We start from the raw sequence: 71222 nt of genomic DNA, 5'->3' as shown, positions 1-71222 counted from the left end.
AAGTAGGAAATAAACCCCGTATTTCTTCTAGTCAGGCAGAAGTTGCTTTTGGGATAAGGGTTAAAAAGGGTTGAGAAACAAAAGAAAATAAGATATGGTCTTACCCAACATACTAATAGGAGTTGCTTTTATTAACACAAACTGTTATAAGCATAATCTGGAGATGTATTCAGCACTTCTACTGGATTACATCTCTGTCCCAGTGGAAGATAAAAATTCAAGATTTCAGGTACACAGCAAATAGCAAAACCCTCAATTCTCCATATCACACAAGCGTATATATCTTTCAGCCTGCACTTTTGAAGTTCACATGTTTAAAGACACGTCCTTTGATAAAGCTGAACAGAAGCATGTGCTGAAATCCTTTAAATTACAAGGGTTTAATTTGAGACATCTTTATTTACAGTATTAATATTACGCGTGCTGAAATCTTCCAAGTCTGTTTGCAAATAGAAGGGGTATTCCTTATCCAAGTTATGCAATGACTGCAACAGGATTATTTGCATTAAGAAGAATGAAGAATTGCTTTCAGAAGTCTGATACTGTAAATTCACAAATGTTGCCTGTGGCATAGCTTCCATTTTCATTAACTACTGTAGAACATTACTGGAATCTGAAGAATCCGTATCCACTGGAAGTCTCACAGCTGAATCTGTCTCTTACTTCACATAACTGTATCCCACTTGAATAATACTTTTTTAGATCAGCATCCCACAAATGAACAAACTAGCACAGAGCTCTGAGCTTTTGCAGTGCTTCACCTAAGCAAATATTGTTCTCTGGCAAACAACTAATTCTAAGCTGAGGGCCTGTTTTCTTCCTATTTGTGCAATGTACCATGCAAGCAGTGACTCAAACCATTTTTTGAAATTAAAACTAGAGCAGAGGATGTCTTATAAATTCCAGAAACCCATGGAGCAAAGATACTGTCTGAGTCCAAATTCTGACTTTATTTTTGTGCATGTAACAACCAAAGTTAATAAATGAGATGGAAGAAGTTAGTCTCATTAAATACAGTGTAGCACCCAACCACAAAGCCAGAATATTCTAAGGAAAAAAGGATGAGAGAAATAGAGATATAAGCATGCACAACCCAAAATCTCATAATTTCACTGCCAGGCAAAGTTCAGACTGCAGAAATGATTAGGGGTCTGACCTTTGGTACATTTTTTTAAGCAAAAAAATCTCTTTCTACTCCATGTCCTTGGCCACTATTCATTCCTTTAAATTCCAACTAGATTTCCCAGTTTATATTGATTTATACCAGACTGTGCACCGCTTTTTTAAGCCACAAGTTTTTCTTGTATACTTAGACAAACTGCAAAGCATACAAACTTTGCTTGCAATTTAACTGTCTGTTCCATGAACAGCAGAATTACAAATGCTTTTTTAGGACTTGTGTTCTTAACTTTTCTATTAATGTAACTCCAGCCCTTCCTACCCATCAGGTCCTCTATGAACCGGACCAGGACAGAGGCAGAACATGCTGGCTCCAGTACGCAGAGCCAACAAACATCGAATTTTCAGCCTCTTGCTTTCCAACGTGCTGTAAAAAAGCTGAATTCTCCCTGTCTTTCCATCAGTAAGGGGCATTAGTTCAAGTCATCCTCATCTATTCATTCAGCAGGTATCCCAGTATGCCCAGACTATTTGCTCTGCAACTGCGAGTCTTAAAGTAGCCGATAGGGCCAGTGGAAAGAACAGACAGGGAGACAGGCTGCATGATTAAAAAAAACAAATCTCCACAGAAAAACAGGATAGGGGAAAACAATGTTTTCAAAGTAGCAGTAGTTCTTAATTCTTTATATATCCTATTTTTTTTTCAGCAATGAGATCACATGTCCTGTTATTTCAGCAGCTTCTCCGCACAGCTGACAGAAAAAGAACATGGATTTTTCAGGCTGAAAAGCTTTTTTCTCACTTTCATACAACTCAGAAAATTGCCAAGAGAGTAATTTGTTCTCCCCCATGCTCTCCTGAATATCCATACATCCACAAAAGATGGATGCTGGCAGGCAGAGTTGTCAGTAGGAATTTCAGCAGAAGTAAATTGTTTAGTACTTATAATGGAGCATAATAGCTGTAATTTCATTTGAACTGTTGCCACTAATAAGCTAATAAAACTACAAGTCAAGTTCTAACCATTCATCACACTGTAGCCTCTGGGAATTTCTCCACATGCGCTTCACCAGAGACAGATAACTCAGTCCTGTAAGTGTTACTATACCCAAAAGGGTGATGAGCCAGGCCTGGCACATTCTCTTAGTAGTGAAATACACAGCTGCATATCACTTGTGAAGGAGTTTCCTATCAGTATTTAACAGGTGTTTTCACAGCTATTCCAATCCTCTGCCAAAATGCAAACTAGCAATTTGAATGCGTATGCAGCTGGAAAAATGTTTGAAAGGAAATTCAAATATAGAATATAATATGCAGATGTGCAAATATGTAAATATAGGCATAGCACATTAGTTGGGCAGGAAGCATGTTTTTCTGAAGATTTCTGAAGTACCATGAAATATTACAATTGTGCATATGAAGAGATAGAAATTCCTATATATTAGATACTTTGCTTGTCTAAAGATGTTATTGTTTCGTCACCAGACAGTTGTTCTTCACCTACAATTTCAGTAAAGCATCTATCAAGATGCTTTCATTTAAACAGTATGATTAAAACAAGCTACAGCATATTTTCTTGGTCTGAGAAAACACAGCCAGAATGATATTATATCCTGTGCTGTCTGCATACACTTTGAATGAAAGCACGGGATTCATATATGAGATACAGAAACAACAAAATGCAGCCAATTCCAGAAAAGGTACTTTGATCGTAATAAAGATTAGTTTTGCAGTGGTACCCCTTCTACTTAGAAACTGCAGATAGGCATGCAGGACAAGCCAGCAACTCAGTGCCTGGCTCATGGCTTGTTCAAGTACATGAAAACAGTGAGGGCTACTGTAGGGAAAGAAGAGTAGATGTGGCAAGAACAGAGAATGTAAAAATCCAGGTCTTTCCTTTTACAGTGATAGAGGGCATAGCAAATAAAAACCTGTAAAGAATAAGAAAAAAACATGCAGGAATGAGGCATCACGGAGAACAGGACAAATGTGAAAGCTTATAACGTAGTATTTCTTGACTATACTGGGTGATACTTGTAAGAATCGGCTCACTCAAGATTATTGAATCTGCTTGCATAGGCACATGACAAAGATTAGAAGCAAACTCAGAGCAATCACCGTACCACCAGAATGTACAAAATGCCATGGAAAATTTCTTGTAACTTTTTGGAAACAGGAACATGTCACTTCTTTCTTTTTAAGTGGGAACAACATGTTACATATGCCATTATTTTCTATAAGAAAAGAGAGCCCCAAAATTACCAGTTACTGTAGTAATTTTGTGCGTCTGAACTCTGGCTAAGATATGGACTAATTTTCACATTCTCCCATAAAGATCATGTGGCATTTGAGATGAAGATGACAGTCTGTATACCAATAGATAATTAAAGCTAATACGTAAGGTAACAGTTGCATCATGAACACACTGCATAAGGATTTCTGGACAGAAGTACCAGCATCACCTTTGGTTACCATAAATAACCATCACTAGAATGTTAGTAAGGTCTGTAAACACTCCTGGACAAGCTAATATCTCATCTGGAGAAATCAGAAGAGGGAATATAGGCAAGAAAAGGATAAAAAAATAAGATTTTTTTTAATGCTATTGGGAGTAATTAATCACATTTATCAAAAGTAATTACTAAAATAGAAACCTTCATTCTCCTTTCATTCTCTCTCTTAGATGGATCCTTACTGCTTCATCAGATAACACTAATCGTAACGGAGCTCTGCTTGTATAAGCAAACCTTAGCAATCAAAGTCCAAGTAACTAGATTTTCAGAGCACAGGCATTATATTGTTTCTATAGTTTTGTAGGCAATTTTTAAAAAATACCCATTTCATATGAGAAAAGCAGACCACTTGTGTTTTTTCTTATGCTTATACATTTTGCAGGTCTTACCTACTAACACAGTACCTAACGGGGAACAGAAGTGACAAGGCTTCATTAGCCCTTCTAATAGAAAGTTTTACTGTCAGCATGGACCAGAACTGCGCAAAATTGGATTAAGAAAATCTGCCTGCATGAACTGAAATAAACAGTTGTATGGAGGGAGCTAGAGATTTATTTTCCTCAATAATTTGCCTTTATTAGGAGAGGCATTGTGAAAGTTTCCAGTAAGATTTTAGCCTTAAGACACACTTACAGATTAAAATCTAGAAAACATTCCACAACTATGTCTCAAAAACTCAAACCAGAAGGAGAACAAGGATTTGCTTGAGGAAATGCCAAAGTGAACACCTGAGTATTTCAAGCTGGCCCTAGGCACAATAAGTTGCACTCCCAACAAATGCAGGTGCCTCACAAGATATTTAGGAACTCGACACTAACAAAACAAAATAAAACAAACCTAAACAAAACAAAACTTCCTTCCATTACTAGCCTCTCCTCCCAAGTGACAGGTGACAGGATTAGAGGGAATGGCCTCAAACTCCTCCAGGGGAGGTTCGGGCTGAACATTAGGAAAAAATTTTTCACAGAAAGGGTCGTTGGGCACTGGAACAGGCTGCCCAGGGAGGTGGTTGAGTCACCTTCCCTGGAGGTGTTTAAGGCACGGGTGGACAAGGTACTGAGGGACATGGTTTAGTATTTGATAGGAATGGTTGGACTTGATGATCCAGTAGGTCTTTTCCAACCTGGTGATTTGGTGATTCCATGATTCTGTGATTCTGTGATTCTGATAGAGCCCCAGGAACTGCAATGCAGTTCCACCTTCCTGCAGTCAGTGCTGCACCATGGTCTGTGCAGAAGCAAGGGTGAATTAGGGTCCCATATCTGCAAACATTACTTGGTATCTTTATTACCTACCTTTACTACTGCTCCCCCAAACAGTCAAGCTAAATATGTTTCGGAGTATGTGATAGATATGGACCATCATAGATTTGTAACACATACAAGCAACATGGTAAATAACTCAGATTTTTTTCAGAGAATCAGACTACTGGTTTCTATGCCTAACTTCAGGAGCTTAATTCAGGCATCCATTTCCACTATTTTTTTTCATCAAAAACAGCCTGAATTTTCATCAGAAAGTATTGTTAAGTTCTCATACCTGACTTATTTTGTGGGTCTTCAAAATGAGTATTTGGAGCCTGTTATTCCTCATGGCTGAGTGAACAGATTAAATCTGGAGTTTTCCTGGGTGATGTACACCACAGGAAAGTGATAAATTTGCAAAATAAACAGTAAATATACAGGACACAACATGCCCTTCTGGCAAAGAAGGCCAAGAGCATCCCAGGCTGTGTTAGAAAAGGCTTCACCAACAGGTCAGGGGAGGTGGTGCTTCCCCTCTCCTCAGAGATGGCACCCCCAGAGCTGCAGTGTCGTGTCCAGTTCTGCACTTTCCGCTACAAGGGAAACACGACCATGCTGGAGCAAGTCCATTGAAATGCAGCCAACACAATTTAGAGACAGGAGCATCTGTTATATGAGGAGCAGTTGAAAGCCAGGCCTGTTTAGCCTAGAGAAGAGAAAGCTCAGGGGGTGTTATCAGTGTGCATAAACTCTGCTAACAGATGAGGGGAATAAAGACAGCAGAGCTGGACTCTTCTCAGTGGTATCCAGAGACACAATGTGAAACAAATGCTCAAGCTGAAATACAGGAATGTGTTTAACCTTCTACAAAACACCTTTTCCCCAGTGTAAGTAATGGAACACTGGAACAGGATGTTAAAATATCTGGGTAGACATGTTCCTAAGCAAGCTGCCCTAGCTGACCCTGGTTTGAGCTGGTGGGTTGGGCTAGACCATCTCCAGAGACAACTTCCAGCCTCAGCCACTCCATTGCCACCTTCCCTGGAGGTGTTTAAAAGACGGGTGGATGAGGTGCTAAGGGACATGGTTTAATGATTGATGGGAATGGCTGGACTCGATGATCCAGTGGGTCCTTTCCAACCTAGTGATTCTATGATTCTATGGTTCTAAACCGCCCAGATTTTTAAATTCCTAGGAGCACAGGCAGGAATTTCTGGAAGAATTCCAGTTCCAAAGACAGACTGTGGAACTGACCACTAGCTCTGCTGTAAAGGTTAGAAATCCTGCCTAGATTAATCAGCTTCTAAATCAAATAAAGCCTTGCTGAAATGCACCTCTAATATCAGGCTCCCAAAACAGGAAAACAATTATAATCAGTGGCTGTTCTGATACCTGTTTTTCAAACTGCACTGCACAGCACCATCTTCTGGTCACAAAAAGTTGGATTTTGTTTTTCTTTCAAGCTTTGAGAAAAAAGCTCTCACCATTTGATAGACAATTTTCATACAAGAAATAGTACTTTAAGTTTAAAAATAAGCAATTCGAAATAAACACCTGTAAAACACAGAAGCCACCAAAAGTATCAATCTGTTACCCCTAGAAACACACAAAGTAAAAAAATATCCTTTGAAGTGTCTTAAACTTTTCCTCAAGAGAGTCAGGCATGAACCCTGTGATGACTTTGACATGTAAAGGAAAATGCATGTTGTTCCCTTAATAAGCCATGAAATCTCGAAGCACATATCACAGGGAGTGTTCTTATGAGCTTGTACGTGGACTGACAACAGCAAGGTGCAGGTTAAAAACAAAGGCATGTGAGCACAGCCACACCGCTGTGGTGGATCCCAGCAACTCCATGCAGGGCACAGGCAGGGGCAGAGCTGCAGGTGGAGGGCAGTGGGAAGGAGGCTCCTGGGGCTGAGCTGGAAAAGAGCTGCCCCTGAAGAAGAGCCACCGATGGGTCTTTTAGGGTAGAAGGAGAGGTGAGGTGGCCTGGGAAACCTAGGGGTTGGCGTGCGCTACGGGCAAGCTGTGTAGCACGGCGAGCTGGGCGCGATCCAGATGTTCCTCGAGTGTGTCACACATTCATTCTGAGTCCAGGTAATGTGCTCTCCTGCCTGAGGGGACACTGACATCCCAACAATCCCAACATCCCCTCAACATCCTTCTTTCTAAGTTGGAGAGCTATGAATTTGATGGGTAGACTCTTTGGGGGATAAGGAATTGGTTGGATGGTCACATCCAGTAAGTAGTGGTCAACATCTCGATGTCCAGATGGTGATCCATGACAAGTGGGACTGTTGCTGTTTAATATCATTATCAGTGATAAAAGACAGTGAGATCGAGGGCACCTTCATCAAGTTTGAGAGATGACACCAAGCTGCGTGGTGCAGTTGTCCCACCAGAAGGATGGGCTGTCATCCCAAATGATCTGGACAAGCTGGAGAAGTGGGACTTTGTGAACCTCATGAGGTTGAACAGGGCCAAGGGCCAGGTCCTACATCTGGATCAGGATGTGCTTTCAGTGCAGGCTGGGAGATGATGTGATTGAGAGCAGCCCTGAGGAGAAGGACTTGGGGGTGCTGATGGATAAGAAGCTTGACATGGTCAGGCAACATGCGCTCACAGCCCGGGAGACAAACCATATCCTGGGCTGCATCAAAAGAAGCCCGGCCAGCAGGTCAAGGGAGGGGATTCTGCCCCTCTATTCCACTCTCATGAGACTCCACCTGGAGTACTGTGTCCTGTTCTGGAATCCCCAACGTAAGAAGGATATGGAACTGTTAGGACGGGTCCAGAGGAGGCTACAAAGATGATGTGAGGGCTGGAGAACCTCTGCTATGAGGACAGGCTGAGAGAGTTGGGCTCATTCAGCCTGGAGAAGAGAAGGCTCAGGGAAGACCTCATAGTGGCCTTAGAGCACCTGAAGGGGGCCTACAAGGAAGCAGGGGAGGGGCTGTTTAGAAGGGCACAAAGTGATAGGACAAGGGGGAATGGTTTAAATTGGCAGAGGAAAGATTTAGATTAGACATTAGGAAGAATTTCTTCCCTATGAGGGTGGGGAGGCCCTGGCCCAGGTTGCCCAGGGAAGCTGTGGCTGCCCCATCCCTGGAGGTGTTCAAGGCCAGGCTGGATGGGACCTTGGGCAGCCTGGTCTGGTGGGAGGTGTCCCTGGCCAGGGCAGGGGTGTGGAAGTGGATGGGCTTTGAGGTCCCTTCGAATTCAAACCATTGTGTGTATCTTGGTAACAGATGTGGCATTCCAAACAAACTAATTATCCTGGCATGGATCAAAAAGAAAGTCCAGATCTTGGAAGATGTGACAGGGCTGAAAAGAGAAAGAGCGGATCACTAGGCAGTGTAAAATGGACCTTGAAAGTTGCAACGGGTATAAAAAGAGAAAGAGATCAGCAAGTGGTGCACCAGAGACCCAGCACAACAACTTGGATCTTGGAAAAGGTAAGAGGGCTAAAAAGAGAGACAGATCAGCAAGCGATGTGCTGGAGAACCAGGTCTGCAAGCCAGATCTTGGAAGATGCAAGAGGGCTACAAAGAGAAAAAGGTCTGCAAGTGGTGCACCAGAGAACCAGCGCAAGAAACCAGATCTTGGAAGATGGAAGAGATCTAAAAAGACACAGAGATCAGGAAGTGGTACGACAGACAGCAAGAGCAAGGAATCAGATCTTGGAAGAAGCAAGAGGGCTACAGAGAGAGAGATCAAGAAGTGTTGTACCAGAGACCAGCACAAGAAATCAGATCTTGGAAGAAGCAAGATGGCTAAAAAGAGAGCGAAATCAACAAGCAGTGCACAGGAGAGCAAGGGCTGCAAACTGGACCATGGTGGAACAAGCGGTCACAAAAGGGAACTGCAGGCACAGTCCAGTCCCTATGAATATTTGCAAATATGTGACACATTTTAGTGGAGGAATTTTTATTTTATGAAGATTAATTCTCATCTGAGCAGCAGTCATTGAGTGTAGAGGGAATAGAGAGTTCTGTTGATAACATTAGTAGCTTATTCCTTCAGCTGTTATTAGTGGCTTATTCTTTCTGCTTGGATTTGAGTAAAAATGTATAGTTTGCATGTATGCTTGTGACAGCACACAGGACAGTCTTCCTGCTTGTTCTTGGGACATATTTGACCAGATCAGTGAACAAGAACCATCCATTGGAGTGCCTGAAATACAGGCATCTCTCTTGTGCCACCAGAATTTCCCTGATGACAGGCATTTATGTCAGCCCTACTCAAAAATGCAAGGCCAAGCTTTTAGATTTGCTTTTGACTCAGTGTCGTGGAAACAGCAAGGAGATCACATCCAATTTTTACTTTTGTAGAAATATGCTTAGTAAGATGTTCTAAGAATCACTAAAATTCTGTAGAGTCAGATATGTATGATGTCTGCCCGCTAGTGTGGCAATTGTTCTGATCTTTGTTATCCACTCAGCTCTTTACAAAGCTGCAGATAGGATTTATAGAGTAAGATCTTCAGCTGAGACGGCCTAAAGTAAATGTCTATGCTGTGTGCGATGTACCAAAAAATTCTTAACAAAAATGAAGACTAGTGATTTAATCTCAGTTATTTTAGAGGAGTATTTTAATGTGGCCAAAAGACAATTTTATATAGAAATAGAAGATCATTTGGGCCTCTAGTTCTGGAAGATACATCTAAAAGACACCTTTAATGTACAGAAGAGAATTGTTAAATGCTTTTGCTTTAAACAAGAATACGGGCACTGAAATCCTGAAGCAAAATTGGTGGAACCAATCTTGTAAAAGGAAAACAATTGCCCTATAGTTTTCTGTTTCCTTGCCACCGAGAGTATCTCATCTGAAAATCTGGTCCTTGCCACCTTTTTGTCCCTGTAACATAAATGATGTGCCCTATGAATTGCTGGGGGCCAAACTGGAAATTGCTCCTGCCAACTCTTTGCCAAGGAACTTTCTCAGGAGCAGATTTTGACAAGCTGCTTCCAGTAAACATTTTGGCAACAGCTTGAAAGGAAGGATCACCCTGTTAACGTTTGGAATTTACAAGGCACCCTGAGACCAGATGTGGCTTCATCTATTGCTATCAGCAAATACTACTCAAAGGCCTCAATTCTGTCCTCTTGACAGTATTGCTGAAATGGAACTTGAAGAAGAAAGGAAAAACAAAACACCAAGGCAAGGTGAAGGGGAAGAAACTCCAGTGGCTTGTAACTTCTTTCAGGAAACAGATTTCCTTGATGAAGTTCAGCTTATTGGTTGTAGGGTACAGTCAAAAATGAAGTCAGGCTGGTAAGTGCTTCTTGATAACTTCCTCTTAACCAAGAATGAAAAATTTCTCTCTTGACTTCCCTCCAGACAAACAAGTGCACCTGGCAATGATGGAGCGATTGCTGGGGCATTTGCCAGAGCACATGATAAAGAGAATTATTTCACCAAGGAACAAGAAGTATTTCTATAAGGGCTGGCTGGCTTGGGATGAACATAGTGCTGCTGGGCAATACGTCTCAAGGTGCTGTAAATGCCTGAAGGTAAAATTGCAGGGGGAAGGTGCTTCTGGGCAGAGGCACTCTAACTGCAATTCTTAAGACTGGAAGCCTGTGTTTTGTTGCTTTCTTCATGTAGGAATTCATGACCTGCCAGGATTGTAACCATGAGAACCAGTTTGGCTTGATTACAAGGAGTGGTTGAGGGAACTGAGGTTGCTTAGACTAGAGAAGAGAAGGATGAGGGGAGACCTTATTGCTCTCTACAACTACCTAAAAGGAGGTTATAGAGAGGAGGGTGCTGGCCTCTTCTCCCAAGTGACAGGGGACAGATCAAGAGAAAATGGCCTCAAGCTCTGCCAGGGGAGGTTCAGGCTTGACATCAGAAAAAAAATTTTCACAGAAAGGGTCATTGGGCACTGTTAGAGGCTGCCCAGGGAGGTGGTTGAATCACCCTCCCTGGAGGTATTTAAAAGATGTGTGAATGAGGCGCTGAGGGGCATGGTTTAGTGGTTGTTGGGAATGATTGGACTTGATGATCCAGTGGGTCTTTTCCGACCCAGTGATTCTGTGATTCTATGAAAAGGTGCTGGAGTATGACCCAGCCAAGCGCATCACTGTGGAAGAAGCCCTGAAACATCCTTTCTTCCTCTCACTGAAGAGCGAAAAAAGCACTCAGCCTCCTATAGCTGAGGCAGGCGAACACCTCTGTCTGCCTGTTAAGAAACGTAAACAAACAATGTTAATTAATTGTTGTTTATGTTTCTGTTTATCGTTCTTAAGTACCTATCTACTTATTTATTTACTGATTGATGCTGTCATTTAATTCGCCTGTTGGAATAGAAGTTATTTAAGAAAAAGAAACTGATGGGCCCGGTTTTGTTTCTTCAGTAAGTCAAAATTTTGGGACACTTATCATGTGTACAAGGGCACCCTCTGCTATATGGGCCTTCTAAGAGACACACAGTATTAATATAATTATGGTTTACCCAGCAGTCATTGGAAGAGCAAAAGACCTAAGGCTGATGTTTACCCTTTCAGTATGAGAAAAAGGAATTCAATGAAGAACATTAGAAGACAGAGACAGATAAATTACAGCTGTATTCTTTAGAGTGCTCCGGAGGAAAAAAATCCTGGAAATTTGACATGATAGGGAAAAAAAACCACAGGTCAAGGAGGTGCTGCAGGCTCAGCCTGTAGTTCTGCACATGGACACAAACTCACAGCTCCAACAGAGCAGGCACAGGGTGAGACGAGACCTGCCAGCTGTACCCAGGCAGTGTCCACACGGAACAGCCTTCTGCCCCATTTGAAAAAAAAAACCAATGCAGTCAAAATGGAGCAGCACTCTGCTTAGCAAGATGCACTTGCCTCAGTGGCCTGGCAGATCACAGGAGGGAAGCAGGATTGCTCCTCTTCTATCTCATCCCTTCTCAGCTGTGTCACACCTCATCCTGTGCTCCCCAGGCAAAAGTTCAAGCAGTTTTCTTTCCCCTGTTTTCAGCATGTTTACTTCTGGCACACAGAGCTTCTTACAATGATCCAGTACAAAGCTTCTTCAAGATCTCAAGCCCATGCTGAAAATATTTTTGCAACAGCTATTGCAGTAAGAAAAGTATGCCTCTTTCTTGCTCTATTTTTAAAGAACATTTCAAAAGGCAAATTCACCAACAAGGAGAGAATACATAAAGCCTTTACCAGTAGGTGTTTGTATGTTTTTCTACGATCAAACAATTCAAAATGGGTGGCAACCAGCAGTGTTATAACACAAAAATGTCAATTTATCAATGAAAATGTTTTTATTGCATTTCCTCTGGTATTTTCAGACTTGCAAAAATAGTTCTGCCTCATTCAGTTAGCTTGACTGCTGCACATACACTTCTTTCACGTACCTTTAGGCTCCTTCTAAGTCTCTGTGACTGCACTGTAAGCAGTTTACACGCGCCGTGAAGACACATACAAACTTAAATTTAAGACAGAAAGAACTCTGCTAGATAAGGTGCTCAAGTGTCACACAAGACAAGGTTCATAGAGGTTTGCAGTCAGCTTTTCCTTAGTCTAGCTGCTGTGCAGCAGAGAGGTGGCAGACAACTGAAGAAAGGTCTGCTTTTCCCTCAGCTGTATCTGTAAGACTCCCTCCACCACATACCTCACTTTGCTTAGTTTACGACCTCCACTCCGGGTGCTGCTATGGCAAATTGCAGCTTGATGGCAGACTCCAGGTGCACCAGCAATAAATGCTTCTTACCAGATGGCAGCAGTCACATAGGCCACTCCTGCTCTGCCAGCTTCTCTGCACTCTCCTTTCAGGATATCCTGCACAAGCCCGTCTACCACTTCGGCGATGTCCAGCAGAGGAGGCGGCAGAAGCAAGATGCAGTCCTGCTCAGGACAGCCCGGGCGTGCACGTGAACTGGGAGCAGACCTTGCAGCCTTGTTTGACTGTAAATGTCAACACCACCTGTATTTGTACTTACAAACTGAACTAGTTTAACCAAATACAACACCCTGGAAATTTTAGGCTATTGAAAAGGTTAACAACAACCCAAACCCAAAAGCAGCTTTCTGCATTAAATATTAACAAGTCAAGTCAGGAAAAAATAACTAAGGAAAGTGAATTTGAGAGGGATTCCTATTTTCATACTTGAGTTTCTCTCATTCCAGTTGATTTAATTCCAAATGACCAGGTGTAATCTTCACTGAAATGTAGCCACGTTCAGGAGGAATATGGCAGCTGTACTTTACAAAGCAAATAGACACTGAGATGGGTTCAGCATTTGTACGTATCTAAACGTGTGCAGGAGGGAGAAAAAAGGGGAACAGCACGGATACACAAGGTATACATTCAAGACCCAACACAGTCACAGATCCATTAGAAGAAACTTTGTCATGTCTCATTTGAAATGCATGCCATTAAGAAACAGCTCATTGTTATTTATGATAGCAAAGTTTACCTATGAAGTCACAATAATCACCTTCTACTCTTGCTTTCTGACTCCCACTAAACAGACAGGACTGTTTAACCTATGAAAGAATGCTTCTGGAAGGGTGTGCTGCTGTGTCATAGGGATCTCTGTGTTAACCTCTGGGGGCATCAGATGTTGTTAAAGCATCTTCTGCTTCTTCCTGAAGGCCACACCTTGCACCTCAGGTCCTTCCATTCTGCATCTTTCCAACTTGCTACACCAGGCATCTTCCAGCTCCATTTGAAGAGCTTGACTCTGGTCCAGCCTAGGGACTTGGGAGCTCGTAGGACCAGTGAAGAACAGTCTTGACGCGTCTCTAGAGCTCGGTATCCAGCTCGTGTAGCTGGCAAGTTTATGGCTTGCCAGGAAGAGCATAGTAAGAGTACAGGACACAGGTGCTGGCTTTCAGGTGCAGTCCAGGTGCCTGTGATTTACAGAGAAGTTTCATGCCCAGGGAGGTGGTTGAGTCACCTTCCCTGGAGATGTTTAAGGCACAGGTGGACGAGGTGCTAAGGGACATGGTTTAGTGTTTGATAGGAATGGTTGGACTTGATGATCTGGTGGGTCTCTTCCAACCTGGTTATTCTATGATTCTATGATTCCATGAGTGAGCTGCAGGGCTGCGATAGCTGGTCAGGCTCTGCAAAGCTCTGTTAGCAGGGCAGGAGCTGAAAATTAGTGCCCGCTGAGGAGTTTGGATGCACTTGCCCTCTACGTGTTTTCATCTTCCTGTAAATGATGTGATGGGTTGTCATTTGTGAGACAGGGCCTGGGAGAAGGGATGGGGACGTGGATGGGGCTGCCTGCAGCCCAGGGCCTGGGGAGCTGCTGCACCCGCTGCGGCTCTGGCTGGGTGGCAGCATCCGTCCTGCCTGCTACAGCACACGGAGCAGCTTTAATCTTCTGCCGGATGGCCACCATGGTCTTCAGTGTCTTTTGGCTGGTCTCTAGCCCCTCTCTGCGCCCTCCCTGCCCGCTCCAACTGCCGCTCCAACTACCGTCGTCGCCGCGCTCCCAAGGGACCGTTTAACTCTCCTGGTATTGAGGCATTGAGTGCACCCTTAGCAAGTTTGCGGACAACACTAAGCTGGGTGGAAGCGTGGATCTGCTGGAGGGTAGGGAGGCTCCAAAGGGATCTGAACAGGCTGGACCGCTGGGCTGAGTCCAATTGCATGAGGTTTAACAAGGCCAAATGCCGGGTCCTGCACTTGGGGCCCAACAACCCTGGGCAGCTACAGACTAGAAGAAGTCTGGCTGGAAAGCTGCCTGGAGGAGAGGGACCTGGGGGTGTTGGTTGACAGTGACTGAACATGAGCCAGCAGTGGCCCAGGTGGCCAAGGAGGCCAATGGCATCTTGGCTTGGATCAGAAACGGCGTGACCAGCAGGTCCAGGGTGGTTATTCTCCCTCTGTACTCGCACTGGTGAGACCGCTCCTCGAATCCTGTGTTCAGTTCTGGGCCCCTCACCACAAGAAGGATGTTGAGGCTCTGGAGCGAGTCTTGAGAAGAGCAACGAAGCTGGTGAAGGGGCTGGAGAGCAGGTCATATGAGGAACGGCTGAGAGAGCTGGGGGTGTTTAGCCTGGAGAAGAGGAGGCTGAGGGGAGACCTCATTGCTCTCTACAACTACCTGAAAGGACGTTGTAGAGAGGAGGGAGCTGGCCTCTTCTCCCAAGTGACAGGGGACAGGACAAGAGGGAATGGCCTCAAGCTCCACCAGGGGAGGTTTAGGCTGAACATTAGGAAAAAATTCTTCACAGAAAGGGTCATTGGGCAGTGGAACAGGCTGCGCAGGGAGGTGGTTGAGTCACCTTCCCTGGAGGTGTTTAAGGCACAGGTGGACAAGGTGCTAAGGGGCATGGTTTAGTGTTTGATAGGAATGGTTGGACTCGATGATCCGGTGGGTCTCTCCCAACCTGATTATTCTATGATTCTATGATTCTATGGTATCGCCCTCACCGCCCCGCCCCGCCATCAGGCCCCGCGGCCCCGGCCGTTGCCGCCTGTCAGGAGCTCAGCGCCGCCCGCCCCGCCGCCGCCTGGGTTTTTCTGGGATTTTCCCGGCTCAGGGAAGCCCCCACCGCCTCAAAGTGTCTGGCCTGCCACAGAACTCGCCGCCGAAGACGCAGTGTTAAAGCAGTGTTTGTTCCCACAAAGGAAAGACACGCAGATGAGCGGAAGGAGCAGGAATATTTATTCAGGGAAGTGCACATGGGGGTCCGGGAATCAGCTCTGCTCAGAGCTCCAGCAGCACAGCCAGCCTGTGCCCCGGAGAGAAGGTCTCCACCCCCGTGCCCTGGGGCGCTTGCCTTGCTGCACCTGCTGCATCGATCTAGGGGGAGGCTTTCCCACTGCAGCTTCCAGCACATAGATGGATGCTGGATGAGGGAAAGGCTGTGGATGTATCATCCTGGACTTCAGTAAAGCCTTTGACACAGTTTCTCACAGCATTCTGCTTCGGAAAGTGTCAGCCTCTGGGCTGGACAGGCGCACACTCTCCTGGGTGGAAAACTGGTTGGATGGCCGGGCCCAGAGAGTGGTGGGAAATGGAGTTAAATCCAGCTGGAGGCCAGTGACAAGTGGGGTTCCCCAGGGCTCAGTGCTGGGTCCAGTCCTGTTCAATGTCTTTATCAATGACCTGGATGAAGGCATCGAGTGCATCCTTAGCAAGTTTGCGGACGACACCAAGCTGGGTGGAAGTGTGGATCTGCTGGAGGGTAGGGAGACTCTGCAAAGGGATCTGAACAGGCTGGACCACTGGGCTGAGACCAATGGGATGAGGTTTAACAAGGCCAAATGCCGGGTCCTGCACTTGGGGCAAAATAACCCTGTGCAGCTACAGACTAGGAGAAGTCTGGCTGGAAAGCTACCTGGAGGAGAAAGACCTGGGGGTGTTGGTTGACAGTGACTGAACATGAGCCAGCAGTGGCCCAGGTGGCCAAGAAGGCCAATGGCATCTTGGCTTGGATCAGAAACGGCGTGACCAGCAGGTCCAGGGTGGTTATTCTCCCTCTGTCCTCAGCACTGGTGAGACCGCTCCTCGAATCCTGTGTTCAGTTCTGGGCCCCTCACCACAAGAAGGATGTTGACACTCTGGAGCGAGTCCAGAGAAGAGCAACAAAGCTGGTGAAGGGTCTGGAGAACAAGCCTTATGAGGAACGGCTGAGAGAGCTGGGGTTTTTAGCCTGGAGAAGAGGAGGCTGAGGGGAGACCTCATTGCTCTCTACAACTACCTGAAAGGAGGTTGTAGAGAGGAGGGAGCTGGCCTCTTCTTCCAAGTGACAGGGGACAGGACAAGAGGGAATAGCCTCAAGCTCCACCAGGGGAGGTTTAGGCTGGACATTAGGAAAAAATTCTTCACAGAAAGAGTCATTGGGCACTGGAACAGGCTGCCCAGGGAGGTGGTTGAGTCGCCTTCCCTGGAGGTGTTTAAGGCATGGGTGGATGAGGCGCTCGGGGACATGGTTTAGTGTTTGATAGGAATGGTTGGACTCAATGATGCGGTGGGTCTCTTCCAACCTGGTTATTCTATGATTCTATGAGTCTATGGTTTGCTTTGCCAGGTTTGAGATGGAGGGGCTGCTGTCATCTGTCGTGCCTTGAAGGGCTGGAACGGAGAGACAGCGGCAAGGCCGGTGCCGCGGGGCCGGGGAGATGGGCTCCTACAGGACCCAGACCAGCTCTCCAAGCTATCAGCCCCAGCCCAGTAAGCTCATGGGCCTTACAAACACACATGGCATCTGCATCAGGGAAAGGGCAATGGGCCAGGCAGCTTTCACTCCCTGCGCCCTCCTCAAGCAGCACTGGTTTGGGAGGTTTGTCTCCACTGCCATTAGAGTCACTTGTTACGACAGCCGTGAAGGTCACTGTGATTCACAGATCCAGCGCTGCAGGGGGCTGGCAGCATCTCGATTGGCTCTCAGTAGGAGTTGTGGACAGGCCAGGGATGCTTCTACATGGGAAAGGCATTATGATACAGCAGATGTTCATCTCACACATACTTTTTACCATACTTCAAAGCTTACTGGTGCTCTCTGTAACAAAATGGCAATTAAAAACACAAACCCACAGCGAGTCAGAGGTGTCCGACCAACCTGATGAAATCCCAGGTAGTCCTTAATTGTATGTGAGGAGTAGAATATCAATCCTTCTGATGTCACTACCAGCACGAAGCCGTTGAGTGCCTAAGGAAGAGAGGAGATCAGCAGGTACGTGCCTTGCTCACATCACCCTTTTCTAGCAGGATCAAAGAATCAGAATTTCCTGAGTTGGAAAGGACTGCCAAGGATCATTGAGTCCAATTCCTGTCCCTGCACAGGACAACCCCAACATGAACACCATTGTGTCCGAGGGTATTGTCCAAATGCTTCTTGAATATTGTCAGGCTTGGCACTGTGACTGCTTCCCTGGGGAGCTGCTCCAGTGCTCCACCGCCCTCTGGGTGAAGAAGTTTCTCCTAATATCCAACCTAACCCTCCGCTGGCACATCTTCCTGCCATTCCCTCAGGTCCTATCATTGGTCACCAGTGAGAAGAGATAAGTCCCTGCTGCTCCTCCCCGTCTTGCGAGGAAGCTGTAGACTGCAATAAGATTTCCCCTCAGTCTCCTCCAGGCTGAGCAGAACAAGTGACTTTAGACACTCCTCGTATGGCTTCCTTGACGAGTTCCACTCTCCTCAGACACTGGTCACCTGAGTTCTGGCTGATCCCAGCTAGCAGGCAGCTAAGCCACTGCCCCACCAAGAGACGTGTAAGGAGAGGAGACAAAGCACAGGAAGGTCTGGATGGAAAGGAATCCCTTTGCAATGGCATCTTGTTGCCATAACACTGCCTAGCAGCAACAGGAGTCTCTGGTTCTCACCAAATCCACTAATGCACTGTTCAAGCAGCTTCTTGGTTTCATAACCTTCATGCAAAATGGAAATAGCACCAAAGACCTCCATCCTTGCAACTGTCTCTCCACACGTACCCTGCTGTGGTGCTAGAGCATGTGCAGCTAAAACACAGGTTTTCTCAGACTGATGAGCCTGCTGTTCCTAGCAGAGGTCAAGGTCTGTAGCTTACTCTCAGATTTTCCTCTGCTCTGCCTTGCTTTAGTAAACTCCTCCAACTGAAGGCTGACCAGAGGAAAAATGAGAAACACCACCAGCAGGACTATGCTTACCGAGAAAATAGGAGGTACCTTCTGCTGGGTTTCTCTGAGGTCATGTAGCTCTTCCGTACAGCTGCCTGAGTGTACCCTAATCCAAACTAATGGAAAACTTTGTTTCCATTCCAGGAGCAGTCACTCAGACTCAGATTTGGACATTTATACTCATTCTATGTGAAAAGCAAACAAAAATCTCAGAACCACTTGCAGAATGAAAACAGACACCATCAGGAACTGGTCCATCCTGGTATTCTGGTGGAAGAGGCCTTTCTGACAACCTTGAATCATAACAGTGTTTCGTGTTGGATGCATTTAATGTTGACCTGCATCCACCTGGGTGGCTCCGCTCATGTAGTTGCCATCCTCCCTGCAGCCCAGGACAGTCCTGGCAGCTATGAGTGGCCAAGGACAGTGTGAGGCTCAAAAAGTCAGAGGACGTTCAGTGGGGAGCAAACCCACCACAGATCACAGAGCTCAGTGCTTTGAAACCTATGTCCTTACTTTGCCAGGACTGGGAGTAAGTGCACAGGAGCCTTGCCTTGACCCTGAGTGGTCGGCACTGTCCTGTGACTCAGTTTCCCCAGCTCTGAAATGATCCCAATAGACTTCCAGTAAACACTTTCAAGCCCATGGTTCTACCTAAGAGCACAGGCCATGAAAACCCAATAAGATCACCAGTTTATCTCTCCAGAAGCTGAACAGCTTTCACAGCCATGACAGCACCACCAAACCATTGCTCCCTAAAGGGCAACGAGTCCCCTCAGGGACACTCCTACCAGCTTGAAGCAGGAGCCCTCTAGAAGGCGAATGTCCTCATGCAGTTTAGATCGAAGAAGCCCTATGGCTGTCCAGGGACAAAACTACCCTGTACCACTAAACTGGCTCCAGGCAGGGAAGACAAAGTAGCCAGTCCTGGCCTGCTTCCCCCACTTCATCATGTATAAACATCAGGATTAATTAGGGTCTAACTTGTAGTCTCAGCCAAGTCCAGCTATTGTTGCTGCCAAGTCCTGTTTCATTGTCCAGGTCAGTATTTCTCCCCCCTCCTTCTCTTTATTCCAAACACAAATGCTCTCTCTATTTACTGGGGTTGATCTCATTGTGTGGGAATCTGCCGCAGAGGTTAATTAGTGCTGCCTAACACACTTTAACCCTTTCTGAGCAGCTTCTGAGGCCTTGCTCTGCGACAGCAGCGGCAGCAAGTAATACTATGCAGCACTCTGTCCTTCCCCAGCTGCATCAACCATTTGATATCATGTGACCAGCAATGTGCTCCTGCATCGCTGTGTACCTGGGCAGAGGTTGTCCAGCCTTGCTCAGGCCTTGACCCCTTTAGAGGGCTTTTCGTGCTTAGCCCCAGTTTAAGCTGCCTTTGCCTGCCGGGACTGTTGCTGGAAAGAGCCTGGATGGAAAAGGACAGACCGAAAATCTTAGGCTGGAAACTTAGAGGAGGGGAAGGGAAGAATCAGGGTGGACCAAGGGATGAGACAAAGGAAGTTTGGATGTTGAAGGTGACAGAATGGGTGGAAGTAGTTTTCTAAACATCTAGGAGCATTTCCTCGTGGCATGGAGGCAGGTCCTGAGCCTCTGCTGTGTCCCACATCACACAGATAGGCCCCTGAAGGAGGCAAACATAAACCCAGAGCTCTTAGCATCCAGTTTATTACCTCTACAAAGATGACATCAAGTTGATGAGCAAGACACCAATCCCTGGCAAGCCCTTCTGAGCATGGTATTGTTATATCCTCAATGGAAAAATCTCGGGGTTTTGCTTATTAAACAGCTAGGCTTTAGCCCTTCTCTCACGAGACACTGAGATCCTGGCTCCCCAGCTCTCAGGCAGGACAATAATAACATTTACTCCTAAGAGCCGAGTGAGCTTTCGGACAGGAGCTGGGGCCGACCAGCATGCTCACCCTGCTCTGGGTGACAGCAAGGCAGGTGACAGTGCTGCAGCCTCTGCTCAGGTGCCAGGCAGAGAGGGAAAGGGAGACCCATGTCCTTGCAAGACCTTGTTCTGCCAGGGCCTGACCTCTTCCTATTCACTGTGTAAGGTTTGTAGTCTTTGAATAAACCATGGCAGCAGCAAGCTTAGCCCAGCCATGCTACAGCATCATCAGTGTTGCCTCTAGCATCACCAGAGGAGCCAGCTGCACACATCTCACAGAACCTCTGGGATGCATCAAGCTCCACCAGGGGAGATTTAGGCTGGACATTAGGAAAAAATTCTTCACAGAAAGGGTCATTGGGCAGTGGAACAGGCTGCCCAGGGAGGTGGTTGAGTCCCCTTCCCTGGAGGTGTTTAAGGCACAGGTGGACGAGGTGCTAAGGGGCATAGTTTAGTGTTTGATAGGAATGGTTGGACTCAATGATCCGGTGGGTCTCTTCCAACCTGGTTATTCTATGATTCTATGATTCTATGATCCACGTGTCCCGTGAATATGGCCTATCATCACCTTTCTAGACACTAGGTGTCACGCATCACCACATGAAAACCAGGGAAGACTTCCATGACATTTTCTCCCGTTTTCATCAATGTCTGGACAACATCCCCAAGCTGGGACCAGTGTGCCCACATTGAAAACCACACTCAAAACATCTTATTCTGCTTGGCTCCCATGTCACACCCATTTAAGCATGAGGGCAGAGAAGCTGAAGAGCTGAGTCTTCGTGGTCAGTAGTTTAGCACTGCTTCCACCAAGATGGATGGGGTTCTGACACCTAAATGACATACAGGTGGCAATTTGTTCCAGGAAGGACATGCCAAGGAGACTAGCAGCAACACAGTCTCTGCCCCAGGGGCCCGATGAGGTCTTAAACCTCTGCTCAGTCAGAAGCACTGTGAGTTACATCATGTGAAATCACTGTTTCACCAAAACATCCTGTAATCAATAACAGAACAGCCTGTTCTTTGTGTAAAATTCAAAGGAACTGGAAAGGGGACAAGAGGAAAATGCCTTTGAAGGAATCGGCCAGGGACAGGTGGAGAGCAAGAAGCACTAACCTGTAGGAGCACCTCAACCTCTGGTAGTGCTGCCGAGCCCAGAGCTGGTCCATTGCTGCAGTCTCCATCCCTCTCCACTTCTGCACCACAATTCATTCTTTAGAGCAACTGCATGAGACAAAGAGAAGGGACTTCGGTGCTGCAGTAACACACACAAGCCACCACCATGGACGTATGGAACGTGGCCTTAGTTGCAAAGCTGGTCAATGCACTGCCAGGGGAAGTGGTGATGTACAGCAGCAGCAGTCCTTTGCTTCACCCCTCAAATGAGTTGATTTTAAGAGGACATTTTCCGCCTATCCAATATCCTCAAATTCATATATTTTTACTCTCCCTCCCAGCCCCCACCAGACCTTTAACAACCTACAGGTGAAAAGAAGTTAAAGCCAGGGATCGTAAAGCAGGTGGGCATCAGCAAAGCAGGTGGGCATCAGCAGAATAACTACAAGGTCCTGCATTTACTAACAGTTACCCAACAGCAGTAGCACAAAAGGACCTGTTTAGGGAGCTCACTAGCTGAAAACCTGTCTTTTCATTTAGCAATAGCAACCATGGAAGTCCTCAGTCCTGATCTGGACACAGGGCCAACGCTTCACACGACTCCTCACAAAGAGCAAGAGCCAGCCCTTGGGTACCCTTGGGTACACCACGCACCCGCCGCTGGCTCTTGGGGCATAGCAACAGCTCTGCTCTGGCAGGGGGAGTCAATGCACCCAGCATTTCTCTGCCACGCTGAAACAGAAAGGATCAGCTCAGGTATGACAGTGGGATTGAGTGCACCCTCAGCAACTCTGCTGACAACACCAAACTGGTGGCACAGTTGACAGGCTGGAGGGAAAAGATGCCATCTAGATGGGCTTTGATAGGTTTGAAAGGTGGGCCTGTGAGAACCTCATGAAGTTCAACAAGGCCAAGTACAAGGTCCTGCACCTGGCAATGCCAAGCACAAGTATAGGCTGGGTGGAGAATGGATTAAGAGCAGCCCTGAAGAGAAGGACTTGAGGATGCTGGTAGATGAGAAGCTCAACATGAGCCGGCAACATGTGCTCGCAGCCCAGAAAGCCAACTGTGTCCTGGGCTCCATTCAGAGAAATTTGACCAGCAGGGTGAAGGAGGAGATTCTGCCCCTCTGCTCTGCTCTCATGAGATCCCACCTGGAGCCCTCAGCACAGGCAGGACATGGATCTGTTAGAGTGTGTCCAGAGGAGGCCACAAAGATGAGCTGAAGGCTGGAGCACCTCCCATCCAAGGACAGGCTGAGAGAGTTGGGGTTGTTCAGCCTGGAGAAGAGAAGGCTCTGGGGAGATCTTAGAGAAGCCTTGCAATACTGAAAGTAGCTGGAAATCAGGGGAGGGGCTCTTGACCAGGCAGTGCAGGGACAGGATGAGGGGAACGGTTTTAAGCTGGAAGAGGGAAGATTAAGATGAGATATTAAGAAGAATTTTTTTCCTGTGAGGGTGGTGAGGCCCTGGCACGGGTTGCCTAGAGCAGTCGTAGATGCCCCATCCCTGGAGGTTTTCAAGGCCAGGCTGGATGAGTCTTTGAGCAACCTGATCCAGTGGGAGGTGTCCCTGCCCATGGGGTTGGAACTGGATGATCCTTAAGGTCCCTTCCAACCCAAACCATTCTATGACTCTATGCATGCTCTGACTTTGCAAAGGACAGCCAACCAACAGCAGCTAAAACCTGCCCTACATGAAAGGCATTGCAAAAACTCTGCTCTCTTCCAGAACAGGGAATATGCCATTTTGCAGGGTACCATCCTGATGGTCTGGTCAATGATGTCTCATTAGAGTTTAGCACGTGGGTTTATTCAATCAAATTAAGGCAAGCCACAGCTCCCAGTGGGAGAAGAATAGCACAGAAAAGATCATACATGGATACAAACATAGATGCCAGAGATCACAGAAAACTTAATATTGATCGATGCATGATAAATACAGAAGAGAAAATCTGTCCCTCAGGTTAATTAAAAGCTGCATCTGTAAGTTTTGTCCTATACTCCCCAAGAGAAGAAATCCTTGGAATACTTTAGTGTCGATAATATTTAGAGAATAAGATGACAAAAAGCCTGTGCATGGCAGGCCTGTCCAGGAGACAGAGGATAATGCATTAAAGCCAGGAAGCTTCTTGCAAGCACCATGAGGACAGAGGAATGCATTTGTCAGCTGGTAAACCAGCTGCTCCCACTACTACCTGGGAGGAAAAGTGTGAGGCTCCAGCAGCAGCAACCATTGCAGCCAGCCCAGTACATTCCCTAGCTTCTGCTCAGAGAGAGCAAAAGCTCTTCTTAATTTGCTTTTCCCAGCTCCTATGCTACATGTGCCAAGGACCTGCCATGTTCAGATGCAACAGGAACATCAAGTGGACCCTGGAAGTAATTTAACATCCCGTAAAGTTGTCAGCAGAAGCAAAGCCGTAAACTGAGTGAGAGCACCAAGTCAGAAGACACCAACCAACCAGCACATTAACAGAATCAGGCTCTGTAATACTTGTTGCCTTGTGCTTTGCCAAAGCAGCACATGAAACTCAGCTCCTCCATCTACACAGACCAGATCCTGAAGAACCTCAGCATCTGTGTGCAGGAACTTGTGGGCAAGTAGCTTCCCAGATGCTAAAAAAGGTGGATGTTCCAGATGCATCTCTGAACATTCCAGGGCCATGAGGTCCAAAGATAAATCCAGCAGGACCAGTGTTCGCAGGGCAGCATGAGCAGAGGGGCTGGTTTATTCTCCAAAGAGGAGTCCATGCCTCTGTCAGCATCTCTCTGCTAGGAGAGACAAGTTCCTAGCAAAGGCACACCGCTCTCTTCAGAGCTGTTCTACACTGCCAGGGCTTCCTTCTCCAAATCCTTAGTGGGCATCTGCCAAGCGCTGGCTTGCAGACAGCTGGAAGCAAGGAAGGATGCTGTGTTCCGCAGAGCCTCACTGGTAGGGACAGAGGCTTTAGGGACAAAGTGCACTTCCACCAGACACAGGACCATCCCAAAGATTGACCCTGCTCCATACACAAATGCAAAGCATGTCCCAGTCTAATATTGCTTTTAATCAAAAGAACAAAAACCTGATAGGGCAGCAAACCACCTGCTTCTGGGAGGTCTGGGAGATTCCCCTCGGGCTCAGGCCACACAGATTATTTCAAGAACTATTTGAACACTGAGGGGCTGACAGCCCAGGATTAAGTTTACAGCACATGTTTGTACAACCCTGGGTTGGTCCCAAGTATGCTGGGGTGACAGGCACACACCGCCACGTCCTAACTGCTCCTCCACCCTGCATGCTGTCCCCTGTGAGCACTGCTGCCCAAGCACCACCCAGGGTCCCTTGTCAGAGTGAGAACCCAACAAAGTCCTGGGCATGGCCATTGGGCAGAGCAGTGCCCGACCAGAAGCTCGCTTCTCTGATCACTGGGAGCAAAATGTAGGAGCTATGAATTATTAAAGATCTTCAGTCCTCTGCTACCTCCAAGTCTGCTGTGCTGGACGTGCAAGATAAAAATAAACCCTGATGATAGAAGAGCAGCTAAAGAGTGCTGCTTTCTACTCACAGGTCTAGTTTAGTGGTTTGGTATTTCCCCACAAAAAGAAAACTTAATCACAACTGCTGCCTAAAAATAGACTCTGCTGTCAGCATCTGGGCTGCTCCTAAGCTGTGGGGCCAGAGGAAGCACAAGTTAAAAATCAGAGGATGGCCTACAGTCCTCCATGCAGATGCCTGACACTAAGCTTGCTCCTGCAAACAGGATGGAACCAGCAGGGCCAAGGGTCTGCTCTTGTATAAGCCCCATGAGGATTTCCCGTGACCTTCACCCAACAGTGTGTTTTCCATCCAAGCCACCCAAAGAACCCCAAAGCTGACCTCTTGGCTGCAGACATCTCAGGCTGGCCTCATGCCTGGTGTCCCCTGGCTTTGTCTCTCCATAAACAGCCTCACGCAGACCCTCGGGTCAGCAATTCAGCAGAAATGTCTCAGCGCATCAGCCTGATGGAGTGGACAAGAGCCACCACGGCATCCTCCCTGCCACAGCATCCTTCCCTCCCACTCAGCTACCCCAGGGAAGGGCAAAGCAGGAACAGAGCAAGCTCAGCATCCAGGGAAAGGTGGCCTTCCCAACACAGCACTTGCCTTCACATTGCCCAGGGAGACAAGGTGAGCTCTTCACCCTCACTGTGTAACTGGGGACAGGCGTTTGCAGGGAAAAAAAAAAAAAAAGAGAGAGGAAAACTGGCTTTTCCTAGGCTCTGTCACTCTGGCCACCAGCATCACCTTTCCTGCTGGCAACTGTGGGAGGATGAAGGTGGGGAGAGGGAAGTTGGTCATCTGGAAGCAGCACAGCTTGCACATTTTTCCTGCTATTTCTTCAAATAAAGAGGGGGAAGAAAAACCCTTCTGCTAGGACCCACAGACTATTTTGCCACAAAAAGTCTTTTAGTGGAGAATAAGAAATTCTCTCCTTGCCTGGCCCCATCTCCAAGGAACAAGATCCCTGCCCACATCTGCCTCGAGGGAGGAGGATGCTTTCTGCACCGTGGTGGTCCTCAGGCAGAGGTGCCTGCGTTGCTCGCCAGGTCTCTGCTGTCTGGCTCTTTGCTGTCACCCCCCACCCCAGAGCACAAGGGCTGGGATCCAATGTGGGTGGGATTCCTCCCTCCATCTCCAATATAGTGCTTCCCTGGGTGCCCAGCCTGGGAAGTTGTTTCACATGATGTTGAGAGGACACCTTGCCGACTACCAGGTTTGCCAGTGAATTCCTGAACTTGCCAGGGCTTTGCAGACCTGAGAAATCTCTGCCCCAACAAGCCGGTATTAACATTTTTGAGAGGATATCTCCCAGCCCCCTTCCCTCCACACAGAAAAACCTCGAAGTGGGAACAGGATTTTGTATCTGCCACTGACTGTGAAGGAGGAAAACAAAATGACTCAGTCCCAAACCCACTGCAGGCATCGACAAAGGAGCAGCAGCAAAAGGAAATCCAACCACTTCATAGCTCTTCAAGAGTAGAAAGGGGTCGTATCTCCCCACCACCGCTGCCATCATTTAAAGGAGACAAGAAACCACTGAACCCAGCTGCAAGTGGTGGCAGGGACATCTGCAAGGCAATTATTAGTCTGAGCAGGTCTTGCAGAGGGAGAGAGGAGAGTGGTTTTGTAATGGTGCTCCTTGCAAGCATTCTGCCGCAGGGCTCAATGCCCCTCTGTGTATCAGTCACTCTCCAGGGCAAGAGAAGATTGGTTGATTTATTTATTAACGAAATTGCCTTCTATCTCCCTCTCTCTTTTGTGCCAATTCCCAGAAAAGCAGGTCTCCCAGTCGCATGAGAGTAAATACCTTAAAGCAAGATATCTGCAGGTCTTCCTTTCCCACCCTCCTCTCCAGCTCTGAGACATCCATGGGCAAAGGGACCTGCAGCTCTTGCTGCTTGTTACACACACATTCACATTAAATAACCCACCAAAATTGTTTTCTTGTACTGTATTGCAAAGAAGAAACAAAATACTGGAAATATAGGAAAAAACTCTTTGGATTTCTCTTGAATAAACTGAGGTTGTTTCATTTTTAATCCGTATGTTTAACCTAGAAGAGTAATTTAAACAGAAAAGTGGGTTTGCGCCAGGGGAGGCTCAGACTGGATATCGGGAAATAATTTTTCACAGAAAGTGTCATTGGGCACTGGCAGAGGCTGCGCGGGGAGGCGGTTGAGTCACCTTCCCTGGAGGGGTTTGAAAGATGGGTGGATGAGGTGCTCAGGGACATGGTTTAGTGGCAGATAGGCATGGTTGGACTCGATGACCTAAGAGGTCTTTTCTAACCTGGCGATTCTATGATTCTATATTTTCCTTTTTAAATAAATAAATAAGAGGCTTCCTCCACCATAAGAAAAAAGCTTTGCTGATGAGCTCACACGGGTCCCAGGTAGGAGGCAGGTGATGCCTGCCACAACCCGCTGGCAGTGTGGGAGCAGGAGAGAGCTGGGGTTGTTTAGCCTGGAGAAGAGGAGGCTGAGGGGAGACCTCATTGCTCTCTACAACTACCTGAAAGGAGGTTGTGGAGAGGAGGGTGCTGGCCTCTTCTCCCAAGTGACAGGGGACAGGACAAGAGGGAATGGCCTCAAGCTCCACCAGGGGAGGTTAAGGCTGAACACTAGGAAAACATTTTTCACAGAAAGGGTCATTGGGTACTGGAACAGACTGCCCAGGGAGGTGGGTGAGTCACCTTCCCTGGAGGTGTTTAAGGCACGGGTGGATGAGGTGCTAAGGGACATGGTTTAGTGTTTGATAGGAATGGTTGGACTCGATGACCCGGTGGGTCTCTTCCAACCTGGTTATTCTATGATTCTATGATTCTAAGTTCCCTTCCCTACCACAGCAGCCTCAGGTCCCCCCTATCACACACCACCATCCCCCCTTGGCACGGCAGGGTCTGCCCCTGCTAACAAGGACTTGCATTGCCTGGTGGCACTGCTGGGGAGATCCTCCAAGACCTGCCACATTCACCCATGAGAGCAAGTGTATCTACCTAAAAAGGCTGAGGACAAGCCCAGCTCTATCACGACACATGAATTCGGGAAGGTCCCAGTGAATCTGGCAGGTGACACAGCCATGGCTCAGCAGAAGCGATGCAGAGAGCAACAGGGGGGTGCTAAGGGAGCACAATTTGGCTCAAATGCCTTCTTGAATGACACACGGAAACTGGTGGAAAGGTAAATCGCTGTTGTGAAGGCAGGTGAAGCACTGCAACATCCTCTCTGGCTTTGCCGATGGCATCTCTGCTGTCAGAACACCAAATCTGATCATTGCTTTGTCGTTTAATCCATGTCTTTTATACGTGCACTTAGCAAACTATATACTATTCTGGGATGGTTTTGTTTTTCCTTGCTGAGCGTGAACTGAACTCTTCCCAGCCAATACAAAAATATTGTACTTCCACATACAGGGAAGACAGTGGACGTAGCCAGCAGCTTCTCTGATACAGAGTGCTTGAAATGCATTAGAAGGAAAAAGCACCACAGAAACAGTGAGAGAAGTGGGTAGAGATTTGCTGAAAACCAGCATCAGAGCTGTCTCCTCCCGTGCTTGCTGAACCATCAGTTTGTTTCTCACCACTGAGCTCTACGGAGCCCATCTAGGGACCGGCAAATACTTTTTGAGTTTCCCTTTACTTATTCATAATGGATACTACAGTTTTACTTGCCATTTCATAATAACTGCCACAGCCGCCATCGACACAAATGTCATTAAAAAAGAGAAATTATTTATCCCTTGCCTAAACAGTGCAGATACACCATCTTCTGTGAGCACGCGTGGTGAATAATGAACATCCTGTTAAAAGATCTAATTGCAGTTTGAAAAGCAAGGAGGCTTTGACTACAGGTGGCTTTCTGTTGCATCACCAAAGGCACTTGGGTCTCAAAGGGAGTAGCACATGCAGAGGTCTTAATGAGGACAGGACCTGCCAGGCTTTCCTTTCTTCTTGCAGCATTGATAGTGGTTTGAACCTTCCCATTCCCATCACTCATCCCCCAGGAGCTTTAGGTGTGCATCATACCAGCTCCAAACCTCAGCGTAGTTTCCTGCCAGCTCTGTTCCCATGCTTGCATTTAAAGGAGCCTTGAGAGACCCTGGATGTGTGTAGGCAGCAGAGCAGTAGCCACCGAGAGCCCAGTGAAACCCCAAGGACTTCTGACAGCTTCCTACCAGCTATTCTAATGAGACCAAGGGATAAATATTTGGCAAGAAAAGCACACAGAAGGAAAATGGCCTATATAGGGGAAGTCACAAGACTTTCCTTGTTTAAATTGCTCCTCCAAGGTCAGCTCATTACCCAGGCAATTAAGAGAATAGGGTGATCACAGGACTAGGCTTTATTTTCTTAAACTGTTCTTTAGGCTTTATTGCTGCAGCCACTGCCAATGTGTGGGAAAACAGCTTGGAAGGCAGGAGAGCAGATGAAACATGTAAACAACATTGGTCATCACTAAAAAACTGCACATCAGTAAACACACATCCCAGTCTCACTCCCTCACACCTAAGCAGAGGTTTCAGGGATGCTGTTCTATGTCCTATAATAAGGATAAAATTTAAAGCACTCTTCCTCTTCCAGCCTGACCCAATGGCCAGAGAGCAGCTTAGGCACTTCTTGGGTGTCACAGTTCTAACAGTAACTGTCTGGATTTGTACCAGAGTTTAAAGGCTTTGGCTCAGCCCTGAGGCTGCACTTGATCCTGCAGGTGACGCTGAAGATTTTAAGAGGACTCCAGGAAAACCCCCAGACCCTCAACACCAGCAGGAGTGTTATTTTTCTAAAATACAAGGGAAAGACAAACTGCTTGGGTTTTGGATACACAACACTAGCCTTTTGTAAAAAACATACCATGAGTATCTCAAAACCACATGCAGCCCAAAATGAAGGTTACATCTACCCTCTGATCCACAATGACACAATGTACAGCTGATAATCCATCCTGAGCCAAAATGCCTAACACTACAATACATGCCTGGGTAGTTTCCTCCTCTCTTCCCAGCCAGTGACATATTTGAGCTACCTAGAGGCTGCGCCTTGGCTGCTGGCAAGCCCATCTTTCCAGGTAGGATACTGCACAGGTAGAGGTGCATCTGCATCCCCAAGAAGCCCTGTTTCAAAGTAGAGTTAGCTATTACTGGCTTACAGCAAGGCTCAGCAGTGGGGTTCAAGCATGCACCTCTTTTCATCATGGACTGAGCTTTTCTTATCATAGAATCATAGAATCACCAGGTTGGAAGAGACCCACCGGATCATCGAGTCCAACCACTCCTATCAAACACTAAACCATGAAATCCATGATTTCTAAACCTTTCCAAAGATTAAAGAACACAACACTGAATGGCCTGAAATCCTCCTATTTCTATCACCTAACCACAGAGAGGGCACAGTTTCAATTTAGAACATCATGCTTGAAAGAAACGTATGTCTTTTTAAAAATCAAGGGCCTTCAGGCAATATATCCCCAAACCAATGTTCAGAATTCTGCTGTTCAGACAACAGCACGTGCAGACGCTTCTTGCCTGTGCTTTCTCAGCCACCTCCAAGAGCTAAGTGGCAGGTTTGCTCCCACCACACGGTTCAGTCAACCCACCCTGACCTGGGCAGATCAGCCACTTCAATACAAATGCAGGTATGTGTTTAAAGAGAGCTGTGAAACCTGCTCTGCATTTTGAAGAACGGATCATGTAGCCAGAAGATGATCAGGAGCCCAAACAGAATGAGAGAAGCTCCCGAAGATTTTATCAGTGACTGAGATGTAGAAACCACTTGGGTTTTAATCGCTTGTGCCTGTACAAGTTTCCCCACACACAAACTATGCATAAATCAAGATGCTGAAACAAAATAAATTAATAATAAATAAATAATTTCCAAATAGCCAGAAGAAGGAGGCATATGAGGTCTGACATAAAAAAATACCCCCAAGATTATGTCTATAAATTTTTACTTAACAAATTAAGAAAATCAACTATCATCACCTTCAAATAAGTTCCCTTCTGATGTGACACGGCATGTGATGCTGCCAACGTTCAAAGCAATTCCACACATTGTTTTCTGAAAGGCTGTTGAAGATCTCCGTCATTTTTGCTTTCACGTCTTCTACCAGCAAGAAATGGGCTCCTTTGAGCGCCAACTGGATCTTTGCAAACTCTTCACCATAAACTTCAGCCAGTTATTGAAAACTTTGCATCATGGTTTTCTTCAGTTTCTCAAGAAATTTGGTATTAACCCGTTGTTCACTTTCGCACATCAGCATCTTCCGAGAAAGTATATGGAAACATTGCTATTTGAACAGGCAGCCACTCGTACTGAGTGAAGCCATTGAGCTGAGCCTTGTCTCCCTGTAACAGGTCAGAACACGTTCTATAACCACCTCTTCATCTCTCCCATCCCACTCTCAGTTCCCAAGCTAGAGGATTAGCCTTGGGGTTTTTGTGTCGGACCTTGTACAATGAATTATTTAAGACAGGGGCTGGAGAAACAGCAGTTGACATAAACTAAATTTGATTTGGCATAAAGCTAATGGCTTTAAATTGGAAGGGGGAAAATTTTCGTTAGACGTTAGCAAGAAATTCTTCACGTTGAGGGTGGTGAGGCCCTGGCCCAGGCTGCCCAGGGAAGCTGTGGCTGCCCCATCCCTGGAGGTGTTCAAGGCCAGGCTGGATGGGGCTTCAAGCAACTTGATCCAGTGGGAGGTGTCCCTGCAGGGGGATTGGAACTGAATGAGCTTTAAGGTCCCTTCCTACCCAACCCATTGTGTGATTCTATTATAAACCTGCTGGGTGAATTGAGATCAGAGATCACTCTCACCACCCAGGACCTGCTGCAGGAGGACATGCTGCAAAGATGTTTCTCCTCACAAGGCATGGAAGCACATCCTAATTTCTGCCCTTGCTTTTCCCTGGTCTTTCAGGGAGTGCTCAAGCAGGAACACACTCCAGCAAGGGAGAGGCCGGCTCCTCCTTCCTGCCAGGTCAATGCATGCATTTGCACTCCCTATTTCCAAGCTGCCTTCTGGCATGGGCTGGCTGCTCTCAATAAATACAAAACGAACCCAAACCACTTGCATTTTCTGATCTGATCTCACACCCGATTTCAGCCTTCAGCAACTAAACCAGCCTCCTTAGGATCCCCTTTCACATATCCAAGGATGCTGAGCAAGCATCAGAGCACATGAGCTTGCTGGGCTCAGAAGCGAGCAGGCAGGCAGACCCCATCTGCCCCTCAAAACCTTGTTTGCTGACAAACCAAGGTTAAAAAACCCTAAACATGAGGATGACCAAAAAGAGGGGGAAAAAAAAAAAAAAAGAAAAAGGCAAGGAAGGAATAAGCTGAATATTTTAAACAGCAATCTTCCAAAGATGAGCTTTATCTCAGCTCTAGCACAGCTTATCAGAGAGTGACATCACTCCGGCATTCACACTGGAAGGGACTGAACTCACTTAGAACAATTTGATTTTCTATATGGGCTTGCCCAGAGCTCCTGTCAAAGACTTTTGTTTGTTTTTTTGCTTAAAAACTACAGGAGAGACTCAAGGAGGTCTGCAATCACTCTATGCATTTAAAAGGAGGAGGCTTTCCCCCTTCCCTCCCACACCTGAATTACTGTGACCTTCCTTAAACTAGACAGGGACAAGTACCATTCCACATCTTCAGACGCGCTAACACACTAGGTGGTGGGCAAATGGGCACCAGAAAATCAAATCAGATGGAATGACAGAAAAAAAGAGAAGGAAAAATGAGAGAGAATCTTTGAGAGCTGAGGTTGTTTAGCCTGGAGAAGAGGAGGCTGAGGGGAGACCTCATTGCTCTCTACAACTACCTGAAAGGAGGTTGTGGAAAGGAGGGTGCTGGCCTCTTCTTCCAAGTGACAGGACGAGAGGGAATGGCCTCAAGCTCTGCCAGGGGAGGTTCAGGCTGGACATTAGGAAAAAATTCTTCACAGAAAGGGTCATTGGGTACTGGAACAGGCTGCCCAGGGAGGTGGTTGAGTCACCTTCCCTGGAGGTGTTTAAGGCATGGTGGACGAGGTGCTGAGGGACATGGTTTAGTGTTTGATAGGAATTTCTGAGATTCTATGATCTCAGAAACAGACTTCCCAGTTTCTCGCAGTGCAAAACCAAAGCAGCCCATGGTGCCGGGGATGCAGGTGTGTCAAACTGCAGGACACACAGCTAGCAGGATGGTAGCAGGGGGACCAGCCGAGCTCACACAATCCCTCTGGAGAGAACGGCAAGCTCCAGAGCAGTTCCTGGTGTGATGCTCTGTAATAAGCCCAGCCATTTCAAACCTGTTGTTTCAAGGAATTGCTACCACCTCTCCACTTTTAAAATTCTTTTAAGTGGCGAACTTGATACCACTGTTTTTTGGGGGAAGAGTGAAGCCTGCACTGCACCACAGACTTCTAGTCCCTGCAAAAACAAGCACAGTTTGGAAACACCAGCACCACGCACGAGACTTCAAAGCAATAAAACCCAGTGTTGGAAAGGGGGAAAAAGCAGTTCTAAGGGAAAGCATGGAATAGTAGAATAGAATCTTAGAATCACTCCTCACCCCCTTGCCTCCCCGTCCCCATTCAGCCTCCCTCATCTATCAGCCCCACATCTCCCCCTCAACAGCCTTCCCCCCATCCCTCATGACCCCCATCCACAAGGTCTCACCCCCACTTCCCAACACCTCCCCCCTCCAATCCCTCTCGCAGGTGGAGACTGCAAAGCAAGAAAAGCTGGTACAAAGTGGAGGGAAAGCAGTTTTCGGGGATGCAGCAGGGATGCAGGAGTGCGGGAGTTATGCAGGAGTTGGGAGGGAAGCTCCTGTGGGAGGGATGCAGGAGTGTGGAAGGGATGCTCCTGCAGGAGGGATGCAGGAGTGCGGGGGTATGCTCCTGCAGGAAGGATGCTCCTGCGGGAGGGATGCTCCTGTGGGAGGGATGCAGGAGTGCGGGAAGGATGCTCCTGCGGGAGGGATGCAGGAGTGTGGGAAGGATGCTCCTGCGGGAGGGATGCAGGAGTGTGGGAAGGATGCTCCTGCGGGAGGGATGCAGGAGTGCGGGAGGGATGTTCCTGCGGGGGGGATGTTCCTGCAGGAGGGATGCAGGAGTGCGGGAGGGATGTTCCCATCGGAGGGATGCTCCTGCCGGAGGGATGCAGGAGTGCGGGAGGGATGTTCCTGCGGGAGGGATGCTCCTGCGGGAGGGATGCTGGAGTGCGGGAGGGATGTTCCTGTGGGTGGGATGCAGGAGTGCGGGAGGGATGCTCCTGCGGGAGGGATGCTGGAGTGCGGGAGGGATGCTCCTGCGGGAGGGATGCTCCTGCGGGAGGGATGCTGGAGTGCGGGAGGGATGCTCCTGCGGGAGGGATGCTGGAGTGCAGGAGGGATGTTCCTGTGGGTGGGATGCAGGAGTGCGGGAGGGATGCTCCAGCGGGAGGGATGCAGGAGTGCGGGAGGGATGCTCCTGCGGGAGGGATGCTCCTGCGGGAGGGATGCAGGAGTGCGGGAGGCGCCCTTACCGCCGAAGAAGCTCTTGTCACGGAGGTAGCCGGCGCTGAGGCGCAGGACCGAGAGCTTGTCCAGCCCCGCCAGCACCTCCTCGGGGAAGGGCAGGAGCCGCTCCAGCCGCTGCAGCTCGCGGTGGAGGCGCTGCCGGTGCCAGCGGGACGGGTCGGGGGCGGCGGGCGCTGCCTGCGGGGACAGAGGAGTCACCGGGGGTCCCCGCGCCCCGCCCCGAGCCCCGGGACCCGCACTCACACCCGGCGCGCCGCCGCCCTCCGCCTGCGACCCCCGAGCATCCCCCGCCGGGCAGCGGCCCCGGGAGCACCGGGACCCGCCGGAGCCACCGCCCCGGAGAGGAGCGGCGGGAGGAGAGGAGCGGGATAGAAGGATGGACGGGGATTGGGGGGCGGGGGTGGAGGAGGACGGGGGATTCGGAGGGGAGAGGGCATGTAGGGGTGATGGATAAGGGGGCGAAGAGGGATGGAGGGGGATTGGGAGTGGAGAGGGGGTGATGGAGGAGGGGGGCAAGGGGGCTGGAGGAGGATTGGGAGGGGAGAGAGATAGGGGGTGATGGATGAGGAAGGGGATTTGGAGGGGAGGGGGCATGTAGAAGTGATGGATAAGGGGGCAAAGTGGGATGGAGAGGGATTGGGAGCGGAAGGGGTGGGTAGGGTTGATGGAAGAGGAGGTAAAGAGGGATTGGGGGAATGAGAGGGGATAAGGGGGTGATGGAGGAGGGGGCAAGGGGGCTGGAGGAGGATTGGGAGGGGAGAGTGATAGGGGGTGATGGATGAGGAAGGGGATTTGGAGGGGAGGGTGCAAGCAGAGGTGATGGGGGAGGAGGGATAAAGGGCAGAGGGAGAGGGTGGGGAAGGGGGATTTGGAGGGGAGGGGGCGGGTAGGGGTAAGAAGGCAAAGAGAGATGGAGGGGGATTGGGAGGGGAGGGGGATAGGGGGGTGATGGATGAGTGGGGATTTGGAGGGGAGGGGACATGTAGAGGTGATGGATAAGGGGGCAAATTGGGATAGAAGGAGATTGGGAGGGGAGAGGGATAGGGGAGTGATGGATGAGGAGGGGGATTTGGAGGGGGGCATGTAGAGGTGATGGATAAGGGGGCAAAAAGGGATGGAGGGGGATTAAGAGGGGAAGGGGTGGGTAGGGTTGATGGGAGAAGGACAAAGGGATGGAGGGGGATTAGGAGGGGAGAGGGGGGTGATGGATGACGGGGGGGATTTGGAGGGGAGGGGGCGGGTAGGGGTAATGGACAAGGGGGCAAAGAGGGTTCGAGGGGTATTGGGAGGGGAGAGGGATAGTGGGGTGATGGATGAGAAGGGGGGATTTGGAGGGGAGGGGCATGTAGAGGTGATGGGTGAGGGGGGCAAGGGGAGTGTTTAAAGGATGGGTGGATGAGGTGCTCAGGGACGTGGTTTAGTGATTGATAGGAATGGTTGGACTCGATGATCCAGTGGGTCCTTTCCAATCTAGTGATTCTGTGATTCTATGACTCTACACCCTTACCCTGGCCTGGGCACACATGGCTGCAAGCTAACCCAGAGACAGGGGTGTGCGTGTGCACCAGTAACAGCCTCCCCAGCTCTGTCCTTCCAAAACGCTCCACCAAGCACCAAGTCGCAGGCAGCAACAGGAATAGGTGCTGAGCGAGGTCAGAACACAAACACACGGGGCAGCAACCTGGGTTTACCATGCCTGTAACACTGGAGGGTGTCCACAGGGTTGCACTCCTCCCCAAAACAGCCCTGTAGAAGGCAAAGCACAGCCCTTCCCCATCTGTGATCCCAGCCTGGGTTCAGGAGGAAGAGGTGAGCTGGGACTGCCCTCCTCCATCAGCCAAAGCCCAGAAAAATCAGACTCAGGGCTACACTGAAAGGATGCTTTTTCAAATACTTGCTCAGTCAAGAGAGAAATGGAGAGACACTGGTTTAGGTCAAAACAAACCATCACCACTATACAAAGCAAATTGCCTTTTAATATGTAACCAAATACAGGGGGTGAGTTTCGGGATGTCTTTTTCTCCTCAGCGTCATACATCTGCCAACAGCAATACAAAGAAATCACAAAGCGTAAATAGAAACGCTGCCAGGAGGAAACATTATATGCACATACACAACATATAAACAGATAAGACAGGAGTAACACCAGAGGTTTGTCTTGTCCCCAGGCAGAGCCTGGTGGCGTCTACCTCCCCAGGGGCATCTCCTGTGGGTCTGAGAGCCCTTGGCACACCCAGGGCTGGGACCGTGCAGTGTTTCACGTCACCTTAGAGGTGCCAGACAGCATAATAAAAGCTGATGAGCGCAGTCCGCTCTGCTGCTCTTCGGGGCCACTGATTTGTACGGCTCCATAACACAACAGGCTGCCCAGGGAGATGGTGGAGTCCCCATCCCAGGCGGTGTTTAAAAGATGGGTAGATGAAGTGGTTAGGGATATGGTTTAGTAGTGGATGGGTACAGTTAGGCTTGATGATCTCCAAGGTCTTTTCCAACCTAGCAATTCTATGATCATGGCCAGTCAGCAACTTACCCCATCCTAGTGTATCTCCAGGCCCTTTTGGAAGGGTCCAGCACATTTCTAGCTCCTGCAGCCAGGAGCTCAACCTTCCTGAGCCCCATCTTGCCCTGCGAGCCCAAGCACAGCAAGGCAAAGCAGGACATGAAGGAAGAGACCCAGCGAGATGAAGACACTTCACACCAGGACATATGAAGGTTTGCTGCAGGGCTCACCCTAATTACCTGACAGTACTCACTCGGCCAACAGTAAATGCTCAATACTGGTGTAAGAGGCAGATGTGATGCTCAGCCTGATGGATCCAAGATGTGGAAGTCTCCAACCTCTGACCAACCTGGCTTGCCATGTCTGGCCTTAAACAAATTCCATGCCCCCCCAGTCATTGCTTTTTCTTTGGATTTTCCCTGATGGATCCAGGAGAATTTGCCCCATGGTGGGCAAAAAAATATAATCACTTCCTGGGTTAGAAATAAAAAAAAAAACAAATGAAAGGGAATTCAGCAAAGCGGTTGTGCTGATCTGTAGCACAAGAGTTTAAAGGGTACAGAGTTAGTCTGTAGGGAGAGGGAGAGGCATATGTAAAGGGGAGAGGCATATGGCAGTCACTGTTAACACCTCCTGCCTTATTTTCTTATTGCTTTAGCAAAACCACACGATCCTGAGCAACTGCAGGAGTAAAACCAACCGTTCCTCCATCTGATGGCACTGCTGAGCACGTGAGGAAGGCAAGGACCAGCCAGAGACAAACCCAAGAGCTTGGCTGGACCCTATCCACCCTGCTGCCAAAGGTACCAGCTTCTCCAAAACTCCCCAGGAAAGCTGCTGAGGAGCCCAAAACCCTGAGCTGCCTCTACTCTCACCATGTCCACCTCCCACAGAGACCCTTCAGATCACAGAATCATAGAATGGTTTGGGTTGCAAGAGGCCTTATAGATCATCCTGTTCCAACCCCCCTGCCATGGGCAGGGACACCTCCCAGATGCTGCTGACCTTCTCAAAGTTCTTGGCAACATCCCTTTATCTAAGAACCACGTCACCTGGGGCTGAGAAGAAAGATGGGATGAAGGGCACAGGAGGGAGGGCATAAGGAGCACAGCAGAGGGGCTCAGGCAGGCTGAGACGTTGCAGGATACTGAAAAACAATGTGACAAGGGTGGTCTACACAAACAGATGATAAGATGGAGGTATATCAAGAAACAGCAATTCAGTGCTGGGGTGCCTGTAAGGCCAGTGGATCCGTCTGCAAGAGGCTGCCAGGAGCGCGTGAGCCACCAAGCAGGGTGTCCCTCCTTGGACCCCAAGTGTCTGACAAACTGCCCCGCTGGCATGGCTGCATCTCCCCGAAATACTTCTCATAGAAAAAAAACCACAAACCACTTTATTCTAGACTGCCCAAAGGTCTGCTAGGGTAGCTCCTTTCAAGCACTGGAAGACAAAATCCTGAGCAATTAGGAAGCGCACGGCACCACTCATGGCTGTGCATGTCCTGAAGAGCTAATAATTGCTGGCGGCTTTTCAAAATGTGGCTGAGTTCACAGGGAGGCTTCAAAACAGGCTGCCTGCAACTGATGCTGTGCCTGCATCCCCTCAGCACCACCCCTCGCTCCATCCATTTCAGCCCTCAGGTCCTACAGCCCTCACACCTCAGCTTCAGCTGGTCCTTGCAGGCACAGAGCGGCTGCCGGCCCTGAAGGATGCTGATGGGAAACCAGAGCCCTGTGCAGAGGAGGGAGGCACTGCCACAACCCCTTTTTCAGGGAGACCTGCTGAGCACCTCAAAAAACTGAGCCCGGAGAGGAATTTGATGCTCCAGGGTGGCTCTCACTAAGGGCAAGGCAAAGTGTCCGGCTGCTGGGGAAGGGATATTTTAGAGGCATCCCTAAGAAAGACGCTCATGTCCAAAAACATTATTTCTGTACTGACACTCAGGCAGCAACACCTGGTCCATCTGGTGGGTGATGGGACCTGTGCTGGACCCCAGAAGGGCTCCATTGTGTTGCATCAGACCTGCTCCACCACATCTCTGAGGAGCTGCCCCAGCCTGCAGGAGCCACGGCTGGCACTGCATGAACCACTTATCCTGCTCCCTTTCCCAAGAAAAGCTGTGCTCTGAGGGGAGTACTGGGGACTGTCTGGGGAAGCCAGAATCCCCTGGCAGCTGGGTGACTCCTAAGGGTGCTGATGCTTGTCCAGGGAGGGCGACCTTCTCATCATGGAATTCCCCAAACATGGTGAACAAAGGTTCATGCAAGCCCTGTGCAGGGCAAGGAGCAGGCTGGGAGGGCAGCAACCACAGGTCAGCCCCTGGGGGGCTCTCAGGGCTGCCAGCCAGCAGAGTTTGTGACTCCAGGTGCGTTTCTGCTGCTTCCAGGTGCTTCAGACCTGTGGCCATCCACACCTCTGACAGGCAACCTCCAGGAGAGGGGCTCTGACCCAAAGCACTGGCTGGATTTGCCTGGACCAGGACGTTGTGCCACCGAGTCACTAGTGTGTTTGAGTGCAGCAGCTCACTCCCGGGTTGGCTGTGATCATTAGGAACAGCATTATCTAAAGGAATAGAGGTGGAAACTTCTGCTTGAAGCACTTGTTCCGGGTTTGCCAGCGGAGATGCTACAGAGGGCTTGCTGCCCGAGTCCAGGGCACCCAGAACAGCCTCCCCCGCTGGCCCAGCTGGGTCAAACGGGACCTGCTGTTCTGGGTGAGCAGAGCTGACCTCGGGTGTAACGGAGACCAGAGAGACCAAAGAGTCTTGGCCTTGTGCACCAAGTGGCCGAGGCTGTGGTGGTGACTGAAAAGCTGGATTAATTGCCCAGCAGTGCTGGAAGTCAGCTGCAGCAGAGTTTTCCTCGTTGCAAGGTGATGTACTGAAGCACGGGAAGTCCGTGGGGTAGGGGGTCGCCTTGCTGCTCAGCCTCTCACCAACCTCCTGTGATGGTGGTTCTTCTGCACCTAAGCTGAGCAGAGCCTCCTCCCACTGCTGCAGCTCTGCATTGTCCACACTGAGGCTCTGGAGGGTCTGGCAGATGTTTCCATCCACCTCACTCTTCTCAAAGAGGGTTTCGATAACAACCAGGAGGGTGTTGCTGTCTTCGTTGGCACCACTAACTTCCTCATCCTGGTTTCGTCCATCAGGATCAGCGATGAGATCTGGCAAGGACAACTGAGGCACATTATCAGCATGGGAGTTGTACATGGATGCATCCTGCTTCATCATGGCCCCAAGAAGAGAATTGGGATCTACTGAGTGCTGCCCCATGCAGGAGTCAGCTTGTATCTCTGACGTCTCTTTAGCCTGGAAGGAGTCCAGGAACTCAGGAAGGTCATTCCCATATAGTACTGCTTCCCCCGTGGCAAAGCTAAAAGGCAGCTGCAGGTTTCTCTTCCGCAGGTGTTCCTCTCCTTCTTCATTCCTTCAGGGCAGAGAGGGGAAAAAAGAGATGAAAACACCACAAGCACATCCTTTGAGCCAGGCAAATCCACCCTCCTAACAGCAAGATCAGAGCTTAATGCCAGGTCCTGCACTTGGGGCACAACAACCCTATGCAGTGCTACAGACTAGGAGAAGTCTGGCTGGAAAGCTGCCTGGAGGAGAGGGACCTGGAGGTGTTGGTTGACAGCAACTGAACATGAGCCAGCAGTGGCCCAGGTGGCCAAGAAGGCCAATGGCATCTTGGCTTGGATCAGAAACGGTGTGGCCAGCAGGGCCAGGGAGGTTATTCTCCCTCTGTACTCGGCACTGGTGAGACCGCTCCTCGAATCCTGTGTTCAGTTCTGGGCCCCTCACCACAAGAAGGATGCTGAGGCTCTGGAGCGAGTCCAGAGAAGAGCAACGAAGCTGGTGAAGGGGCTGGAGAACAGGCCTTATGAGGAACGGCTGAGAGAGCTGGGGTTGTTTAGCCTGGAGAAGAGGAGGCTGAGGGGAGACCTCATTGCTCTCTACAACTACCTGAAAGGAGGTTGTAGAGAGGAGGGTTCTGGCCTCTTCTCCCAATTGACAGGGGACAGGACAAGAGGGAATGGCCTCAAGCTCCGCCAGGGGAGGTTTAGGCTGGACATTAGGAAAAAATTTTCACAGAAAGGGTCATTGGGCACTGGAACAGGCTGCCCAGGGAGGTTTCCCTGGAGGTGTTTAGAGGACGGGTGGATGAGGTGCTGAGGGGCATGGTTTAGTGATTGATGGGAATGGTTGGACTCGATGATCCAGTGGGTCTTTTCCAACCTAGTGATTCTATGATTATCGTCCTCCCTGGATTTTCTGAAGGAAAGGGTGCTGTATTGAGCTGGTTACATTGGTGCTGGTGGAGGACTGGGGCTCTGCGAAGCCTGTGGGGAATCAGCTCAGGGAAGGACTTTGTGTCCAAGGCTCATTCCAGCCAGGAGCAACCGTGTCTGCAACCAGCTTCTCAAAGTGGTTTCATCCACACATCCCTGCCACAGGAGGGCACATGCAGGCCATGCAACCCAGCCACTCTTTCCTCTCCCCTCATTGCCACCATATGCCCTGAGCGGCCCCACAGCCACCCACACTGAGAGCAGAAGGAGGCAGCCAGCGGCTCAGCCATACTCACGAGAGGGCTCGCTGCCGGGCAATGATGCAGTCGGGCTTGCCCGCTTTGTACACCAGCCACGCGTTGGCCTGCACCCACACCCAGCCGCCCTTCTTGGTCAGCAGCCGGAAAACTGTCAGCCCGCTCTCACCCGTCTTCATCACTGGGGCACAGAGAGAAGAGGAGTGACACTGACACAGTCGCTCCATGGGCTAGAGAAGCAGCACGGGCAAGATGCCACGACGTGAAGCATCACCTTGCGCTCATGCTGTGGGGGCAGAATAGGCAGGACATAGCCAGCAGACGATGCTGTGTGCTATGCTGTTCCTCTGCCTGATGCTTGAGCCTGTGTCAGCCAGGAGGGAAGAGCCTTTATCACAGCTGCTCCAGACCTGGGACAGACAGCCCACCAAGAAGCAACAGTACTGGCATGGCCAGAGCTGCACTGGTGCTGAGGAGCTGCATGGGCCCCCAGAAATGCACCCAGTCCTCATGGCCCCCCTAGCCAGGGTGGCTTCTCCCCCCAGCACTCACTTCTGACGTGGTTCTCCGCACAGTGCATCATGTCAGCTACATGCACAAACTGGTACCCGGACCCCCTCCTGCACAGCTCCGTTTCTGTGTACCCCAGGACAACCTTCCCCCTAAAAACAGTGCAGAAAGCCGGTGACAGCAGTGATGAAGGCAGGGATCCCCCATTTGCACCCCACCAGCCAGGTGCTATTCCCTGCCCAACACTCCAGCAGGTAGCCAGAGCCTCCAACTTTGTATGGTGCAACTCTCCATTCTGGGCTCAACTTCACACCCTCTTCCACAAAACTCCACGCTGGGTTTGCTGAGCTAGAACACAGCAGCCAAGAGGTGCTGGTGCCCAGTTACTGCTCCCCGTGTTACGGAGGGGCTGCAGAAATGCCCAGCAGAGGATGGACCATCAGACACCTTGCCTTGGGAGTTGGGGCAGAAGTGCCCTGCTCCCATGGGCTCTGGTTTTCTGTTCAGCGTCAGGGATTTTGCCTCAGAGAAGGCAGGAGATGTCCTACCAGGAATCACAGGCCATGGGAGTGAAGTCCAGCTTGTGCTTTGTCTGGAAGATCAGCATCTTGGTCTGAAGCTCCAGGATGGAGAATGGCTGGAGGGGAGTTGCGATAGCAAAGAGAGCAAGTGGGGACCTGTCCAATGCCCTCTTCTGCTGCCCAATAAGGAATTTCAAGCGCCCGTAGAAATTCAAGGCCTTAAAGAGGATTAGAAAATGTGAGTGTGAGGCAAAAGGGGAACTGGCTGTACCCCTATCCCTATGGGACATCAGTGGCCCCTAGGGAAGGGGCTGGGGCAGAGGGGTGTCCTGGTGCAGGGTTGCATTACCAGAAATCCCGAGGAGTTATCCAGCAAGCAGCGGAAGCGGCAGGTGAAGCTCCTCTCCACGAAGGAAGACTTCTCAGGGCCAAGATGCTGCAGGCTGGACCAAGTGCTGCATCCGGCTGGCAGTGGCTCGTTGGTGGGAAGAACTGGGAAACCAAAGGGAAAAGCTTTCCAAGCTGTGTACCTTGACCTCATGGCCTTGCAGACCTGCTCCTGGTGGAGACTTTACTGTTCAAGTGAGCCCAAGATCTTCACAAAAGGGGTAAGACCATGCCAAAGGAAATCAGCAGTTTTTGGTAGTTCATGGTCCCCGCAAGCTCAGCTCATCTCCCAGAGGGGACAAAGGCAACAGGCTGCCCCAACTGAAAAAGGTAGGATTCCAAACACTGAAAAGCAAAAAGGTTTTGGGGAATCCAGCACACTGGAAGACAGCGCGTCATTGCTCTTGGCTGCTTTTGGTAAGAGGTGGCCACGCCAACCTCTGTGATGGTTGCAAGTCCCGGGGGAAGCTATGGGATGCTCCTCACTGTACTTGGTGGCTACAAATGCCACCAGGAGGGTTTTCCAGCAGTGATGGCCACACAGAGGCAGCTGGCTGGTCCCCAGAGATCATTGCTGTGGACTCACCCAGTACTCACCATCAGTAGCATGCTGGGTGCTGCTCGATGCTGGAGCCCCGTGAAGCTGGTGGCGGAAAGCAGCTCTGTCATCTGCGTGGATCAGCTCATACACGCTCTGGTAGATGAGATCTGACTGGAATGACACAAGGGCAGAAGAGCATCAACTCCTGCTCAGCCTGGCTGAGAAGTCTGGAGGAGGGCATGGCAGGAGGCTTTCCTTCATGGGTAATAAAAGTGCAGTGACTGAGTGTAAAGAAACAAGAAAACACAACCAGCTTTGTGTGCAGCATGGAGAGTGAGGACCCTGAACCTGCTGTTTTTTTAAGGAGAGCAGCTCAGGAAGGAAGAAAAGGGAGCAGAGTTGGTTTGCCCACAGAAATCATGGGAACAGTTCTGAGGTTTCTTGAAACAACAGAAATGGCCATGTCCTGGCTGCTCAGGACTGTCAATACCACCCATCTCCCCCATGTCTCCTGGCCATAGCTAAGCAGAACTTTCCACCCTGTTCTTCACAGTGGCAAGGCTGAGGTTCTCCTGGTGTCACCCAGCCCTCTGGCTCCTGATCCTTAACCACAACTCCTAGGAAATGCTAAAACTCCAGCTCTCTCTGTACCACGGGAGCCCCTGCTCTTTGGGAAGCTTTGCTCCCCCATCTGCGGAGAGAACGTCTGCAGCGTTTGCCTGGCGTGGCTTAAATTCTAGTATCTTTTCAGGACCAAATTCAGATAAAGGGCCAGAAAGTCTGTGGGTTGCCAGAAGCAAATTTGTTCGTGGGGTACAAATTGCCAGTCTACAACACCATGCAAGATCTCTCCTGTGTTGCCATCCCAAGCCCTCTACAAACAAGTTCTGTGTCTTCCACGGGATCAATGTGAAAAAATGATACCAGGATGGTCAAAACATTTTGACCAAACCAAACTAGTTTTTCAGACTTATGCAGGGAAATTTGCTGTTTTAGAAAAGGCTTTTGTAGGTTTTTACTCCAAACTTATGGGAATCTGTACCTCAGTGCAGTCTTCCTTCAGTGGGCCACCAGGAAAGACAGAAATGCTGATTCCAGGCTGTTAGGTTGGCCACACAGCAGAGACACTGGCAAGCCCTCACTCCTCCTGCCTTCCAACACAGCTCACTTCTTCTAGGGCTGTGCCCCAAACCAGATTTTTCCATCCTGGTCCTGGTATGCTGCAGTGGGCATCATGGCCCTGCCAAGCCCAATGCAGCTCAAGCTACTGACTGCCATGTCTGCGCCCTCAGAAACGTGCCAGGGCAGAGAATCCTGCTTAACCAGACATACAAGTGCTCTGAGAAGATTGCTCCCTGCCTCTGGACAGCTGTTTTCACTTGGGGCATCACCCCATGAGCATCCTACTGCAGTGACCTGGGAAAGGATGCAAAGCGAGGGCAAAGAAGAAAAACACGTCAGTCTCTGAAGGTACACCACGAACCCATGCAACAAAACTGTTTTGGCAGCCTCATGGCCCTCCTGTTGATTCAATCCTTTGGCCAAAGGAGCTGGACATCAGGGGAACTGGAGGTAATAGGGTGGATGTGGGGAGAGACTTGCCTTTCCTTGGCATCTCCCATGTACGTAACCCACAATATTTCAGTGCATTGACACTGCTCACCAGCGAGATACCCTCACCACTTTAAGCGTGAGCCCACATACCCAGCAGCAAGACACAAACAAGGAAAAACTCACACCCCTTTTATACACAGAGACAAGAGGACACACCCTGCCATTGCTAAGCTTGCATCTATTCCTACTAAAGTCACAAGCATGCTTATTGCCTTTCACAGCCCCCAAAGAACATGACTCACCTGAAAACATAGATCAGAAATGACCAAATGGAGCTAGGAGGGGAGAAGAAAAGAAAGCCCTGGCATGGTTATCTGCACCTCCTTCCCAGGCCTGGACTGCACCTGTCTGCTTACAGCCATGAAGAAATAGATACTCACCTGAAGAAAGCCCAGATAGTCCTGCACAGTAGGGGAGATGTAGAAGATGTACCCATCTCCTGTCACAGCGATGACAAAACCGTTGAGTGCCTGAAAGCATAAGTTGAGTCCTGAGTTACTCTCCTTAGCTTCAACCCGGCTGCTAAAAGATGAACTTGTCCAGGTGTTTCTTCAGCATTCATGAGCTGGAAGGGACCTTCTTTGTCAACAAAAAAAAACTACAGAAAAGGGAGGTACCTTATGGCCACATGAGGCTTTCAACTCTGTTTAGCTGCGGAGTGGTCCTCACTGATAGCAGGAGCAATGATCAAAGATGGATTGACAATTTTTTCTAGACTCATCATTGAGGTCTTCCTTCAGGGCACCTCCTGCACCAGGAGGGACCAGCAAAGGAGAGGTTCCTGGAGCACCGTGAGATCAATACCTCATCTCTGCCTGTACCAGCTGAGTATAGCTAGGCTCTTCTGAGGCTTTCTGCTAACAGACCCTACTTTCTCTAACAAACCTGCCTACAACTTCAACAATAAGCAGCAAAAGGCAATACAAGGAGCCATGCCTTGAGCCTGGCAACCCCAGGAGGAGCCTAGCTTCAGTTCAAGCATAACAAAGCCTTCAGAGATAGCAACCAAACTGCAGTCAGTCACTGATCTCACATGTTCATCCACTGTTATTATAAGGATGACCTTCAAAGACACTTCAGGCCCTGTTCTTCACCCCAAATTTTACACTTACAGGATTATACAAACTTATTTCTGCATTTTTTTATGTCTTCTTCCTAGAATTCCTCCAACCCCTTCCTCAAATCTGTCTTTTACTCCTTTGCATCCGAGGACTACAGTGACACTACTGTTCCTTGGACTCTTGCACTCAGCTCCAAAGGTGCATGAACAACTCACCACAAAGTACATGAAGTAAGGCCAAATTCAGCCATGGCTACACTTCAAAGATGGGAATGCAGCTAAAACCTACCCACCTTCAAGTAAAAGAAGTGGGAAAATCTGGAAACTCAGGTCCCAGATTTGTGAAGGCCCTGACATTGCATCTGTGACACCTCTCGCCACAAGAAGGATGTTGAGGCTCTGGAGCGAGTCCAGAGAAGAGCGACAAAGCTGGTGAAGGGGCTGGAGAACAGGCCTTATGAGGAGCGGCTGAGAGAGCTGGGGTTTTTAGCCTGGAGAAGAGGAGGCTGAGGGGAGACCTCATTGCTCTCTACAACTACCTGAAAGGAGGTTGTGGAGAGGAGGGAGCTGGGCTCCTCTCCTGAGTGACAGGGGACAGGATGAGAGGGAATGGCCTCAAGCTCCGCCAGGGGAGCTTCAGGCTGAACATCAGGAAAAAATTTTCACAGAAAGGGTCATTGGGCACTGGCAGAGGCTGCCCAGGGAGGTGGTTGAGTCACCTTCCCTGGAGGTGTTTAAGGCACGGGTGGATGAGGCACTGAGGGGCATGGTTTAGTGTTTGATAGGAATGGTTGGACCCAATGATCCAGTGGGTCTTTTCCAATCTGGTGATTCTATGATTCTAATATGGCACCCCGGGTTCTTATAAGCATGCAGACCGTTTGACATATCTTCAAGGAGGCAACAGCATCCTGTTCTCATCCGACTCCCATTACACAGGACCACGACCTCTTCTCATCTCATTTTGCTCCATTGCTCTTGAGGTGTTTGTCAGGAACAAACTCTGTTGCCCCTCAAATAATCCTGACATTGAACTGACACTACGAGACACTCCATTTACAGCGCCACTCAGGCTTGCTTGGGATGGCCTTTTTTAGTCACTTGGATTACTTGAGTGGCTGCTGGATTGAGCTTGTTGCTTGATACCACACAGAACCGGCTTGCAGAAGGACCAGTCCCTTGTCTTTGTGCCCAGCAGCCCCCCAAAGGGCCCTGAGTCAGTTTTCTGCAAATTACAGCATCTGATTAAAATGCTCTTTGGGGAAATATAGAAAAAACACCAGGCAGCTCAGCTGGGAGATTTCTGTCACATTAACAGCTCACAAACTCTCCAGATGCCTTCAATCACCCGAAGCTGCCAATGCTCTGGTGTCTCCATAAATTGGAGCAACTCTATCACGGGACTGGGCAACGTTGTTCTCCCTCACGATTGTCACATTATTCCAACTGTTCCTCAGTAACTACCACACTTGCAGCCAGCTGGAACCACTCCTGGGAGCGAAGCTCATGTAGGAGTCTTCATGTGGTCCAAGCTTCATTAAGTCATGCTGGGCTCCCAGAGGTCACCACCTCAGCAAATTTCCCATGGAGTCTCTTGCCTGGGCTCTGCTCACACCTGCCTGCCTATGTGTAACAGTGGGCATTGACATAAGGCTCAGCAGGAGCAGGGTTGAAGGCACCAAAGTCAAGACTTTAAAGATTAAGCCTCTGCGTGCTAGTGTTTGGAGAGGTGGAAGTACAGAGAAGAGGACTGAAGGCCCAGAAAGCACAGATGACTGCAGTGTCAAGAACGTAGCCATGAAAAGATCAAAGGTCTTGCACAGATTTGCTCTGCAGCCCCAAGGAGCAGCCTGTTTTAAGCTGACATGCTCAGATGTTTATTCAACAACCAGCCTTTCTGTGTGACGCTTCTATCCCATTTCCTTCCAGCTTACATTACAAATTACAGCCCAAACAAACAGCATTCTGACCAGCTGATTCACCAGCTCCTTGTTCTCTGAAGTTCACTGAGGGCTATTTCATTAGATGCACACTAGTCCTCCTACAAGGCAAAGCTCCTACTGCCCGCTGATTTTGACCACCGCTGTCTTTTAAGATCCATCTTCCCTTCTTTTCTCTCTCAGAATCTACAAACTGAACACGGCTTTTTTCCACCCCAGGCAGGCTATGAACTCATTCTATGGAGCTCATGCAACACTCCAGGTAGGACAAACAGTTAGAATCATAGAATAACCAGGTTGGAAGAGACCCACAGGATCATCAAGTCCAATCATTCCCATCAATCACTAAACCATGCCCCTTAGCACCTTGTCCACCTGTGCATAAACACCTCCAGGGAACGTGACTCAACCACCTCCCTGGGCAGCCTGTTCCAGTGCCCAATGACCCTTTCTGACCTTTTTCCTAATGTCCAGCCTAAATCTCCCCTGGTGGAGATCTTCCCTCTTGTCCTGTCCCCCGTCACTTAGAAGAAGAGGCCAGCACCCTCCTCTCTACAACCTCCTTTCAGGTAGTTGTAGAGAGCAATGAGGTCTCCCCTCAGCCTCCTCTTCTCCAGGCTAAACAACCCCAGCTCTCTCAGCCGCTCCTCATAAGACCTGCTCTCCAGCCCCCTCACCAGCTTTGTCGCTCTTCTCTGGACTCGCTCCAGAGCCTCAACATCCTTCTTGTGGTGAGGGGCCCAGAACTGAACACAGGATTCGAGGAGCGGTCTCACCAGTGCTGAGGACAGAGGGAGAATAACCTCCCTGGACCTGCTGGTCACGCCGTTTCTGATACAAGCCAAGATGCCATTGGCCTTCTTGGCCACCTGGGCCACTGCTGGCTCATGTTCAGTCTCTGTCAACCAACACCCCCAGGTCCCTCTCTTCCAGGCAGCTTTCTAGACAGACTTCTCCTAGTCTGTAGCACTGCACAGGGTTGTTGTGCCCCAAGTGCAGGACCCGGCATTTGGCCTTGTTAAACCTCATGCCGTTGGACTCAGCCCAGCGGTCCAGCCTGTTCAGATCCCTTTGCAGAGCTTCCCTACCCTCCAGCAGATCGACACTTCCACCCAGCTTAGTGTCATCTGCAAACTTGCTAAGGGTGCACTAGATGCCTTCATCCAGGTCATTGATAAAGACATTGAACAGGGCTGGACCCAGCACTGAGCCCTGGGGAACCCCACTTGTCACTGGCCTCCAGCTGGATTTCACACCATTTCCCACCACTCTCTGGGCCCGGCCACCCAACCAGTTTTCCACCCAGGAGAGTGTGCGCCTGTCCAGGCCAGAGGCTGACAGTTTCCGAAGCAGAATGCTGTGAGAAACTGTGTCAAAGGCTTTACTGAAGTCCAGGAAGATACATCCACAGCCTTTCCCTCATCCAGCAGCCGAGTCACTTTGTCATAGAAGGTGATCAGGTTAGTTTGGCAAGACCTGCCTTTTGTGAACCCGTGTTGACTGGGCCTGATCACCCGGTTCTCTTGCATGTGCTTCATGATAGCACTCAAGATCACCTGCTTCATGACAGATGTTCCTGACAGATGTTTTATCCTGTAGCTATCACCATTCTCCTCTTGGCATTTACTAGAACACAAGGAACTTACCGTCTCAGAGACTGACAAGGGATCATGGAATCACTGAATGGTTCGGGTTGGAAAGAACCATTGAAAAGTTCCAACCTCCCTGCCATGGGCAGGGACACCTCCCACTGGATCAGGTTGCTCAATGCTTCATCCAACCTGGCCTTGTACACTTCCAGGACCCCAGGCATCCACAACTGCTGTGCAGGGTAGGAGGAAATGGTATGGATGGGGACCCATCCCAACCAGGCAGTGTCACTAGTCCCTGGTCCCAAGCTGCTCAGTGCCTGCAGAAATCACAGCAAAGCAGCTCCTGGCAAGGCAGAGTCTCCTCTTACTCCACAGATGGGGGTCCCCACGCCCCACAGCTGCTGTACAGCTCAACAGACAGGGACCAGCCATCATGCCCAGTGGATAATGGGAGGCAAGGGAAAACTGCAGACCACTGAGCTACAGCACCGTACCTGGTGCAGCAGTTCCCCTTCAGGAAACAGCTCCTCGTCAGCCTGTGGGCCTGTCTGTCCATTCCTTCCTGGGGCTCTGGGCTGATCCAGCATGTGGTCACCAACATCTGCAGCTGCAAGCGAGAAGGAAGAAATCAGCACAGAAGAGGCAAGTCTCCTCCTTCTCCCCATCCCAGTGCTGCATGGCTGACCCCACACCACCCAATGCACGTGGATTCAGCTTGGGGGAAGATGAGACTAGGGGGAACTGGAGCAGACACCCTAAAGGGCCATCTCCAACTCACTGAATGCTTCCTTGAAGAGATAATAGATCCTTCTTGGTCCCATTTTTGGGAAACTTCACTTCTGCTGAGGTCTGAAGCAGCGATACAAAGGATAGAGGTGAGATGAGCATTTTTAGGCTGCCCAGGCTAAGAAACACCACCCAATGTAGCAAGGTGTCTTCAGCCTGCTAGAGCTCTAAGCCACCCCAGTGCCACAATGCCTGCTTTTCTGTCCTTCAGGGGTGATGAAAAGCAGTGGCAAATCTTCCAAACCATCCAAGATGCCATCAAAGCACACACACTTTTTTCTCCTTTATGCCTTTGGCTGCTCAGAAGTAGATCCAAGGGTTGGTGGCCATGGTTGAGAGAGTTGGACTTGTCCAGCCTGGAGAAGAGAAGGCTCCAGGGAGACCTTACAGCAGTCTGAAAGGGGCTACAGGAAAGCTGGAGAGAGGCTCTTTATCAGGGAGTGCAGGGATAGGACAAGGTGGGGAACGGTTTTAAGCTGAAAGAGAGGAGATTGAGATGAGATATTAGGAAGAAATATCTCCCTGTGAGTGTAGTGAGGCGCTGGCACAGGCTGCCCAAAGGAGTTGTGGCTGCCCCGTCCCTGCAGGTGTTAAAGGCCAGGTCGGACCAGGCTTGGAGCAACCTGATCCAGTGGGAGATGTTCCTGCCCATGCAGGGGGTTGGAACAGGATGATCTTTAAGGTCAAACTATCCTATGACAGCTCTCCTGTAGGTCAGTTTAGCCCATGCAATAAATCTGCATTGTCTCCCCTGTCAGCTCACTTTCCCATTTCTGCGGGGGACGACCCTCTGCTTGGACACCTTCCAAATCAGCAGGAGGTGGATCAGTTGGGCCAGAGGATGCAAGATCTCTGGGAAACATTTGGAAAGATGAGGTTCAACACTAGGGAAGTAGTCATTGTGCTCAGTTTGCTCAACAGTCAAGGAAAGGCATGTCCACAGGACTTTCAAAAGGCAGACTTGAAGCAGGCACCAATCCAGAAAGCCTCCCTGCATGACTGCCAAGCAATCCCCAAGGAAAAACACCCAAAGCCCATCTGGACCATGGGTATGGCTTCAATTTGCACACGATGGGGTGGAATAGTTTCAAAATGAAACAGATTATTTTTTAAAATCTGAATTCTTTTGAATGGCTGACTCCTCTCTAAAGCACTGGGAGCTGGCAGGGAAATTCAAAAAGAAAAAGTTCTTCCAAAACAAAGCTCCAAAAGGAGAGACTATTCTGGGAGGATGTGTGTCCCAAGAGCACTTGGTCTCCAGAGTCCACCAGCAGCATCTGTAAGGAGAGCTGCTGTGGGCTTACAGAATCCAACACAAAACACCTATTTGCTCTTTCTGTACTTTCCACCAAAAATTTCTTCCAACTCTCCTACCAGTCTTAGCAAGGGGCTTTTTGAATCTCTCATCAGAGATGCTTAATTCCCTTACTCTCAAACACAGAGTGGTCCATTGCTGCTCAGCTGAGCTAGAAAATCCTACACACTATGATGACCTGGCTTGGAGAGAAGGCCTGAACCACAAAGAGAAGTTAGGAAACCCAAATTGATGGTGTCTGCCAACTGCTTTGCCACCAAGCATCACTGCACTTGGGCTGTAAGGTCCTAATTGCAGGTCATGGACTGTAACAAGCGCTTCTAGGTATCAGTGGAGAGAGCAGCTGGTGTTCACATCCAGCGCAGTCCTCATCATCCACAGCCAGAGGCCAAGGAGATGCTGAGGCCAGTGTATGATGAAAAGTGCATGGCTTTCTCTCACCAACAAAATCCAGGAATGCACAATACAAGCTCCCCCTGCTTTCATCATCACTGCAACACCTGCAGCCTGGTCGTCTTCTTGCAGAGGGCTTCTCTGCTTCAAGAGAGTGATCCTGCTTGGGGTGGCCGCTAGTGGAGTGAGCATTCAGCAGACAGGCAGGGCGGCGGCTGCTCTCAGAAGCCACAGCCATTCCTCAGCAAGCAAGGTGACCTGGAGACCTCCTGTATGCATTTTCAGGTGGTGACCCTCTTCATATTCAAACATGTCATGACTGGGTGCCCTCCCCAACCAACAAGTCAGAAGCAAAGTGTCCCTGTGGCTTTTCCCCTCCAAACAGATCTCTGAACTCATCCTCACTCCAACTGCCAAGAACCACAGGGGTTGGGAGCAAGCCCAAGAAATGCCTGAGCACATCCAAAGGACTCCAGGCCCATGTAATCACCAGGGATACAGAGGCTATTCTCAATCACTATTTGACTCAAAAAGGAAAAAATATTCTTTTAATCAAAGTGCAGAAAAAAACCACTGCATGTGCAACACTGGTAACCTCATGGGAGGGAGGGATCACTCCTGAGAAGTCGCCCACTTGCTCCAGACAAGTTATTAGTCTCCAGGGGATTTCACCAGCACGTAAATCCATGCTCACCAGAAACAATTTGCAGAGCGATCATCCCATAACAGGCAATGTTGGCTCTGTCCCCTGATGATGCAGGGTGGTGGCTTGGAGCCTCCTTCCCCTCCCTCTGGCTCCCCATCACAGCTGGGCAAAGGTGATGCAGAGAGCATCTCTGGGATGTGCTACAAGTCTGGAGTGGAGCCTGTGGAAAGGTCCAACTGGAGCCACTGCTACCAGGAGCAGGGAGGACTGATATCCAGGTTTCTCCCCCTCAGCAGAGCACGCTACATGATGGGGAGATGCCACCCCTCTGGAAACCCACCAAGAGCCTCCAGTCCCTCAGCCTGATGAAGTCACATCTCCAACAGGCTGATGGCTAAGATGCGCTGAAAAATACTGATGTCAGGAAGAAGAGAACTTTGTTTGCTACAAGGTGGGAGAAAGCAGGTGGCAAGCCTTACTAAAAGCTGGCTAATCCACCCCCTGTTTGAAATACTCATTGTAATGGACATTACATGTTGAGACTCACTTCCACACAAAGCAGCTGAGACTTGTCCAACATGTATACAAGCTATAACATACAGTAAAAGAATTAACTATGGACACAAGGAGGATGCACATTCACTGTTTGCATGCAGCTTTTTTCAGTCTCCTGTTGTTCCTTTTTGAGAATTAATGGGAATTAATGCAAGATTAAAAAGACCGTGACAAAAGTGATCTGCAGTTACCAGACAAATTCTAGGCATTTGCTAGAGCAACTTGGTGATCAGTTGTACTTTCAAAGTGCTGGGATAGAAACTACAGGTTCATAATGTTCAAGAAGACTGGTGAAAAACCAGTTCTGTCCCAAACCCCTACACCAGCCGGAGAGCTGGAGGAGGCTCCTTGCTACTGCTGTGATCCCAAATGCTGGAAGGCTTCCATTTAGAAAGCCAGAGGAGATCTCCTCCATAGCCAGTAATGTCTTCAGCATTAATGACCCAGACAACAACAGCAGGGAAACAAGTCCCTGGTTTGGAGGGACAAGGTGTCCTGCTTATTCTCAAGAGCATCACTTTGGGTTGTTTTCTTTTTTTTTTTTTCCTCTGCAAGAAGGTCTCTAAGCCCTGCAATGTGGAGGAAACACCTAAAGCATGAGAAAAAGGAGCATGTTCACTTGTCGCTCATCACATTCTTTAGACAAGCACGGCAGCGCTGCCATGGAGGCTAATGCATCCCTTGCCTCTGGCATAGTTTTGTCACTGAAGAAAAATAATTATTGGCAAAAAATACTGGGGTCAGTTCTGCACTCACAGACAGAGTACAGTGGTGAGAGACAGCGGACTTCACCCATGACAAGCATTTCTCTTTGAACACACCCCAGTGATGCCTTGCATGAAGATGCTGGCAGCTCCCAGCTTTTCTAGCGATACCACACTATGCACAACTGTTTTCCTCTTGAATCCAATTCTAAACACCATCAAATTTGCAGCAATCTTTGCCTCAGCTGTTTAACAAAGGCACTGTGCCAACCAGAGCAAGCTCACGCCACCCCAGTAAAACAGCCCTTTGCAGGCAAACACCAAATCCACAGATTATAAATGTACTAGAAAAAGTCATCCAGGGTTTTTGCAAGGAGCACAGAAATGCCAACGGGAGCGCAGGCAGCCCTGAAGCCCACGCCAGCCTCTCCATCCTGCTGCCCCAAGTACTCCTGCACGTTACTGCAGGTTCTTGCCCAGGGAGGGTTTTAACCTTGACTCCTTTCACTGCACCCTTTGTAACTTCACCAGTGCAGGGACAGTGAATGTTTGAGGCTGCTGGTGAGAAACGGACCTGGGAGGACTCACCCTGCCCTCCTCCATGGGCAGGGGGCAGGAGAATGGAGACCCACTGGGACTCCATCTCCCAAAGTGGCAGGACCATACCACCCTGCACATCCTTATGGGAAGCATCTCTGCACTGGCACCTGCTGCTTCTCTGCTCACCTGCAAACAGCAGCTCTAGGCCTTGCTGCAGAGCTGAGAGGTTGACACTGTGGCTGAAAGATGGGTCTCCCCTCAGCCTCCTCTTCCCCAGGCTAAACAATCCCCACTCTGTCAGCCACTCCTCATAACCCCTGTTCTCCAGCCCCTTCAACCAGCTTCATTCCCCTTCCTTGGACATGCTCCAGCCCCTCAATGTCTTTCTTGCAGTGGAGGGCCCAAAACTGAGCACTGGATTCAAGGTGCAGCCTCACCAGTACAGGGGTACAATCACTTCCCATCTATCCCTCATTGCTTACCGGCTTCTACAAAAGATTTTTTACTTTTAACGTATGATGTAGCCTGGGCAGGCATATGCCCAGGGTCACCTGCTGGCACCTTCCTTCCCAAATTGGTTATAGCCACGTACTTTGGCTCCACAGAGACTCTATTAACCCTTTGCCTAGGAGGAAGGGCAAGTGCCCAACTAGACAGAAATGCTTCCAAAGAGGAATTCTTTTTCAACATGGCAACAATTAAAGCTGCCAGGATACAAGGCAATGGGCTCAGGTTCCTGATAGAGAGAGGTCAAGGCAGCAGAGGCCAAGGATGTTCACCAGGTGATGCCGCACTCTCCTCCTGTGGGAAAGGAGCCTCCACAGAGCAGGAAGCAGACGACAGCAAAACTGAACCAGAAAGCACAGCACAAACGCTTTCGCCATCTGCCCCCAAAATGCCTGATGTGATATACCATGAGCAGGCTGCCGTGACCTGCAGATGACAAGGGTCTTCATCAGGCAGGGCTCGAACCGAGATTGACCTTGATGAATCGGTGAGATGATCTGAAGTCAAACAAGATGAACTTCAGTGCAGACACAGGCAAAGGAAGGGGCGGGAGCTGGACATCAGTGGTGCAGTGGCCAAATGGGAGTAATTGGCCTGACAGAATGGGTCTTCAAGAAGGGGTAAGGCTGCCATCAAACACGAACCTGTTCAATGATGATTACTTTTCCAAAGCAGCTCTGATGCTGGGGAGAATATGCAGAGCACACCCAGTGGGAACCGCTCCTGCTCAGAGCCAGAGGTTCTGAGCCAGCTGGAGAGCTTGGCATGGGGGTCTCCTCCTGACGACCAGCATCCCTAGCTGGAGAGGGCCCTGGGGGCTGGGCATGGAGCAAAAGCTAAGGGAACTAAGTTTCTTCAGTGTGGGTGGGGGGAAAGACTCAACAGAAGCCTCCAAGTACAGCAAGATGCTAAAGGCTTCCTGCCCTTCACCAAAGTCCATCACTCCACCCTTCGAGCCCAAGGCACTGTAGATGAAACAAGTCTCTGTCTGTATGTCCTAACGCCCTCCCTGCCATGCCAGGCTGTGCACACAGAATCACAGAATAACCAGGTTGGAAGAGACCCACCGGATCATCGAGTCCAACCATTCCCATCAAACACTAATTCATTGCTTCCTTTCCCTGTTCTTCTTTAAAAACAGCTTTATCTCATTTTATTTTATTTTTATTTTAAATGTAGTTAAGTCTCAAGACCCTTGGGGCTGAGTTTCTGTATTTTCTTATAGTACCATGTATGCTTACTGCAAGCTCACTGAAGTTGACGGGAAGTTTTTAGTAGATGTCAGATGTGTCTGTAGCACATTTGGTGCTTTCTGGGACGTCCAAGAGGATCTTGCCCTGATTAAGTTCTTATTTCTCAAGTTCTTATAAAATGCTGTCAAATTAAAACTTCAGTGTTTTTAGAGATTATAATAATGAGTTTTAGATCTTTTTCCAGTTTATAGATAATATAGAAGCTGTATTAAGTGTAAGCAGTATTATGTTAGGTTATGCAATTCTGGAGAGCTTTCACTCAAAGATAAATCAAAGTAGACTAAAGGAGTATTTTTTGTAATGTAGATTTATGGCAGCGTACAATAAAGTGCTGCTTCTCAGTTGCACACACACCAGTCCACACCTCCCCCAGCTGCAGGAGTCACCCCAGCCCTCAAGCACTGCTCCACAGTGATTGCAACTGCTTTTGTAAGTAGGTTATGAATGCAACCCCTGGCAGCCTTTCAGGCTTTATTTGCACTGCAGCCTGCAGTGTGTCCCGTCAGCAGGAAGGGGAGCATGGGGACTCACCCCTCCAGCCAGGCTCTGCACCCCCATTTTCCCTTTTAGCCCGGGTACATGCTGTGTTGACACAGTGTCCAGTTCTACCAGTAAGGAGAGCTGATCGCAGGTTAATGCTATGCCAGCACCGCCTTGGACAGCAGGACCTGTTGCATCTCCAAATCATCACTTCTTGCCATCACGGCATGAGGCTGCTTACTCAGCTACCCATCCTGCACCTCATAGATGGACAGGGATTGAATTCCATTTCCGAGGCTTGTCCCCTCAAAAGCAGACAATGGAGGAAAAGACACTCATTAAGGCTCATTCTTGGTCCAGCCCTGCCTTTGAGGAGCAAAAGAGCACCCAAAGGGCATCCGATGCTGTGCATGCAGCACTTACCCCTTTTGTGCAAAGGCAGACAGCAGAAGGCATTTTCTGTCTGTGGAAAGGTGCCTCTTCATGCCCTCATCATGTCTTTTGGAGTCTTCCTACCAGGAGGGACCTCCTGGATCACAGCCTTTCTGACCCACACCCAGCCAGTACCAGCCACCAACACTTAGGAAGATGCTCCAGAAGTGCTCAGGGAACAGTTGACATCACAACACAGGTCAGGCCAGCGCCTGGGGACAAGCAGCTGGCACCTCCATGGCAAGGACAAGAGCCCACCACACTCACAGCCACACCGAGTGGGCCGCCAGCCACCCTCAAGTCCACTGCAGAGGCAGCACATTGTTGGGATGCTCCAACACTGCCCCACAGATGGGAGCTGGAGGACCAGGATGAAGCTGCTCTTGTTTCCACCTGAGAAAACAGCTCTGCGGGACAGATCACAATATTGCAGCCCCATATGCAAGCTACAGCTTCAGGAGTAAGAGCTGAACCATCTACAACTCCTGGGCCTGGGAGAGGCTCCTCGGCAGCATATGGCATGAGCACATCAGCACAAAACCTCCCTGGGTGATGGCTGGAGCAAAAAGGCAGCCAGCAGATCTGTGCGCCCAGGGTAGTTCAGCTGGCCTCCCCTTCACAACAATATTCTTGCTCATAAAGGCAGCACCACACCAGGTGGTGTGAAGTGTGTACAAGGGATCCCTGCTTCTCAAATTCAAGGTCTGGAGAATAACCCTGGAGCACCCAGCACAAGTATTTTCACCAGCATGAACTCTCAGATACATCGACTACTGAAAATCCAGAGGGCAATCACAGCCCAGGAGGAAAGGAGCTACACACATGGCAGCAGAAACACACCAGAAAGCCCCTGGTGCCAAGAGCAGAAGCGAAAAAGTAGCCATGTCCAGCCACAACCAGCCTTCCACTGAGGCTGCTGTACAGGACCCTGGACCAAAGCCTCCACAGCAGCAGGGCTGGAGAGAGGCAAACATGAGGAGATCTGTTTTCCAGGCACATCAACTCAACCCTCCATCCTGCAGAAATGAACTGGGGTCTCTGGGTACGAGGTATAACCCTCAAACTCACAGAAATACTCATCAGAGAAGCAGAATAGACCCACAGCTGAGCCCAGTGGGGCCAGGGCGGCAAGCACAGCAGCAACCACCAATGTATGAGACATGCCCCCCAAGAAAGAAAGGGAAGGAAAATGAGCTAATGAGATGCCAAACTGAACAAGGGCCCTTGGATCTGCCTTGTCTAACCTGCCATCCTCAAGGAACAGAGCAGTCGTGTGCAACCACTCCTACCCCTGCCTGCTCAGGAGACAGTCAGCATCCCACAGATCCTGGGAATTTTCAATTAAATTTAATTATAAATAGCAGTTTCAGTCAGGCGAGGGAAACACGGGTCTTGTCTTGTGTTCAGCAAGACACACAGTAGTTTATCTATTGCTCCTTTAAACACGGAGCTGGTGAGAATGGGACACAGTGTGGTTTTTGGACATAAAAGAGAGGTGGCAAGGCTGCTGATTATAATTAGATGGAGGAGGCTTGCAGGTCTCAGGTGCTTCTTTTCTTTCTGTCCTATCGCTGTTATCAGTTGTTATATAAAATAAAGCTCACAAGATTGTGCGGCATCTGACCTCGTTTGCGTCTTGATCTCACCCTTGGGATTGTTTAAGAACCCTCCTCAATATTGGGTTGGGACATTTTACGCCCTCCACCCAATGATGCCATTTCTCTTCCAGACAACCCCTTCAAAAGTGATGGGACCAAGGTCCTCTGCTACCTGTGCTGCTCCTGACCTCCTTCCAGCCTCTCCCAAATCATTCTCCTGCATGCTCTCTTTCTCCGTGATTCAGTTTCCAAGACTGAACTAGGCGATCTCGTTTTCCCAAGGATATTGCTTTTCTGAGAAATGAAGCACCCATAACCGACTGAAGAGAATTAGATTTGGGTGTGCAGCATCCAAAACCAAAGGTGGCTCCTTCTAGAGGTGACACAGATTTAATCTGTGTCATGGCAGCAAAAGGCCTTAGGGGTAGAGGTCCTTTGAGCAGAGCAACCATTGGAACTCCTCCACATTTCTGGAGACATGGCAATTTCCTTCCTGGTTTCCCACAGCATTTTCAAGGTAGTTCCTCAGATAAAGATCCAGCATTGATGCATTGACAGGGGGCTGATATCACAACTCATCATCATCCTTCCTTCAGGAGACACTACTCTCCATCCCAAGGCAAAAATGGCTCAGTGCATATGATCTGTGCAGTGGGGATTGACCCCAGGAGCTCTTTCACCCCTTGCAACATGGACACTCACCCATCAAGTAGCTCTTCACCTTCAGGTACCCAACAGCCAGTCGGAGAATGGAGAGTTTATCAAGCCTGGTGCGCACATCTTCAGGGAAGGGCAGCAAGCCAGTCAGCTTGTTCAGCTCCTGGTTGAGTCTGTCTCTATGGCGCTTGGAGGGGTTGGACTTGACGCCCTCAGGGGGAGCTGGTTTGGTGCTGGAGGATACAAAGAAGAGTTTAATAAAACTCGGTCTGCCCGACAGGGTCTTTCCAAGCCCAGTGTTGACTTCAGTGCAGCCAAAACAGTAAAACATCAGGTGGCCAAGGTAAGAAGACCAAGCAGCAGCAAGTGCTCCAGCAAGCCCATAAGACAATGGCTGGAGGAGACATGGCCATCCCAGCTGGCCACCTTGTGCAGCCCCAGGCATGATGTTTTCCAACTGAAGTGGGGGCTGATTCTCATACAGGCACCTTAACGTGCAGCCTGGCTGAGACAGCTCAGCTGGATACCACAGCCTTGCTCCCACCACCGAGACCTGTCAGGGAAAGGGACACCATGGGAAGAGGCCTATAAGTCATCAGAGCATCTCTTGGAGGTCTGGTCAGACTTTTCCACGCACACTCTGCTCCTTCCACCCTTTCTCCTCTTCTTCCTCATCCTGTACCCTTCCCCAGCAGCAGGTCTCTCCCTGGCCACACTCCACATGCTCAAACCAGATCCTTTGGTTGCTCAGAGGACTCCCATCAGCTATTCCACCTGCTCAGGACCCTGCAGCCCTCAGCCAGGCTGTAGCAATGTACACACTAACAAAGCAAAAACAGAAAATGAGAAAGGCCAAAAAGATTTTTTAATCTGAATTTAATTCAGTTGGCCTCTTCTGAGTTTCCTCTGACAGCTCAGAGGCTGAATCAATTGCTTTACTTCCTAATATTGCAAAGAGGAGCACGTGTGAAAGTCAATGGCAGCACTTGGGCAAAGAGATACTGCGTAGGGTGGTTTAGGGCAGCTTTCAGATAAGCATTTCCAACCTAAAACAACACCTCATGCCAAACTTAGGCTCTGGGACGGACCCTCATCCTGCAGAGGAAATAGAGTCCATGAGAGCAGCTCTTGTTTGTCCTAAGCTCTGACCTGTCTCCACCAGCTGCAGTTATTTCACAAGCTACAGCTGAAGTCCCAGACACAGCAGTAAGAGGTTAGTTAACGACTTTAATGAGTCTGGGATGTTACCTTGTCTCCTTTGGTTTTAATGCCAATTTGAATCAACTGCATCACCTAACATGTAACTCCCATTGTTTTGATGTAATTTGTCTAACCACAAACTCCTTCTCCGCAGGCAACCTTGCTTGATAAAGCAGCTTTGGGTAACAGGATCTGCCAGTATTTAGCAGCAATTTCAGCTCTCCCCTCTACTACCGCTCTCAAATCTCATCTGGCAGGACTGCTCACGTGTGTGACAAGAGAGGAAATGAGCATTAAATGAAATGCAGTGAGCTGCCTGTTGAATTTTCATTGCAGGGAGCTACCAAGTGGGCTTCTAAGCATGGATGGAAAATCATAGCATTTCTCTGGAAAAGCTCAACCACACTGTTTTATAATAAGCATCAGGAAGGAGATGCCCTGCTTCTCTGAGAGGCTGGGTACAACTCATCACCAAACTTCTCCATACAAGCTGGGCAAAACACACTGGCAGAAGTGCTTTTGTGTACTCCACTAGCCAGTGGCTTAAATACTTCTGAAATCACAGTCGCTTATCAGGAAGGAAAAAAATGAAATAGAATCAGAGAATCACTAGGTTGGAAAAGACTGGGATCATCAATCCAAACTGTACCTGTCCACTACTAAACCATATTCCACCCCCTTCAGCTACCATAAGGTCTTCTCAGAGCCTTCTCCAGGCTGAGCAACTCTATTTGTCTCAGTCTGTCCTCAAAGCAGAGGTACTCCGGCACTCGGATCATCTTTGTGGCCTCCTCTAGACTCGTTCAAGCAGTTCCATACCCTTCCTATGTTGGGGATTCCAGAACTGGACACAATACTCCACGTGTGGTCTCACAAGAGCAGAGTAGAGGGGCAGAATCACCTCCCTTGACCTGCTTGCCACGCTTCTTTTGATGCAGCCCAGGATATAGTTAACAATCCTTAGGGATTCTGTATGGAAATAGCTTCCAGGTGCTTATTGCTGACAAATCTGTTCACCCTCTGCCAGCCAATGACAAAGCTCCCATGAGCTCCATGCAAGCCAGCGGGCCAGGAAAACCTCCAACCCCATCATATGGACTTGGCAAGGCATTGGCTTGAGCACAACCACGTTATTAGCTACCAGAGAATCTGCACGGGTGGGCACCATGGGACACAATATTTCCCGTGCTCACTGAAACAGTGAAGCTTGGTTTACATGTTTAAAATCTGTTTAAATTCCCTGCCCTTAGGACTGTCTCCATCCGAACTGCAGGGCAAAAGCTCTGGGTCTCTGCCAGCCCCAAGGCTGTCTCAGGGAGAGCTGCTGCCTAGCACAATCCTGGAGTTCAATGAAGCAACTCAACATCTACGCAAAGAGTGAGGAAAAGGCATTTTAAAGAGGTCTGAGCCCCTGCTCTGTTTGCAGGAGCCCTAATGTGGCACAGTCTTTTGAAATGGATACGGTGCAAAGCTCAGTGTGGCCGTGCCACAAAGTTCATGATGAAGCTGCTGAGAAAAGCTGCGGAGCCCCATGTTGGCTGGAGCCGAGCTCTGCTCCCAGCAGGGCAAAGGCTGCTGCTGCTGCAGCGCTGCTTTTCCCCAGCTGCCCTTTGAACAGGGAACCCAGCAGGAAGTTTATCACTTTTAAAAGCTGGCAAGCAATGAGGGATATTAACTATTAACAACAGCCGAGCTTGCCTGAGCTGGTAGATTGTCTTCTAATTTTTGTTATTTGTTTTTTAATAAGTAAAAAGCCCTGAGTAAGCTGCAAAGGGACCAGAGAACTCCCTAACCGCATCCCTCCCTTCCCACCCACCGGGCCACACACCTCACCACACCCAGCTCTGCTCTTCCTGGCCTCTCCCAACAGGACCCTGCTGCCAGATCTGCCCAGTCACAAAAGAAAAGAACCTGTTCCAATTCCCAAGGCTGGCCTTGCAGTACTAGGGATTGAGGTCCCTTCTGCTCCAAAGAAACACTTTCTCCTGCACCTTAAGCCATGCAAATCCAGCCCAAACTCTCATTCCGGCCATGCCAGCCCACCACAGGGCTGGAATTGCAGCTCTGAGGTGAGCAGGGTAAAGTTTTAAGGCAGAGTAGCTACAATTCACATCTTCATACTTTAAGACTCCCTAATAAACATCCAAGAGAGACTCTGGTTCACCTTCTCACCATATATTTATAACTTCGATGCCCCTTCCTTCACTCTAGGTTCGTTCTCAGCTCATCTGCTTCCCTGCACTGCCTCCTAGAAATATATACATTTATTTGCTATGTGTCTAGTAACAGGAGGTCAACAGGCTGATGAGGCTTTGGAGCAGGTATAGAGGATGGATTGGGGGGGGTCTTAAAGTCAGGAAACTCCAGCAACATGTCGGGAGGGGAGGCAGGAAGATTTAGATTAGACATTAGGAAGAAATTCCTCACTATGAGGGTAGCGAGGCACTGGAACTGATTGCCCAGGGAAATTCTGGCTGCCCTATCCCTGAAGGTGTTCAAGGCCAGGTTGGATGGGGCTTGGAGCAGCCTGATCTAGCGGGAGGTGTCCCTGCCCGTGGCAGGGGTGTGGAACTGGATGGGCGTTAAGGTCTCTTCCAATCGAAACCATTCTATGACTCTATGACCATTCGGTCCAACCGTCAGCCCAACACCACTGCACCTACTAAACCATGTCCTGAAGCACCACAGTGACATGCTTTTTGAACCCCTCCAGGCACGGTAAAGAAATTTTTGGTAAAGAAATTTTTCCTAATATTGAATCATAGAATCACCAGGTGGGAAAAGACCAACCGGATCATCGAGTCCAACCATTCCTATCAAACACTAAACCATGCCCCTCAGTGCCTCATCCACCCGTGCTTTAGACACCTCCAGGGAAGGTGACTCAACTCCCTCCCTGGGCAGCCTGTTCCAGTGCCCAATGACCCTTTCCGTGAAATATTTTTTCCTAATGTTCAGCCTGAAGCTCCCCTGGCGGAGCTTGAGGCCATTCCCTCTTGTCCTGTCCCCTGTCATTGCTTGATACAAGCAGAGACCGAAACGCAAACCAGCCTGCGACCCAAACCAGAGGCCAGCGGAGCATCTCAAACTCACAGAATCACAGAATCACAGAATAACCAGGTTGGAAGAGACCCACCGGGTCATCGAGTCCAACCATTCCTATCAAACACTAAACCATGCCCCTCAGCACCTCGTCCACTCGTGCCTTAAACACCTCCAGGGAACGGGACTCAACCACCTCCCTGGGCAGCCTCTTCCACTGCCCAATGACCCTTTCTGTGAAGAATTTTTTCCTAATGTCCAGCCTAAACCTCCCCTGGCGGAGCTTGAGGCCATTCCCTCTTGTCCTGTCCCCTGTCACTTGGGAGAAGAGGCCAGCACCCTCCTCTCCACAACCTCCTTTCGGGGAGTCCCCACAGGAGATGCAGGACAACCATAGCCAGGATCCTTCTTTCCCTCCAGCACACCAGAGCCCACAAAGCCCTAGCGCCAATTAATCCTAATTAAAAGAGAGTCCCCCAGGCGCGCTGCCTCCTATCTCCCTCGCTTCCTCAGCGCCGGCCCCGGGGCAGCCGAGCCCCGCTCCCCGCGAGCAGGGGGGGCTCCGGCGGGGCTGTCGCTGCCCCCCTGCCCGCTCCCCGGTCCCTCACCCACCTCCTGGGCACCGGCTTCTTCCTCTTCCTCGCCGCGTACATCCCGCCCGGCACCCCCGGGCAGCGCCGGCTGCGGGCGGCGCCGCGGGCGGAGCTTGGGGCGAGGGGCGGTGGCAGCGGGGACACCGGGAACCGGGGGTCACCGCCCCCCCAGCTACCGCCGGCGGGGGGCACCGGGCCCCGAGGAACGCCAGAGCCCGGGAGACGCCCTGCCCGTGGGGTGCTGGCCCCGGGGAGCCACCAGAGCCTGGGAAACGCCGTCCCCGAGGACCCTCCGGGTCCTGGGAGACACCGTGCCCGGGGGACACCGTCCCCAGGGAGCCACCAAATCTTGGGAAAAAACATGCTCAGAGGGTCACCATCCTCAGGAGCCTCCAAATCCTGGGGAACAATATGCCCAGAGGGTTACCATCCCTAAGGGGCCACCAGATCTTGGGAAACACCATACTCAAGGATCCACCAAATCCTGGGAGACACAGTCCCCAGGAAGCCACCAAATCCTGGGAAAAAAAACATACACAGAGGGTCACCACCCTTAGGGAGCCACCAGAGCCTGAAAAACACCATCCCTAAGGTTCCATCAAATCTTTGGAAACACTGTGCCCATGTTACACCATCCCCAGGGAGCCACCAGATTCTGGGAGACACCGTGGCCTGGGATAACGTCCCAAGACAGCCAGCAAATCCTGGAAAAAAACTAGCCCAGAGGGTCACCATCCTCAGCAGCCTCCAAATCCTGGGGAGTAAAGTCCACAGAGGGTCACCTTCCCTGGCAAGCCACCAAATCCTGGGGAACAATGTGCACAGAGGGTCAGCGTCCCCAGGGAGCCACCAGATCCTGGGAAACAACGTGCCCAGAGGGTCATCATCCCCAGGGAGCCACCAGACTCTGGGAAACACCAGACCCAAGGAACCACCAAATGCTTGGAAACACCATGCCCATGGGACACCATCCCCAGGGAGCCACCAGATTCTGGGAGACACCGTGCCCTTGGGACACCATCCCCAGGGAGCCACCAGATTCTGGGAGACACCATGCCCATGGGACGCTGTCTCCAAGGATCCACCAGATCCTGGGAAAAAACTAGCCCAGAGCGTCACCATCCTCAGGAGTCACCAAATCCTAGGAAACAATGTGCACAGAGGGTCACCATCCCCAGGGGGCCACCAGACCATGGGAAACACCATCCCTGAGGACCCACAAAATCCTGGGAGACACCGTCCCTCAGGAGCCACCAAATCCTGGGAAAAAACATACCCAGAGGATCACCATCCCCAGGGAGCCACCAAATCCTGGGAGACAGCATGCCCATGGGACACTGTCCTCACAAAGGCACCAAATCCTGGGAAACACTGTGCCCAGAGGGTCACTGTCCTCAGGGAAACACCAAATCCTGGGAAACACCATACCCAAGGACCCACCAAATCATTGGAAACACCATGCCCATAGGACACCGTCCCTAGGAAGCCACTAGATCCTGGGGAAAAAAAACTTGCCCAGAGGGTCACCATCCCCAGGGAGCCACCAAATCCTGGGAAACAATGTGCACAGGGGGTCACGACCCTCAAGGGGCCACCAAATCCTGGGAGACATCGTGCCCATGGACCACCATCCCCAGGAGCCACCAGACCCTGGGAAACAGCATGCCCATGGGACACTGTCCTCACAGAGGCACCAAATCCTGGGAAACACTGTGACCAGAGGGTCACCATCCTCCGACAGCCACCTAAATGTGGGAAACTCCATACCAAAGGAGCCAGCAAATCCCAGGAGACATCGTAATCCTAGGAAACCCCATGCCCATAGGACACTGTCCCAAGGGAGCCACCAAAATCTGGGAAACACCCCACCCAGAGGGTCACCATCCCCAGGGAGCCACCAAATCCTGTGAAAGACTGTGCCTGCAGATCACCATCCCCAGAGAAACACCAAGTCCTGTGAAACACCATATCCAGAGCCCACCCTGCCCAGGGAGCTACTGTGCCCATTAGCCACCATGTGGGAGGAGGCACCAAATCCTGGGACCCACCAGGTCTACAGGCCACCTCTTTTCTTCCACAAATGATAACTACTTTCAGCTCAGTTTCCATGCACCTCTCCTGGTCCAACACCTGCAGAATAATGTTCACCCACGAGCTTATGTTGCTCGTTTCTATGCATCATGCTTGGTGGCTGTGTTGTCCCTCCTATGACACATCTGCCAGTCCCAGTCCCTTCCAGAGCAACTACGCTGCTGTAGCCCAGTAGATGTAGTCCTGCCTGACAATCGTAGCCAGTGGGACAGTGGGGAACTGGAGGCACCTGAATAACTGCTCTGTTTCACCTTTAAAACATTTCGTCATGCAGTCACCGGTGAAAAACGAAAAGCTGAGCAGAAAGATGCAATGAAATCCTTCATTGTCCTGCTCCATGTTTCCTAACCTGCAGGTACCCCTGCATGCTGTGACTCCAGGGCTTGCAAGATGCTCTCCCCACCTCCTTGAGCCTGATCTCCTCACTGGTTCCTTCCAGGAATGGCCAGCCTATTGCCTCTCCCTTTGCTTTTCCTTGTGTTAATGCCGCCCAAAGCTTTTCCTCTTCCACCCAAGAGACGCCTTCAGCTGCTTCTGTGAAAACAGGGGTGACAGAGGCAGGCAACCATGAACGCAAAGCTCAGACTGTTAAAACAGGCACAGAGCCATCACATCTACCCATGGTGAGGTTTTGTTTACCAGAAACAGTTTATCTTAAAAATCAAGCCTGTTTATGTCCCAGTTGGAAGAAACCATAGCAGATAGTGATGTGCTTCTGCGGCTGTATTGGTGGGATCAGCAGCTGTGTGCCACAGCACAGCAGGTGGTGTTTGTCCCTCATTCAGCGACGGCCACCTGCAGAAGCCCCAGGAAGACTAAAGACAGGGCAAGCAAATTCAATACTTTTCCCTCAGGACTTTCCTGGCCTCCAACTACTTTCAGTCCAGGGGTTTTCCTCAGCCAGACATGGTTTCTAACTGTTCTAAGGCTCTCCTAGGCTCCCCTTGAATCTCTGCAAATGTTTAGAAGCATCTCGCAACAAGTTGCACAGCCCAGCTTCCTCTGATCTGGTATTAAAGCCTGGCTTCCACCACTCATGTGGTCGTTTGGGTCTTTGATTGCCTTTGTTTGCCCTTCTCTCTTCCATTATGTCCTTTCTGAGACAAAGAAGGATGATGAGAAAACTATGGGTTCATATCACAGTCAAGCCTTCGTTTTCTCCTCTCCACCCTTCCTCACCACTGTCCTTTTTTGATCCTTGAGGAGCTGACATTCTTGGGGACAGGATGCTGTTCCTGTGCGGTGAGGCTCAGCTCAGAGCCCTATGTGTTGAAACCAAGGGTTGCTCTGACCCAGCCGTAGGACCTTGCACTGGGCCTTGTTGAACCTAATGAGGTTCACATGGGTCCACTTCTTCAGCTTGTCCAAGTCCCTCAGGATGACATCCTTCTTGTGTGCCAACTGCACCTCTCAGCTTGGTGTCATCTGCAGAATTGCTGGTCTGGCTTGTCTACATAACTGATGAAAATATTCATAGAATCATAGAATGGTTTGGGTTGGAAAGGACCTTAAAGATCATCCAGTTCCACCCTCCTGCCATGGACAGGGACACCTCCCACTAGGTCAGGATGCTCAAGGCCCCATCCAACCTCCCCTTGAACATTTCCATGGAGGCGCATCCATAACTTCCATGGGCAACCTGTGCCAGTGTGGACCCCTGCGGGTCCCTGGACCTCCTGGTGCTGTGGGAACAGCTGCTTTTCCCATGTGGGTACAGAGGGGCATGGAGTTATGGTCCTCAAGAGTCAGCCTGTCCCCTTCCCTGGTCACCCCTTCAGCAACCTGACAGCCCTGCAGCCTCCACAGCCGAGCTTCTCCTACGCTCTCACTGGAGAGACTTGCCTGACATGCCAGCACGTTGCAAACAGAGCTGTTGGGGATGGAAAGCCAGACCCAGACACCAATGTGGCTTTTTTTTTTTTTCATAAGCTGTTTGCAAATTCCAGGGATAAATTCTTGAAATGAAATATGATTGGTTCTTGCCAAGGGGCAAAGCAGAAGCAGCTAATAGTATCAAAAATGTCCCACGTCAGCAGAGCTGATGTCAGTTTGATGTGAAGTCTGTTGATACATTTGTTTATGACCTTGCTAGATCATACCTAGAGACCCTGTAATTTAGCCATGCTCGTTAAGAAAGCAGGCAAAGATCCAGCTCAGCCCTGGAATTGCACTCCAGCATCTCCATCCAGTGGAGAAGGGAAATGGTGGGAGGAAGGTGTTCCAGCCAGCACCACTGCAGGCTGCCCAGGGCAAGCAGGGCTGTGGGAAGGCAGTTTCCAGAGTCCATAGGATATCCTCAGATTTAGGAAGCCCCAATGCAGCCTCTTGTTTGGCCTCCAGTTCTTTTTTGCCTGTGATGGTCTGCTCTCCAGCTTCTCCCCAGCTCCTGTAAACCCCAGTGCCTTTGCAAGGTAGGTCTGCGTTGCTGTTCTGTACCTACTGCCAGCTTTCATCTAGGAAAAAAAATACCTGATTTACCTCTTTCCCCACACTGGGGGTGGACTTTGTGTCAGAGATGGAGCAAGACCTAGAGCAGCTTTAAGCAAACAAGCTTCATAGTACACCTCCTGCCAGGCAGAGTCAGGCTTTGGGCATCAAACTGGTTTCATGCCTAGAAACCAGGGATATTTCTAGCGCAGGGAATGCAGCAGGGAGGGGGGCGTGACTGTCTTACCTGAGCTCCAGGCCCCAAAATCATTATACCTGGAGCTGTACTGAGCAAGAAGCAAACCCATACAGCTAAGCCTGTTTTCTCCCCACTCGCCTTCCTTGCATTACTACTCATCTGCTGTAGACAGACTCACAGAGGTCACGGTGGGAAGAGACCTCTGCAGGTCTCCAATCCCGTCTCCCACTTGGAGCAGGAAAGGTGTGAGGCATCAAAGTGGCTCTTGATAGGAATAGTTGGACTCGATGATCCTGTGGGTCTTTTCCAACCTAGTGATTCTGTGATTCTGGGTCAAGAGGGAGGTTCTGAAGCACACGATCCTGCAGGTGATCCTGTCTTGGAGCTGGGACAGAGATGGGGTGTCAGGAAGATGCCCCAGAGGCTGGGTGGGTAGAAGATAGGAGAAAACACTGAGAAACCCCGAGGCTGTGGGTAGTTAAAAAGCCCAGGGTCACAGGTACACAGTGTTTAGGGGAGTGAAGAGGGGTAAGATTCAGGAGACAAGAGGGGAAAGACCCTGCAGCACCTGAGGGACAGGACTTGTAGTGGAAGCAATGAGATGATGAGCTGGGAGCCAATGGAGACCCTGGAACAAGTCCCAGAGCCTCTGCTGGATGCATGGAAGCATGGACACCTGCCTGGCAGCACCAGCAAGGAGCTGCCTTGCTACCCCACATGTGATACTACCTCCCCAAGGAGACAACAGGCCGGGAATGTTGTGACAGTTCAAACCAGGAAATAAACAGATGAAGAAATCCGATCGTGGAGGGCAGTTGGGCAGAGACTATCAAGGCTCGGCTGCACCAAGCTCTGTCACTTTTGCAGAGCATTGCAGCGACTAACCTGCTGTGACAGCAATGGTTTCTTGCTCACCCAGCTCTCCAAGCTGGTCTGGAGTGGCAGTGGACACACTCTGCTAAGCGGCACTAAGCCTCCATTTGCTCCCTTTTCTGAAGGAGTTTCTTTTCCAGCAAATGAAAGAAACCTCAGAACATGGTCCTAAGGACAGAGGAGACACATGGTATGGGGCACAGCTGTCCCTTCCCACCCCAATGTCTCCTTGATCCTTCTTCTCCCTCACAATTTCTTTTGGCAAAGCATTTCCAGCATTGCAAACCCTGTCAAGAGCTGAGCACTAGAAGGCCAGAGTCTCTGGTTCATTCAGAGGTTTCTCTGCTGTCTTCTGTTCCTCCACAGACACGGGAGGTCAGGCTGGCTAGGAGGTTGAATTGTTCCAGATGGAAAGCAAATTTGCTCTCAACGCTTCCCGGAGTGGGGCGGTTTCTCTGGTGTTCCTGTAGGCAAACATGGAGCACAAAACCAAAAGAGAAGGGGAAGCTGAATTGCCCACATGGTTTCTAGCAACGTGCATTGCAGTGGTACGGAGACATGAGCAGCTTCTACAGAGATGACGTTTTGAAATACTGAGATGTCAGCTGTATCGGCGGCCTCTCCCAGAGTCTCCAGCGAGACCCAGGCAAGATAGGGACTCAGGGCTCAGTGCTGGGTGCAGCCCTCTTCAATGTCTTTATCAATGACCTGGATGAAGGCATCGAGTGCACCCTTAGCAAGTTTGCAGATGACACTAAGCTGGGTGGAAGTGTGGATCTGCTGGAGGGTAGGGAGGCTCCAAAGGGATCTGAACAGGCTGGACCGCTGGGCTGAGACCAATGGGATGAAGTTTAACAAGGCCAAATGCCGGGTCCTGCACTTGGGGCACAACAACCCTGGGCAGCTACAGACTGGGAGAAGTCTGGCTGGAAATCTGCCTGGAGGAGAAGGACCTGGGGGTGTTGGTTGACAGCGACTGAACATGAGCCAGCAGTGGCCCAGGTGACCAAGAAGGCCAATGGCATCTTGGCTTGCATCAGAAATGGCATGACCAGCAGGTCCAGGGAGGTTATTCTCCCTCTGTCCTCAGCACTGGTGAGACCGCTCCTCGAATCCTGTGTTCAGTTCTGGGCCCCTCACCACAAGAAGGATGTTGAGGCTCTGGAGCGAGTCCAGAGAAGAGCAATGAAGCTGGTGAGGGGGCTGGAGAACAGGCCCTATGAGGAACGGCTGAG

The 71222-nt window shown here is 49.7% G+C and overlaps 1 protein-coding gene across 1 annotated transcript; it reads right to left on the bottom strand.

Annotated features, from left to right (window-relative positions):
* Nucleotides 1-36781: 36781 nt before the first annotated feature.
* Nucleotides 36782-64468, bottom strand: LOC138722425 (aryl hydrocarbon receptor-like). Its single transcript, XM_069860498.1, has 10 exons — nt 64417-64468; nt 59608-59795; nt 50191-50303; nt 45485-45574; nt 43547-43661; nt 42912-43054; nt 42590-42780; nt 42084-42193; nt 41571-41712; nt 36782-40412 (listed from the first exon to the last, which is right to left on the bottom strand). The coding sequence occupies exons 1-10, from the start codon at nt 64455-64457 to the stop codon at nt 38882-38884; spliced, it is 2664 nt and encodes an 887-aa protein (XP_069716599.1). The 5' UTR covers nt 64458-64468; the 3' UTR covers nt 36782-38881.
* Nucleotides 64469-71222: the final 6754 nt, after the last annotated feature.

The sequence above is a fragment of the Phaenicophaeus curvirostris genome, chromosome 7, assembly GCF_032191515.1.
Source record: "Phaenicophaeus curvirostris isolate KB17595 chromosome 7, BPBGC_Pcur_1.0, whole genome shotgun sequence".
Classification (NCBI taxonomy): Eukaryota; Metazoa; Chordata; class Aves; order Cuculiformes; family Cuculidae; genus Phaenicophaeus; species Phaenicophaeus curvirostris.
This window is presented reverse-complemented; position numbering and strand designations above follow the sequence as displayed.

Bases quoted from the DNA above. Each gene is read 5' to 3' on its own strand.
- LOC138722425 (XM_069860498.1), bottom strand. From the start codon at position 64,457: ATGTACGCGGCGAGGAAGAGGAAGAAGCCGGTGCCCAGGAG. The intron at 59,796-64,416 runs GTGGGTGAGGGA...TGTATCCTCCAG, and splicing joins AAGAAGCCGGTGCCCAGGAG to CACCAAACCAGCTCCCCCTG. The intron at 45,575-50,190 runs GTACGGTGCTGT...TTATGCTTTCAG, and splicing joins AAGGGGAACTGCTGCACCAG to GCACTCAACGGTTTTGTCAT.